Raw genomic sequence first — 71,268 nt, 5'->3', positions numbered from 1 at the left:
TTTAGTCTCAGTATATATCATAAAATGGTCCTTACGCGTCTAGCTGCATGGTTGTTGCAGCGATCCTAAATTTATGGAGGAAATAAAGGATTTTAAAAACAGAAACTGCCGCACATATCTTTCCTAAATTTATGCGCATGCATTGGATCGTGTTTGACTCATGTATGCATTCCTTTTTTTGCGCTAACAGACGTGGGGCAGGTGGCGCACCCGACAGCCTGTTTTGGGCGCGCTGGTTGAACCAGTTTGCAGGGGTGGTCGGCCTGGGCTTCCTTTAACTATTGGAAGCCCAGGGCTCCCGTTATACCTACCCTATATATATATATATATATCCGCCGCGGGCGACGCACACGGGATGTTCTCCTCGCCGGGGATGGTGGGCGGGATGGCTCGCGCGGGCATCACGGCGCGCGGCGCGAGCGACGCGCGCGGGATGAAGACGCGCGCCGTGGGATGGGTGGCGGTGTGGCCTGCGCTGGCGGCGGTCATCACGGCGCGCGGGCGTCGGGAGAGAGAAGACGCGCGTGGACGGGATACACGGCGGCGCGACGTGCGCGGGCGTGATTCGCGGGTGTGGGGGGAAGACGCGCGCGGTGGCCAAAATATCGTAGGCGGGGGCATAGGTTCGCTGGTGGACGCCCTCCGTTGCCCCTTAAGGATTAGTAGAGATTTTCTCTTATGAACTCGTTAGCACCCGTATTTAGTGATCGCAAAAGGTAGATCACTCAGGTCAATTCGGACTAGCTCTTGGCCGTTTACAACATGCGGTTCAAAAAACTATCCGTAGAGTATTCATACGTCAATCGAAACCGACTCCACAAACTTTGGTAACTCCAACTTCAACTTCGATTTTATTAATAACTACTTATGAGACCTTTTTTGGCACATACCCCTTAGCTCAAGTTTTTGATCAAACCAATCCATTGACACAAACGGTTCATGGGCGAAAAGTGAGTTGTTTGGGTCCAGGAGGATTGACGGGGAGAACTGCAAGTTTTCGGAGCCGAGATATTCATCCGAGTCACTATGGGCGTATTTGTCCAATTGACACGTCCGAAGGAATCAATGTTGGACTTACCGGATCGTTAGCTATTCATGCGAGAATTGATCACTGGTGGGGATCTATAGAGAGTCCGTTTTATGAAATATCTGAGAAAGCAAAAGAAAAAAAAGAGAGACAGGTAGTTTATTTATCACCAAATAGAGATGAATATTATATGATAGCAGCAGGAAATTCTTTGTCCTTGAATCAGGGTATTCAGGAAGAACAGGTTGTTCCAGCTAGATACCGTCAAGAATTCCTGACTATTGCATGGGAACAGATTCATGTTAGAAGTATTTTTCCTTTCCAATATTTTTCTATTGGAGGTTCTCTCATTCCTTTTATTGAGCATAATGATGCGAATCGGGCTTTAATGAGTTCTAATATGCAGCGCCAAGCAGTTCCACTTTCTCGGTCCGAGAAGTGCATTGTTGGAACTGGATTGGAACGCCAAACAGCTCTAGATTCGAGGGTTTCCGTTATAGCCCAACGCGAGGGAAAGATCATTTCTAGTGATAGTCACAAGATCCTTTTATCAAGTAGTGGGAAGACCATAAGTATTCCTTTAGTTGCCCATCGGCGCTCTAACAAAAATACTTGTATGCACCAAAAACCTCGGGTTCCGCGGGGTAAATCCATTAAAAAAGGGCAAATTTTAGCGGAGGGAGCAGCTACAGTTGGCGGGGAACTTGCTTTAGGAAAAAACGTTTTAGTAGCTTATATGCCCTGGGAGGGTTACAATTTTGAAGACGCAGTACTAATTAGTGAACGTTTGGTATATGAGGATATTTATACTTCTTTTCACATCCGAAAATATGAAATTCAGACGGATACGACAAGCCAAGGCTCCGCTGAAAAAATCACTAAACAAATACCACATCTAGAAGAACATTTACTTCGCAATTTGGACAGAAATGGAGTTGTAAGGTTGGGATCCTGGGTAGAAACTGGCGATATTTTAGTAGGTAAATTAACGCCTCAGATAGCGAGCGAATCGTCCTATATCGCGGAAGCTGGATTATTACGGGCTATTTTTGGTCTTGAGGTATCCACTTCAAAAGAAACTTCTCTCAAACTACCTATAGGTGGAAGAGGGCGCGTTATCGATGTGAAATGGATCCAGAGGGACCCCTTTGACATAATGGTTCGTGTATATATTTTACAGAAACGTGAAATCAAAGTTGGGGATAAAGTAGCTGGAAGACACGGGAATAAGGGGATCATTTACATAATGGGAATTGCATATCCTTGGGTTTTTTGGAGAAGAGTCGCAACTCGAAAGAGCCAAGAAGGGGAGAGAGAGGATGCGCTAAAATAAGGTAGACCGGACGGGAGAGAGAAGCGCCATACTCGCATTAGAGAATCAAGTCAGGCCCTTTCTTCGAGTACTATCCATACAATATTAGTGACCCTGCTCCTTTCCTTGAATTGTGATCTATTGCCTATGGTGGCTTCGGCTTAGGCTGTTGATTAATGCCTTGGTGTGTTTTCTTCTTGTTTCTTCTCTTCTTCTTGTGATCTTGATTGCGCCTGTTTGCACTTAGCTTGATGTGATTTTCTTTAGGCTCAGCTCTCCTCTTTGACGAGAATCCAAAAACTTTCCTTTCCTTGAAAGGGGAAGTCCGCCACTCCACTAAGACCGCTTGCTTCTCATGCGCTGATGAAGTTCGTACCACTTCTTGCTGTCGAAGAGCTAGGAATCCAGTCACTCAGGAAAGCGTAACTATACTATACTATACTATCTATTTACGATAATTTGATTGCTGACAACATCACGCTTCTCTTTCTCCAGCGTCATGCCTTGTGACCTCTAGTTTCAACCTCCTAGCATTGGCTTCACTTGATTAGAACCATAAGCATTTGCATTCGCGACCGTCCTCGTCCCAGGTTTTGTTCTTCTTTGCTTTGGTGAGGTATACCTCTATCAAATGTGCTTAGCCTTTTCGCTAGTGCTATTTCATGCCATTGGTTTGAACTGGATAGAGGGGAAGGGCCTTACCTTATCTACAACTATCTAATTGCAATTCCGGATAGCATAGCATTATTCTTAGCCGAGGAAGGAACCGTTGATGGCGGAGTTATTTGCACGGATTTTCCAGCTATATGAAGATGAGGCTAAAAGACGCGGATAGAAGTCCGAAAATTAGTTCAAAAAAGGCCACAATCGTTAAAGAAAGGGACCTTGATCCTTTCATTGTTTTTGCACTTGAAAAAGAAATTTGCAAAGCGGGTTATTAACGAATTGAGTTTACTTTTCAGTTGAGAACCGTCCAAAAGCGCTGAAGAGGGTGTCGGAATCATTCGAGGCTCCTGGAAGTTACCAGCGAGTGCCGGATGAATTGAAGGCTCGACGACTCCCTCGAATCCTGCAGGGTTTAGGGAGGCTACCTGAAGCTGCTGGAAGGCGAGAATCGTTTAATAAACAGACTGAGTTATAACCCATATTATAGTTATAAACTATATTCATCAAACTACAAACTACTAGAATTGGAAATAAAATAATGATTATACTCGGCCAGCGAGTAACAAGAAGGTGGCACAATTGAGGGTAGGAAAGAATCCAGGGTAATGGTCAATACTGAGAACATGAATTCCCTTAGCGTTCTTTTTATTAACTGTCTATCAATCAATATTCTAATGGCAATAGAATTTCATAATAATGAAAGAGAAGAGGTAATAATTCGGAACGAAAATAGCATTTTAATGTGTATAAAAATCCTAATTTTTTCGAAAAAGGGCCTTTCTTTTTATTTATTTTGTATCGGGTTACTAAATACTAAACAAATTCAAGAAATAAGAGAATTCAGAATAGCTACCAAAAAGACTAATCCAATCCATAATGATGTACCGGAAAATACAACGTTTTTATTATTTGACCAACCATCAGGAGAAGCAAATACAAGGGGTACACTAATTACTAAAACTGAGGAAGTCGCAATTAATGCAAAAACAGCTAATTGGAAAGCAATATTCATATTTATAATCCTCCAAACTACCTTCAAATAAAGTTGACTACATATTTCTATTTGATCCCTCACTTAATCAAAATTGTATGAAAATACAAGAAGTAGGAGGGGTTTAATCATGAATCCATTGATTCTTCTTTTTATTAAAACTTTTTCCTTACCGCTTTATACAGAGATATATTGAAAGTGGACTTGCATCTGAGATGAGTTAGTAGATCATTTCATATAGCTATGTTCTATTTGTAGGAATAAAATAGGGATTGGGCTGTGGAGAGATGGCTGAGTGGTTGATGAAATAACGAATGTGAAATAACGCTTTCAGATTAAGTAATCTGCCTCCGGCGGGTGATAGGAATTGCAAGTCCCGATTGGTAAGCAAGCATAGAATAGATAGGAGCAGATGTGAATGAATTGCAATTTCCGAGGAGTAGTAAGGACGAGTAGTAGCTGTGGATGCCAGTGTGGAAGATCATATTCTCACAAGTGAATACGGACTTCCGTTCCGGATTGGGAGATCTGCCCTGGCTAAAGACATCGAACTGTGGATCAGTCGTGAATCAAATCGAAATCAGAAATAGAGGAATAGAGTCATCCTCACCACAACAAAGCTATGGGTCGGCTTCAAGCCAATAAGTAGGAAACCATGCAGGTACGAGAAAAAACAAACCCATTACTTGATTCAGACACTTGAGGAAGGTGTCAACGGACGGCACAGCTCCTCAGAGGCAACCCATCAAATGGATCTTTAGCGGCTCTAGTCTAGCCAAGGGAACGGGTATCACGTATTTCCTTGAAGGCAGCCTATAACCAAGCGGAGATGCTTCTGCCTTTTGGGGAGGCCTGTTTGTTGTACAAGAGGAGAAGGTTCGTATCTCCTTTCCGAAAAGATGCATCTATTTTCCTATCTTTGGCCAAGGTAACCCGTATTGGACAAGCTTGCCTTTTGTGGGAGCATCGTTTCGAAAACTAGTCTAATTGATTTCTTTTTATTTAGGAGATGCTTTTCCGTTACTTGACTTTCACTAGTGTGATGCCGATCTCTTACTCGAATGCTTCTGCCACTTTAGGAAGGGATAGAGGAAACAAACTGGGAATAGGAATTGATAGCGGTAGCTGTAGATAGGAGATAGGAGTGCGGACCAACACAAATACTCGAATAAACTGAGCCCTGGCGATAAGAAAGTATTTCACAAGTTCCGAAGTGCCGTTCAATTCAATTCAAGGAAGACGCATCCCTGAAAGAAGGTCGTAGGGAGAGAGGGTTCTCGATACCGGGCATGGAAAAGGCAGAGAAGGTTCTCGATACCGGGCATGGAAAATAAGTTCCTTTGGGCTTTTGAGTTGGAGGAGACTGGCCACCTTTCCTACGCAAATCTTCAGCGCAAATGCAAATATGACTTGAGATTGGAAATAGCAATTCCAGGCATCCATGCTTCTTTAGGCCCAGACCCTATAAACCAACTTTAGGAAATCTTATGAAATACGCCGGTCTTAGTCTTAAGCAGCCTAGCACTATCGATCAAAGCGACAACCCTCTAAATAAACTTCCATTTTCTTGAACACGGGTAAATGCCATTCTATCTCAACTATGGCGCATTTGACCGAGGTTTTCGTCTCAAGTCCACTCCTGAAGCCCTGCCGATTGAAGCAGAAAGGCTCTTCTGCTTGCTCCCCGAGCTCCCTATCCGAGTAAGTCCTACCTTCCTGGTTGGCAAGTAGTAAACCCTACTTCCCTTTCAAATCCTTGATTTGATCATCTTCATTCCATGGTGGACGGAGGAAAACTAGTTACAAATGTTCTTTGCTCGTGATACTTTGAATTGAAAGAGGAACGCTTGCAACGATAGCCCTTGTCAAGCAAAGCATCCTAGTGTGAAAAAGCAAGAAAATGCACTGACTGGCCCTGCCTTCAGCCGTACTCTCCTTTCATCTGGGTGGGTACTAGTTTGAAAGCAGGAACTCGGAAAGGAGGCACGGTTTTAGCAAGAAGCAAGGAATTCCAATTCATAGGAAAGCCAGCCCTTCGAAGAAAACGGAAGTGCTAGCAACGAAAGCAGCAGGGCCACGAATCAGATTAACAGATAGGGATCAGGTTGTTGTTGAAGTTCAGTAAAGAGCAGGGCCAAGCCAAGCCGGATTAGCAGAAGAAAAAAAGAAAGAGAAGGGATACCCTTGCATCCCTTCTCTTTCCATTTTCAATATTACAGATTATCTAATCTTTGTTGCTGCTTAGGACTAGGCGAACATCAGATGAGATGAAAGCTAGTACTACCTCATACGATACGGTGAAGAAATTCTAATCCGCTCTAGAAAACCACTTTTCATGTTCCAGATATAGCACGTAGGTTGTGACTCCACATGGGGAGCTGAGGGACATAACATGATAATAGAAGGTCATCTAGTTATTGTCTCTTCTCCCTATTTATTTTATTAAAGACCCTAAGGAAGTGAAGGATCGCAGACCACCTATTTTTCATCAAAGCCCCTTACCCTTGCTTCTTTCCCTTTAAACTCTTTGGTACACGCTTTATCGAGACTAGGATTTCTGTCTTACGCCGGGTGAAACCTATACTCTTTGACCTACCCCAACAAGCATTTTAGGCGAATTCTTTTCCTTTCTACTCAAGGAAATTGACAGCTAGGATCCTATCCTATCCTATCCTATCCTATTTGATCGATCGCTCAGCCTCTGTAGTCCACTCTTTCAATATAGGAAAGGAAGTAGAGAAAAGGATGCAAGCCCAAAGTCTAGGAAAAGCATCTCATTTCCTGGCAAAAAAGCAATCCACTGTGTCGAGGAAGGGAAGAAAGGCTCTGCTTTTGGTATTTATTTATCAAAGAAAGACACATTTAAGCGAGCGTGGCAAGGGACTAAGTTTTTGTTGTCGCGGGCGCTAAAAAGCATTGGCGGATGCGCATATTTATTTGTTTCGTTTGTTTACAAGTAGGAATTCAAAGATAGCTATTTTAGAGAAAGACCGGAATAGGCAGTCACAGATGTAAGTAGAAGTTTTAGAATCAGGTAAGGTTTATGCACGACGAGATATGCTAGCTAGAGCTACTTGGTATTGGTAGTAGAAGAGGAATAGCTTGTGCTTTTCGCGGGATAGCTTCTAAGTATAGACATTCACAGTAGGCACGAATGGGATAGTTTGAGTTGGTTTCTCGCCAAATAGATTCAAGGATAACTCGATTTGATACTAAACTTAGTACGAGAAGGTGCTTAGAACACATACGGGATCAGATAAGGCTAGCAGCTCTAGTATTGGTAATAAATCTTACAAGGGAATACTAGATACACCAGTTGTGGTAAGTCAATTCATTCAGGATGCTCGTAAGTCTCGTGAATCCAATAATAAATAGGGCTTTAGTAGAGGCGCGAAGCGTGGAGATTGATAAATAAAAAGGACACACAGTACCAGACCAAGTAACAAGATCAGCCTTACCAAAACTGGATTTTCCAAAGAAAGAGGGTGATGAGTGGGTGATTCAATGTAACCATTACTTTTCTCTCTGCCCAGTTCCTGATACAAACAAGACCCATATGGTAGTGTTGCACTTTAGTGGGAAAGCCAGTTCATGGTATAGAGGCTAGAATCTGACCCATGATCACCCCTGATCTAATTGAACTGGTTCAGAGGGTATTCCCAGATGCTAGCAGCCTCACCTCACTGCTGCTGAGGAATGGAAGAGATTGTACCAAGTCCATAATGGTCAAGATTCCACACAGAAGGGTCAGGTCAAATCAAGGGCCTTAGCTTGGGATCTCCTGACTTACCTGAGCACTATTTTATCACTGCCTGCTTGAGTTGAGGGAAGACATCAAAGACCTTGTCATGGCAATGAAGGCAGTAAGCTTGATGCATTTTATCCAAAGACATGGAGGTGGCAATTTCTTATCAAAAGAAAAGAAAGAAAAGCAGTTTCAAGCCTAACAACCTTCTTACATACCCTAGCCAGAATAAGGGAATTATGGTCAAGGGAAAAATGAAAGAGCATAAGCCAGAAAATGGAAACTCTCAGAATAGGAATGAAGTATGGGAAGAAATAAGAGCCTTAGGCCTGTGCTTGACATGTGTTGAGCTACCCTGGTCATCAGTGCAAGGTGAAGATGAACATAGTAATAGGTGACAGTGAAGAGAAGGAAGATGAGAGATACGTTCCTTAGAATTAGAAGTCGTCTTCAACTTTCTTCCAGGAAAGCCTTTCACCGAGCGAGCAGCTAAGCCTATGCCCTCAGACATTGATTGCTATATAGAATTTAGCATAAAGTACTTGAATATTGATTATTATTCTGAGGCTGAGAGAGCAAGTAACTTAATGAAGCAAGACTTCGAAGAAAAGGAGAGAATAAGTGTTGTGTTTCAAGTAGTAGTTGATAAAGTATCAAGTAGAGAAGTTCTTCCTAGCTTCTTTTCCAGCAAGAAAACGTATTGTTCATACGAAAAGCAAAGTACTTTCTCCAATCCAACAGAAGAGGAATTCAGCAATCAAGTCTACTAATACAAGTCTGTAGTTTGAGTAGTTGTTTTTTCAGCCGATTCTCCGAAATTGAAGACAATTATCCTCACTCAAACTTCAAAAAGTCTTTTTTTCTTTTTCTGATGTAAATTCTGTCTGTCTCCTTTGTCCTTCCTAACGCTAGTCTAGTCTCCTTCGTTCCACTCGTCCTTGCTTTTTTTTTTCTTCTTCCTATCGTCAAAGAAATAGGTTCAGTGGTTCGACCTCCCAAAGGTTAAAGAAAGACATCGATATTAACCCTCCGGATGATGATATGCCCCAACCATCTATACCCCATGGTTCGTTACTCGGGAATTCGGAGAGGTCAGATGAGATAGATGGGTGTGTTCAAAATGGAATGATTATGTTGTCCACAAACGAATAAAGAGTCCGAAAAGACGTACGCATAACAGACTCGGTACCTAGGTCAATGGGTTCAGTGGAGAATTGCGTATAGAAAGGAGCAAGAAAAACGTATGCGCTTTAGCAACAAAGCGCTCATCCCTTGTTCTTTCGCTTGGAAGCTCAATCCCTAATTGCAAGCACTATTATCTGAAGCAAGAAATTGGAATCGCTTTATGTAGAAAAAAAGTTTTTTGCAGGACAGCTGTGTCGCCAATTCCTAAAACTTCGCCAGCCCATTCATTGTTTCATTACAAATTCTTCTTTAACCATAGCCCTATTTAATTGTCTACAGCACCTTTGAAACGGTCTCGGATGCTGTTGTCGGTTGATGTGGACATATCAGGCTCGCTCAAAAGTACAAAGGAAACCGAAGCGAGCGTCCCAGAGAGATTCTGCATCTAGATCACTAGATGGGTGTCGTAGCTGATGATGATCGATTGAATCTTGACTCCAGAAAAATGTCTGCTCCAGACAAACGGATGATATCTGTGCAGTACTAACAGCGGCTAGGATCTGTAACAACACAACCATACATACATATATCTGGAGCAAGAGGAGCTGCAACCTTTTTTTTCCTGGCACAACCCTTTTTTTCTGAACAAGTAAAATAGAAAGAAGATCTGTTCACGACGTCCTAGCAGTAACAGCAGGCAGGAACTAGCAACACATGCATGCGTATCTCTGGAACTTGACAAAGTTGGGCAGGAGATCTGAAACCTAAACTAAGCTACAGAAAATACCCTGCAAGTCCTACAGCCGGCAGAATTCTCCCTGCCCTTCGGCTAATAGAAAAAACCGATCGCCCAGAGGGCAAGACGCGAATCATCTCGCAAGTAACCGGACCGGAAGCTTCCCTCTGCCCGCCACTGCTCCTAATGCAGTCCAGCTGCTTGCGGCCGAGGCCTGAAAGATACAATACGCCTGCGAGGGGGTTAACCACTCCAGGTCGCTGTCCATTTCCCCACTCCTCCTCCTCTTTGACAATCCATTCCGACGAACCCCCCCAAAAAAAAAGAGATCGCATCATATCGTCGGGCGCATTTTTGGTCTGCGGGCTAGGCTGTTAAACCGCGTCGACGCCGTACGTGGTGGGCCTGTGAGTGACGGGACGGCAGCTGATCCGTTGGCTCTTGCGCGCGCTTATTTATGATTATGAGCAGTCTGTCTGTTGACCTCTCGGGGCGATCTGCGCGGGAACGGACACCTGTCTCTGTCTGTCTGTCTGAGGTGGACGTCTGCTGCATCTGGAGTACGAGATCTGAAAGCAATGTCGTCGGAATTCAATGTGGCGATTCCGACGATCCAGCAGTATGTGATCGCGATGGCGATGTTAATTTCCGTTTGAAAAATTGTGGCGGGTTTTGGTCGCCAGCTTGCCTTCCTTGTCCTTTTTCTTTTTGACCCTCCTGGATTTCAGGTTTGTCCATCCATCGGAGTTAATCTAGAAGTATATATAAGTGTAGTAGCGTGGCATACAGGAAGTCCAACACTACCGGCTCTAGACTACGGAATGGTCACGCTCAGCCTGGATCGTGCATGGCACATCGTCGTAAGCAGCGTGGTCGCTGCATCTTTTCCTTGATGGTTGAAAGCGGTAGCACGGAATCTGATATGCAACCAAAGGGCTTTTCTATATATATATCCGTCGTCGGCAGCAGCAGGTTGTGCCTGGCGGTGCACGGTATTACCGTGAATGATGGTACAACAAAACTAGTTTAACGGTTGGGATTGTTCTGAGAAGGCGCGCAATCTCATCATACCACAATCTATAATCGCTTCCTTTAATCTTAGCCACAGGACGATTTTATTCACCATTTATAACCGGTGTCTTTATTGTTTTTTAAACATCATATCGTGAAAGAGGCCATGTCCCTATGCATCCTACTTTGACCAACCAATTACCACTAGTACAGAGAAGATCTATACTGGCGGTCGTAAACATATTTTTAGTGGTGTTTATCGTAACCGCCAGTGCTAGGGGCCAGTAAAAATCATTATTTTTACAGGCGGGTAACTGAAGACCGCCAGTGAAAATCGATTTTCACTGGCGATCGACGTAATAAAACCGCCAGTGCAAATCGTTTCCAGGAAACATAAAACAGATTTTAAAAATAGTAAAAAATTTATTTGTATTAGGAACCGTAGACCTCACCCTCGCGCGTACCCTCCACTACTACTCCGTCTATGACATGTCTTGTGTCTAGTTTGTAGTTATTTTCTCCACATATTACAACCATTTGAGTGTAAATTGCTTATTTGAGAACCTAAACGAATTCAAATAAAAAAGTTGTCAACTACAAAGATAAATAACTTTTGAAGTTCTACAACTTTTATTTTGACACTTTTTTCATCCGAGGTAGTTTGCAAAATTTGAATTTTAAATTTGATATACTTAGATTCAATTTTTGAGAACCGAAATGGGTTCAAATAAAAAAGTTGTCAACTACAAAGTTTCATAACTTTTAGAGATCTACAACTTTTATTTTGGTGGTTTTGTCATACGAGGTCGTTTGAAAAACTCGAAAAATTAAGGATAAAAATGATTTCTAGTGGCGGTTCCTTAAGAAAACCGCCACTAGAAATCGTATTTCTACTGGCGGTTCCTTAAAAAAACCGCCAGTAGAAATCCATGATTTGTAGTGACGGTTTTCTTAAGGAACCGCCAGTAGAAATACAATTTCTAGTGACGGTTTTCTTAAGGAACCACCACTAGAAATAGCACAGTCGGTGGATAACCGGATCCGTCTGTAAAAATATATCGTCCCGCAGGTGTTGGCCCTTTTTCTACTAGTGTACCAATGCTCTGGTCGGTAATAGATTACGCTACTCTCAGTCTACTCCAGGGTCCTATACTTACGGAAGAAACTCCCTGCAGGCAATGGCATGCCCTTTACCTACCTGCCGTCCTGGACCAACGACAGAAGCCCAGGCAGCCCAATGAATGAGTTGCACGTAAGCATCGCGCAAAGGTACCATATTGTTGTACTACTAGAATCAAGCAATGCAGAGGTAGCTTCCTTGACCAATCACACGACATAGGGCCTGTTTGGTTCAGCTTTTTTCTGACCGGCTTTTCTGAAAATCTGGCTGTGGGGAGAATCTGAGTATCATTACAATTACGTGTGGAGGAAGATAAAGTTGTTCATAGAACTCAGGATCTAAAAAATGACGGATTCCTACTATTACAACGACTCAACCGATTATGTGTTTATGTTGATTTTGGATGGTTTTTGCCCTAACAAATTTTATAGAAGCTGGCTGAAAAGCTAAGCGTTTGGCAGTCCGCAGCAGCTTTTGGTGGCCAGAAGCTGCCAGAAACCGAAACAAACAGGGCCATAGGCACACGGAGACCAGCTAATTAAAAAGCATGATATTTTTACGCGTGCTCTGTGGCTGCCGCCCTGCCTGCCTGCCTGATCGAGCTGGCTGGCCTGCTACTACTTCTAGCTAGGTCGTTCATTTTAACCATGCTTTTCGATCTGGACTAGAATGACCATATCTGATTATGCCATTATATGTGCCGTGTGGAGTGGAATGACGCAGGCTAAAACGATCACCGATAGCCGGAGGCGAAGCTAAACAAACCTGCGTGTTTGAAATATTGAGGCGAGGAGGCTGATCGAGCTTTATTTTCTTGTCTCGACCAAGCAAGCCTCCACGCCCACCGTCGGCTCTCCGCTGTACGGACCGGTGCTCTGCAACGGCAACGGCACATGCTTGTCGTTCCGTCCGTGGATACCATGGTACGGACCCGGTACGGTAACACATGTGCTCCCGATCCCACGTCTGAAGCATGTGATCCCACGTCTGAAGAAATGCTCCAGAGATCACGTACTACTGAAGGATATCCCCCCACAGGCAACGTCAGCAGCGAGAGAACCAAATGAAAGCAAAGTGTTGTGTTCTATTGCAGTGCTCAGTGGCAAATGGAAAACAACAGAGACAAATGACAGAGGATTGATTCTTTATTGCAGAGATAGATGTATATATAGTGTAGTACACAGGGTCCCCAAGGGGTGCGACCCTTAGGCAATAACTGCCACCAGTTGGGATTGATCACATGTGAAACATTTTGTAACACTCCCCCTTGATCAACCCAAATACATTTGATCATCTGCAAGTTGTCATCCAATATTTGATCTCCTCAAAAACCCTGCGGGAAAAATAAGGAGTACACAATATCTTTTGGATAATGAGAATAATCTCACATTGTCTCCAAAAGAAAAATATGCTTGTAATCATCATGTATAAAAACCCCTGTGGGGAAAATCAATGATGAAGCATATAGCTTTGTTGATATTACCTCGTTAAAAACTTTGGATGAGAAAACCTTATCAAGGCAAAACTCATACAAAGAAAAGAGTGTAATATGATGGTTCAATACAGGTTATATATCATGGGGAATTACTCCCCCTGAACCTTGCAAGCACTTAAGTCTTCTCATACCAATCCCCTCAACACATTTCTGAAATGTAGAGTATGGTAGAGATTTTGTGAATAGATCTGCAAGATTATCACAAGACTTTGTTTGCAAGATGTTTATATCCCCTTTTTCCTGAAGTTCATGGGGATAAAACAGTTTAGGAGAAATATGCTTATTGATATTGCTCTTGATATAACCTGTATCCATCTGAACAACACAAGCTGAATTATCTTCATAGATAATTGTTGGTGAATCAAGAGAACCAATACCACAAGTTGTGAGTATATGATTCACCATTCTACGAAGCCATACACATTCACGTGATGCTTCAAATAATGCAATTATTTCAGAATGGTTGGTGGACGTGGTCACCAAAGTCTGTTTAGACGATTTCCACGATATGGCAGTTCCACCTTGTAAGAATACGAATCCTGTTTGCGATCGGCCATTGTGGGGATCAGATAAATAGCCAGCATCTGTATACCCAATTAAACTAGGATCATTACTTCTCTTGTAAAAGAGTCCTAGATCCTTCGTGCCATTTAGGTATCGGAAAATATTCTTAATGCCAACCCAGTGTCTTTTCGTTGGAGCAGAACTGTGTCTTGCTAACAAGTTTACTGCAAAAGCAATATCCGGCCGGGTATTGTTAGCAAGATACATCAATGCACCAATAGCACTGAGATATGGGAACTCCGGTCCCAATGTCTGTTCTTCATCATCCCGTGGTCTGAATGGATCTTTCTTTAAATCCAAAGATCTGACCACCATAGGAGTCTTTGAAGGATAAGACGTATGCATGTTAAATTTTTCCAATACCTTTTGGGTATATGTACTTTGATGTACAAGGATTCCAGAAGGTAAATGCTCAAGTTGTAGACCTAAGCAAAATTTGGTTTTACCCAAATCCTTCATCTCAAATTCCGTCGTTAAATGATGACGTGCTTCATCAATATCAAGTTTATTTCCTATGATGTTAAGGTCATCAACATAAACTGATATGATACAGAATCCCACTTTGGTTCTTTTGATGAAGACGCACGGGCAATCATCATTTTTCGTGTATCCTTTACGTAAAAGGAATTCACTCAATCGGTTGTACCACATTCTGCCCGATTGTTTTAAGCCATATAATGACTTCTACAACTTTACACAATACATGTTGCGCTTTGCCTTTGGATTCGGTACATCTATTCCATCAGGAACTTTCATGTATATATCAGAATCCAGTGACCCATAAAGATATGCGGTCACTACGTCCATCAACTGCAAAGATAGACGATTTTGCACTGCCAAAGATATTAAATATCGGAATGTTATTGCACTCATGACTGGTGAATAAGTTTCGTTGAAATCAACGCCGGGTCTTTGCGTAAACCCTTGTGCTACTAGCCTTGCTTTGTATCTCACTACCTCACCATTTTCATTTCGTTTCCGAATGAAAACCCACTTATATCCCACAGGGAAGATATCACGTGGTGTAGGTATTACAGCAGAGAAAACTTCTCTTTTGTAAAGCGAGGCTAACTCCGCTTCGATTGCTGCCTTCCATTTGATCCAATCCGAGCGCTTACTGCACTCTGCCATGGTCTTTGGATCTAGATCATTTTGAAGGTCCTCAGCAATCTGCTCGGAGAAATATATGTCGACATTGGTAGCTTTTCTATCATATGTTTCACCAGTCTCAACATAGTTGATGGCAATTTCATCATTCCTTAGAGACTCATCAGAATTTCCCAAATTGATGTGTCCAGGATTTTCCGATGTCCCAGCCTCGGTTATGTGCACATCCGAGCTGGGTTGTGGATCATCACAATCCACATGATACATTGTATCATATTGGTGTCCTTTTGCATTCACTATTGTTCTTTGCTTCTTAGCAACAGAACAACGCTTATTCACCATACTTCTCCTCTCTAGGAGTTGAGTGGCCTTATTCGGTACTTCCACTCTTTCTGGTGCATTCCTAGCAGGAATGAATGATTTAGTGACACCTTTGTAATTAGTGAATGCATCTGGCAGTTCATTTGCAAGTCTTTGCAAATGTATAATTTTCTGAACTTGCAGTTCAGTTTCTGAAGTACGTGGATCAGAACCTGGAACACTTTGAGTATTCCAATTTATTTCCTGGCATTCTTTTTGGTACATAAATTCTCCCCCTAATGCCGGGAAATGTTCCTCATCAAAGATAGAGTCAGCAAAACGGGCTGTAAATAGATCCCCTGTTAAGGGTTCTAAATACTTAATGATCGACGGAGATTGAAATCCCACATAGATCCCCACTTTCCTGTGTGGGCCCATAGCTGTTCTCTGAGGTGGTGAGATTGGAATGTATACACAACATCCAAATTTACGCAAATGGGAAATACTTGGAGGATTTCCACGTACCATTTGTATTGGGGATGTTGAATGGTATGCAGTTGGTCGTAATTGTATAAGGTCAGCAGCGTGCAGAACTGCATGACCCCAACACGACGAAGGCAATTTGCAATTCATCAATAATGGCCTTGCTATGAGTTTAATCCTCTTGATTAGTGACTCAGCCAGACCATTCTGGGTGTGGACATACGGTACCGAGTGCTGTACTTGAATCCCCAGCGCCATACAATAATCATTGAATGCCTGAGATTTGAATTCAGCAGCATTGTCCATTCGGATTGAACTAATCCGATGTTCAGGAAAATTTGCCTTTAACTTGATAATTTGAGACATTATCTTGGCAAATGCATGGTTGCGTGTTGATAGTAAACACACATGTGACCATCTAGTAGATGCGTCAATCAGTACCATGAAATACCTGAACGGCCCAGAAGTTGGCATAATGGGCCCACAAATATCTCCTTGAATCCTTTCAAGGAATTTAAGCGGTTCAGCTTTAATTTTGAGATATGATGGTCTCAAAATAAGTTTCCCAGTTGCACATGCGGTGCAAATAAAATCCTGAGATTTGGGAAAACTTGTTGTGGGCAGATTATGGCCAATTGAATTGCCTGTAATTTTCCTCATCACCCCTACGCCAGGATGACCAAGTCGATCATGCCAAATCTGGAATGCATCAACATCTTGGAAAATTACCTTGTATGCAACATGTGCATTGCTTTTAATATATGTATAGTACAACCCTGACGTGAGTGATGGAATTTTCTCGCATATGCGCTTGCCATATTTATTCGGCTTGGTCAAGAAGAGAAACTCTTCTTGATTTTCATCATGGGTTTCAATATGAAATCCATTTTGCCGGATATCTCTAAAACTTAGGAGGGTACGTGTAGAATCAGGATACAATAATGCATCCTCGATCACAATTTCAGTACCCATGGGGAGGGTAATAGTTGCTCGACCAGAGCCAACTATCACAACATCGCGTCCGGCGATGGTCAAAACTTTCCCATCTCTTTTCTTAAGAGTCTGAAAGTATTTGATCTCCCTAAGTATAGAGTTTGTGGTACAACTATCCACAAGGCATAATTCCTCTTCCGTCGAGTTGTCATCATTATGCATCTATACATAAATAAAAATTCTGAATAAGAATTTTATGATGCAACTTAGTACTATACATAACATGATATTAAATATCACAATGTCGAAACAATATTACAATAATGTTATGGCGACTCATCCAATGAGTTCGCACTACTCACAGGACCCAACACTGGTCTGTAGAGTATGTTACATCTCAACACATGAGATTGTATACCTCTACTTATTACAACAACATTATAAAGACAGTATAGAACAACAACACAAGCCACAGTGATCATGATCAAATCTCCAAGCATGAGAGATTTATGCCAAATCTCCAAATGGATCCTTTGACATATACTCAATGATCATATCATCAGATTCATCTTCTTGTAGAAGTGGAGGCTTGTTGTCAACCACATTGAGGTGCTCTTTAGCAAGAGTGTTCTTCAGGTCACCAGAAGCCAGTGAAGAACTTCCAACCTCAATTGGTGCTTCAGTAGAATTGAAATGAGCCTCAAAACCAGGCTTATCAGACTTTGGCTTCTTTAGGGATTGTTGATACAAAAGAACAAGGTGCTTAGGGCAAGTGCAATCCCTAGCAAAATGGCCCTCAGTACCACATTTAAGGCAAGCTCTGTTGCCCTTAGATGGTAGAGGCTTGCCATTTCCTTTTCCTTTTCCTTTACCTTTCTTGTGGAATTTGTTCTTCTTGAATTTGCGAGGTCCAGGAGGATTCTTGAAGTTTTTCTTGAATCCTTTCTTATTCTCAGTCTTATGCACATTGAAATGTACCTCAGGCAGAGGGGCAGACCCAGGAGGGCGCTGCTGAGCATTCTTTAGAAGAAGCTCATGATGCTTTTCTGCTTGGGTCAATGTGTGCATGAGTTGAGAATATCTCTGGAAATTACTAGAGCGATACTGCTGATGCAATATCCTGTCCTCTGGAAGCATGGTAGATAGAGTCTTCTCTATCTTGTCTGCTTCAGAGGGCTCTTTCTCACAAAATTTCAATTTAGAACAAATGCTATGAAGAGCATGGTTATATTCTGCAACAGATTTAAAATCTTGCAGACGAAGGTGGTTCCACTCATGGTTGGCTGACGGCCATATGAGCTCCTTTTGCTGTTCATAGCGCTCTTTGAGAGATTTCCACAAGTTATGAGGGCATCTCTCCATAAGGTACTCTTGTTTAAGGTCCTTATGGATGTAAAGCCTCAAAAGGAAAAGTGATGTGTTCTTTTTAACCTCATTCACTGGATCAGTACCAGTGATGGGTGCTGCAATTGCATCAATGATCCCACGAGAAGCAAAAGTTATTTCAATATCTGAAGCCCAAGTTGGGTAGTTATGCCCATCAAGGGCGAGTTCCTCGAACTCTTTGGTTGACATGTTCCTACAGTCATTACCATGGACATCCATTAATTTACGCATAAATTAATAGTCACAATGGTGATGTTGTAAGCTCAATATGCAAAAATTCTTAAAATTACATATGTAACGAGTTCTTTGAAGGTTCCAAACCTTCCCATGGAATAAATACTTTGAATTTTAGTAAGCATAGTATAGATAATCCTCAAATTAATGAGGTAGATCTAGTAGTGGGCAAGAAACTTGCTGCCTAAAAGCACGGTCTCTGGGCAGATAAGTTCATGAATGAACAAATCGCAGCCAATGCTTAGGACTCCACTACCCATGCTCTACTAATTATCAAAGTAAAATTCACTAACTCTTACATGTGATATGAGTTGCCTGAAGGTTCCAAACCTTCCAATTGAATAAATACTTTAAATTTTTAGTAAGCATAGTATAGATAATCCTCAAACTAATGAGGTAGATCTAGTAGTGGGCAAGAAACTTGCTGCCTAAAAGCACGGTCTCTGGGCAGATAAGTTCATGAATGAACAAATCGCAGCCAATGCTTAGGTCTCCACTACCCATGCTCTACTAATTATCAAAGTAAAATTTCAATAACTCTATATCTTGTTATTTTGGATAGCACGTATAGGTAATCATCCCGAGGGATGTAGACCTCATAGAGATAGGCATTCCAAATGCTGCCACAAGCACGGTCTCTGGGCTACTAAATTCTATAAAAGAATTTAGTGCAGCCAATGCTTAGGACTCTATCTCCCTATGCTCTTGATCCAAAATAATGTAATTTCAATTTTGCATGAGTTTTATTAAGTCTGAACTTAATAAATGCTATATTTATATGCAAACATTAATGCATGCGTAAATAATAGCAAGTAGAGATATGTGAATTATTAATGTAAAACAAACAATAATTCACGAACTAAAATCTGCTATATTTACAAATAAAACAGATATGTCTTTACAATATATGCAGTCTAAATTACGAATTTAGACGCCTAAGATGACTTTGAACTGAAATTACATATAAAACAGAGTCTTATACTGAATTCAGAACTTAAAAATGGTAAAAACATGCTATATTAGGCCTCTGAAAGTAGCCCAAGCGGCCTGCCAGGCGGGCCTGGCAGCGGCCAGAAGGCCTGCACGCCGGCCCAGCCTAGCTGGCCAGCCCAGGCGGCCCAACAGAGGCTACAGAGCCCAATATAAATGGGAGCGGTTAGGGTTTGCCAAACCCTAACCGCCCCAGTCAACCAGCCGCCGCCATCGACTGGCCTCCAAGCCGCCGCCGCCTGGCCTGCGCGTCTCGCCGAGCCTTGGCCGCCGCGCGGCTTTGGGTCCAGTTGCCGTCAGGGCGTCTGCGCACGCCTGCGCGCGTCTGCCTGGGGCCCGCCCGAGCGCCGCCAGCCGCCGGGCAGGGCGCCTGGCCGAGGTGGCGAGGCTGCCGTGGCTCCCCACGCTGGTGAGCGCCGCCGAGGGGACTGCGCCGGGTTCGCGCCGGCGGCCAGCCGTGCCCGCGCCTGGAGGGAGACGCGCCAAGCGCGCGTGACCGGAGCCGCCCGCGCCGGGGCCTTCTCCCGCGCCTGGGGCCGCGCCTCCACGTCCGGCCAGAGCCAGCGGAGGCCGCGTACGTGCGTCGAGGCCGGCCTGCTCCTCCTGCCGAGGATGCGCATGGCTTCCCGTGCTGAGGAGCGCCGACACCCACGTCCGAGCCGCGCCGGGGTGGGACCCTCGCCTAGCCGCCGCGTCGCCAGGCCAGAGGCGCCATGCGCCCGCGTGCCAGATCCGGCCACGCCGGTAAGGGCGAGCAGGACCCACGCGGGGGCCTGCCGTGCCACGCCCAGTCCGGCATCCATCCCTTGGGCGGCTCATGCTCCCGCGGCCGAGGAGTGCCCTGCGCCCCCACCCCTCCCCCCAAACCGGCCATCGCAGCGGAAAACGCCACAGGCCGGGCAGAGGGCCATTAGGCCCTCCCATTGGAGGAGGAAGATGGTGCCACCCTATTTGGACGGTGGCCAGTGAGGATGACGCGTCCGCGAGGAGCATCGACGGCGCGAGGGGGCTGCCCTCGACGGGCAGCGATGGTCCCGACGACCACAGGCACTGGTGGAGATGGCGAACGACGAGCAACTGCCGCTGCAGTGGGCGGAGGCGGTGGTGGTGCTGCCAAATCGACATCCATTGGGGCCGATGCAGACGATCCCGCGTCAAACCCCGGCGCCGGTGGCGACGGGGATGTAGTGGGGAGTCCACACTCCACCACCGGCAGCGGAACCACCGCTGTCCATCCATGGAGAACGCAGTAGTGCACATTTTGCACTTGCACACGGCGTTCAGGGATCGCATGCACCGGTGGAAGCGCTGCGGCTTGACCAGCGGTGAACGCCTCCAACATCGAATCATCAACAATATGCAGTACTTCGCGCATACGGCGTATGCGCATGGAAACGGTATGCTCCATACCTTGCTGTTGATGTGCAGATCGATTTTGCTGTTCTTGTCAAGAACAGCGTGTTCTTCCCCTTCTCTGATTTCTCCTTGAGATCGTGCTGATAACGTGTTGTGTTCTATTGCAGTGCTCAGTGGCAAATGGAAAACAACAGAGACAAATGACAGAGGATTGATTCTTTATTGCAGAGACAGATGTATATATAGTGTAGTACACAGGGTCCCCAAGGGGTGCGACCCTTAGGCAATAACTGTCACCAGTTGGGATTGATCACATGTGAAACATTTTGTAACACAAAGCATGGACGGAAGCGTCGCCATCCCGGACATGCTGATCTATTTCTCGAGGCCATATCTACCCCTACCCCTCGCAGTCAGCTGTCTCGGTCATCTGTGCGTCCGCATCAGCTCCACGCGGTTTGGTGGTCGGAGGCCAGTGCGGCTCCAGCTAGCAAGCAAGCAAGCAAGCTCGCGCTCCCGGCTCCCCTCCCCTCCCCTCATCGCACCGGCCCACCTCCGTACGGCGCAGGTTGGTTGGTTGTTGTGCTTGTGTCCAAGCGAAGCGAGTCGCGGTGACGCACCGGCCCGCCCTGCCCTGCCCTGCCCCCACCGTGCCGCTGGCTGCATCTCGGACGAAGCTGCGCGCGAAGGCACTCGCGTCGCGTGCTACTACTAACTGGCCCGGGCGCCTGGTACGCGCTCCACCTGGCAGCCGGGGGCCGGCTCGATCGGCGTGGTTTCTCACTACTGTGCTGTGCCTGTGCGCGCGCGGTGCAGCTCGGTCTGTCCGCTGTGCCCGTGCCCGTGCGTCCGAGCGGACCCACCGGACTGCCCACTGCAGTTGCATTGTTTTGTTTGGTCGTCGGGCGCGAGAGCTCGGCGGTGGAATCTGGCATCATGTCCATTTTTATGTTTTGCTGAATATTGTTGGGGTGCATGTGCACGTGCCCTGTTCTTCCTAATATCATTTCTGTGTGCGACGGGATGATGATTGATGAAGTACGGATGGGCGGTGATGCGTGGCCAACTCATTCTCGTCGGCGGTACGTTCACGGTCCAAAGTAATTAGCACGTGGTTAACTAAGACCCTAGCTATAGCTGGGTATACATACGTAAGGCGAGCGTGTGTACGTACGTACACATACGTCGGCAGTCATTGAACGTGCTTACAGATCTGGACGTGGCTAGGGCGACGAGGTGACTGACGACGTGCTGGCTAACGACCTCGTAGCGACACCTGTATGTGTGGATCAGTAAATCGTCAGCAAATAAAAGCAATGGACTTGTGTCGGCAGACGACGTACGGGGGCATGAGACGTGGCAACGACGTTCCTCGATCGGTTCAAAACTAATTGTGCGTTCATATCGCTTCAGAAACAAATAAGTACATTCCTATATATATTAGGATCGGAGTACAAGCAACCTTGTAAAAAAATGCATGCATGCCGGTACCATATTTGATATTTCTCGTGCGTACACATCATTCGAGGACGTAGCCGGGGGCAACCCGCTGCTCGATGCCCGCTGACATGCTGCGTACGTACGTCGGAATTAGTAAGGATCCTTCGTGCGTGCCTCCATCCGTGTCTCAGTATTTCCTCTGAATTATTAGAACAAAAAACAAATGCCGACAATATCATCGTGTGGTGAGTATAATTGTTACAAGAAAAAAATGTGCGCGTCACACGCACAGCTACATATGAGGCGAGACAAATAACATGTGTGCAGTACTGCAGTGCAGTGCAGTCGATGCGGGTGTGTGTGTCCTATAAATAAGCCATCGGACGCTGCACTACGCAGCAGGCGGTAGCCAGCCACAGCCACACACAACGACTGACCTACCCCATGCTATCTCTGCATATTTGCGTTCTTGATCGCGCTCTTATTACTCCTCACCGTCGACATCACGCGCACGCATCGAACTTTGTATAGCAGCTAGAGCACCAGAGCCAGGAGCGGCGCGGCACGGGACATGGTGAAGGGCGCGCATTTCCAGGACGCGGCGGTCGACGGCGGCGCCGGCGGCAATGCGGAGGCGGCGATGCAGGGCGGCGCCAAGCGGCAGTACAAGGGCGTGCGGATGCGGAGCTGGGGCTCGTGGGTGTCGGAGGTCCGGGCGCCCAGCCAGAAGACGCGGATATGGCTCGGCTCCTACTCCACCGCCGAGGCCGCCGCGCGCGCCTACGACGCCGCCCTGCTCTGCCTCAAGGGCTCCGCCGCCGCCGACCTCAACTTCCCCGTGCACCTCCCCTTCCACGTCCCCGCCGCCGCCGCCATGTCGCCCAAGTCCATCCAGCGCGTCGCCGCCGCCGCCGCCGCCGCCAGTGGCGGCGCCACATGCAGCCCGCCGCAACTGCAAGCCGGCGCCGCCGCGTCGGCGCCCTACTCGGCCGGCGGTGGCGCCGGCGCCACTCCTCCGTGCAGCTACGGCGACGCGTCGTCGTCGTCTGGCGTTAGCTCCCCGGAGACCGGCCGGAACGCTGGCCTGTGCTACGGCACGGCGCACTACGACGACATGGACATGGACTTGGCGGGCGACGCCGACGCGGACCTCGCCGCGCTCGCGGACATCGAGGCCTTCTTCCAGTCGCCTAAGTGCATGGAGTACGCCATGATGGACCCGTGCAGCACGTTCTTCGCACCGGCGCCCGTGGCTACGGACGCGGCCAGCGAGTGGGCGGAGGAAGGCGAGATCGACCTCTGGAGCTTCTCGTCCCTCAACTGATCCAACCATCGTCAGCTCCTCCACAGACATCAGTTTAGAGGTGAAGCAAAAGCAAGCCTCACGTGATCATCGTCCATCCACTCAACACTTAGCGATTAATTACAGCTGCAACCTACGTGATCAAGAATTGGTCACGGTATAAATAAGCATTAAGGATTAATTGATTCATACTAGTATTAGTTAGTTATTTTACTATACTACTAGTGTCTCATGGAGCTACATGTTTTAAGGCAGCTTTCCATGGAGTCAACGACCTCCCCTCAGTTGCATTGCATGGCATGCTATGGGTAGGGGTAGGAAGCTGTGTGTTTCTGCAAGTGCAAGTAATGGATTATAAATTATGATGATGTACTCCTACTACTTGTGTCCAAAGCATCATCCATTCATCCCCTTCACTTTTTCAGTCATTGCCTCATTGGACGATACTATACTGCGGCTGTTTGGTTCAGCTTCCGGGCGGCTTCTGGCCGCCAGAAGCAGAAGCTGGAGCCAAACGCGCCGCTTCTCGCGCCGCTTCTCCACCACGCGCTTCCGCTGGAAGCCGTCCGCGCACTTAACGCCTGAAGCGCCCGTCACTTGGCTTCGGTTCGAAGCCGCGCCCACTTCCCTAGGGTTGTAGCCCACGCGACGCTCCCCCGCAGCCGCCAAGCCATCGCGCCGCCGCCGCGAACCCATCGCGCCGCCGGCGTTCCGTCTCCTCCCCGCATCGTGGTACGTACGGCGAACCTCCGCCGCGCCGGTGTGATTTATCCTACGACGCGTCTCATTTCCATCTTCCGTAGGTTCCGCGCTCCGAGGACCCAGCCTCATCCCCGTCGTGAAAGAAGCTCTCCCCCCGTCGTCGTCGTCGCAGGTACGACCTCTCTCCTCGGTCCGTGTACCATCTCATTCACCACCGCCGCAACCGTCGTTCATTGACAGTAAACAGTTGGTAGGGTTGCCGCACCTAAACCGGCGCCGTGGGTCCGTCGTGAAGCTTCCTCTGCTCCACCCTTTGCGTCGTCATCTGCACAGGTACGGTGGTGCTCGACTCGATCCAAACCCTCGCCTCCCCCTTCCGGTAGTGTAGCTAGGGTTCGTCGTACCCTTTAATTGAGTACACGGCCGCCTAATCTGCAGTTAATTCATTGGACGAAATAGGGTATCGATGGTTGCACTAGCTAATTGTATGTCCAATGTTGCCTGCAGTTTGCCCTTATCAACTCGCTGTCTTCGTCTTAGGTTCCAATTTGCAGTGCAAGCAAGGTACTCTCATACACATTAGTACTTGTTCCAGGACTAGTTCTTTGTTTGTTTCGCACAATACAGTTTACGAAAATCATGTTTATGTGATGTTCAGATCTCGGGGTGTTACCTGTTTGTCTCTCTGTTGCATCACAGAATCTCCACTCCAACGAAGGTGATGTTCACATTTAATTATTTTCCCCTTCTTATCATTACCATTGTGTATGTTAAGCAGTAATTGTTCATATGTTCACGTTTTTTGTTTACTCCATTCAAACTGTGTTTGTAGTGTCAAAAGTACAGAAGTTAGTAGTAAATGTTTGGTATAGCCTAGGCACTGGAAAAGTAAGCCAAATTTGTGTACATAGTCCCCATGTCTGCTATACTAACGACCTAATAAATCCACATCAGATGGATTCAGCTGACTCCATAGCCGACAAGGCAATTGGAAGGATGCAAGAGATTTCGGACAAGATATTTTCCGTAGCGAGGGAAACAATCCGTCCTGGGCGCGGATTGACCTCATTTGATGCTACCAAACTACGTGTAGCTTTGGAGGAGATAGCTTGCATGCTGGAGCAAGACTCTCTGGTGTTGCAAGAGCATTTGGACATCGTGAACAACTTTAACATCCCGGTTGACAGCAGCTATGAACCTTCTACCTTGTCGTCACCACCCCCCTCTGACGACGACCTGACTCCACATTGGGACTTTGCTGAGCATTTCCAAAACTTCTGGGGGGTTGAATATGACTCCGATCAGATGCCTTCGTTTAGTGACAACGATGTTTAAGGTAGAAGGGAGTGAACCTTGGAGTTAGGTGTTTCAATAACATGGTTGAGTCCGTTAGCTTTTGTGCACTAAGTGCGTAGGGAAACAGGGAATCAGTTAGTTCTTTTGGTTCATGGGCTCGTGTACATGTGTTCCCTGTCATTTTGTCTCCAGTACCAGTTTATTTATGGTTCTCGTTGTGTAATTATGCAAATTGGAATCTTAGTACTTATGGTATTATGTGAACATAATATGGCCAGTATATTCTTCATCTTTGTTGTTGTTTTTAATCCGAAAACAGTACGGATTTTGAACACTATACACTTCTTATGCACTAGATGGACAAGTCCGGCAAAGTTATTGCAAAGTGGGATAGTAGAGCAACAAAAATTTACACAGAAATTTGTGTAGAAGAGGTAAATGCTCGGAACAGGCCACAACAATTCCTAAATGCCGAAGGGTATGCTAACCTCATAAGGAAGTTTAAGGAACGCACTGGGCGCACTTACACCAGGGATCAAATGAAGAATAGGTGGGATTCGTTGAAGAGAATGTTCACCCAGTGGAAAACTCTGAATGATAGGGCTACAGGTCTTGGTCGAGACCCTCATACTGGTTCAATCAGTGCCCCAGATGAGTGGTGGGCCAAGCAAAATGAAGTAAGTTCATCTTTGTTTTCGTAGAGTAACATTAGTATTGGCCATCTAAAAGTAGGACTACGAATTGGTGCAGGCAATGCCAGGCTGTATTATGTTCAAAACAGCCCCCCTAGAGAATGAGGACGAGCTAAAGGTTATGTTTGGACCAATTGTGTGCACAAATGAAAGAACCCTGGTGCCCGGCGTCGAGGATGCTAATTCTTCTTCTGATGATCATTTGGAATACACTTTAGGTGGGGGTGAAAACAGCACACCTGACCCCTGCACTAATGCTACTGGCAAGCGTAAGTTGCGACATGATTCCCCTAAACCAAAGAAGAAAAAAGATTCGAGGGAAGAGTACATGAAAAGACTTGTGGCGGCTTTTGAGTCCCGCTCAGTTACCACAAACAAGTCTATTACCTCTTCTGACAATGACCCGGTTCGCTTAGAGATTAAAAAGCAGCTGATGCAAGTGAAGGAAGATGGATCACCTGAAGGGAGCGAAATACATTTGTTTGCCACGCATCTTCTGATTCATAAGAAGTATAGAGATGTTTTTGCAAACTTGGAGACAAAGGAAGGAAGAATCGCTTGGCTTCGCAATGCTTACGAGTTAGAAACTAAAAAGAGCAACTAGCAGGTGGACGTGGGACAACTGAGTCGTACATGTTTACTATTATCGTTGGTTGTGTTTGTCATCGGACACCTTCAGCCGTATTTGTTGAGTATGTCAGTTGTGTCTGCTTAATGAGTCCTGTCGTGTCAGTTTTCGTTAGTATCATTTTCGCTTTGAAACAGTTTTCCACAAATTCGAGTTGAACATGTATGACAATAATCAGAGTTGTAACTTTGTTACCTATGTGAATCTGTGAACAATTTCGTATGACTGTAAACTGTTCGGCTTCTTTAATATGTGTTTATAAACTGTGCTTACATATGTAATTGTAGCTCTTGGTTGTCTGCATGCAGATGTGTGACCGTTTTGAACACACATCTGATGATGACAAAGATGCACACACATCTGATGATGAAATGGATGCACACACATCTAATGACGAAACAGATGCAGAATTGCTTGTTGCTCTTTATGCTGTTGATATTTGGGGCGGTCATTTCAGTCGGGCTCCTAGAAGAACATTGGTCGAATCTGGTATTCAATGGGTACAAAGAACGTTGGAGATTAGTAACGACTGTTATGACATGTTTCGGATGCGAAGAACTGTTTTTCGACGATTGCATGACACATTGGTACAAAATTATGGGCTGCTGCCAAGTAGGGGTGTCAGTACTATGGAAGCTCTTGGCATATTCTTGTGGGCATGTGGGGGACCACAATCGTTTAGGCAGATCAGAAATAAATTTGGTCACTCATTGGAAACAATTAGCCGCAAGTATAGTGATGTCCTTAATGCACTTTATAAGATGTCATCTGACACAATCAAGCCAAAAGACCCAAATTTTGTGGAGATTCATCAACGTTTGCGAGAGGCGAGGTTTTGGCCACACTTCAAGGATTGCATTAGCGCAATAGATGGTAGTCACTTCCCAGCGGCAGTGCCGGCTTCGGAACAAGCGAAATATATTGGCCGACACGGTTACACGTCGCAGAATGTAATGGCGGTATGTGACTTCGATATGAGGTTCACATTTGTGGTGACAGGATGGCCAGGTTCCGTACATGACACAAGAGTACTACATGATACTTTAATTACTTATGCGGACAGGTTCCCCCATCCACCGGAAGGTATAAAAATATTTTGTTCATTAGTATAGTACAGTAATATTTTATGGCATATGTCCGTAACATTTGTATTTTGATTGTATGCAGGTAAATACTATCTTGTCGATTCGGGTTATCCAAATAGAAAGGGGTACCTTGCACCTTATAAGGGTCAGAAGTACCACGTTACGGAATGGCAAAATGCGAGGCAACCTATTGGGAGTAAAGAAGTTTTCAACTATGCGCACTCATCGCTGCGAAATGTTATTGAGCGATCATTTGGGGTGCTAAAAATGAAGTGGAGAATTCTATTAAGTCTCCCTTCATTTTCGCTTGAGAAACAATCGAAGATAATTATTGCATGTATGACACTGCATAACTTCATTAGAGATAGTGCTCTACACGATAGAGATTTTGATGACGTAGGACCTAATAGCCTAAGTCATGTTCTACCTGCAGGTGAGAGTAGTACTAGCACATCTGATGAGTTAGACATGAGTGATTTTCGAGATGCAATTGCAAATGCATTAGTGTCGTAGTTAACTTAGTGCAGTTGTAACGGTACTTATGATGTAATCAACTCCACTAATTAGTTTGTTATTACCTTTATCTGCGTTATGGGTTTCATTTTTTCGTTTTTTTCTAAGAGAATCTGCAATTTGAGAATCTGTATCCAAACACGTAGATTCTGACGAACAGCTTTTCTGCACAGCTGCCGAACCAAACACCTAAATTCTAACCACCAGCTTTTCCCAACAGCCAGCTTTTCCCCACAGCCAGCTTTTCAGAAAAGCTGGCCAGAAAAAAGCCGAACCAAACACGCCCACTAGTACTCCAGTAGTATCCAAGTAGATGCAGGATTTCTGGGATCTCTGTGACTGGAAATTTCGTGTGGACCATATATGACAGACATATGCCTTTATTTGTGCTTACCGATACACAGTGACAGTACCTACCATTTCCTCTCATTCAACCAGGACCTCAAATGTGGGATTCATCTTTTTCTTAGTGCCTATTGAGCTGCTGCCACATCATTTCAAGGATTTGGTCCTTGAAATCATTGAAATCAAGGTTCTGCATGCAGGGCTGTGAAAATTCAGGCTGCCGGCCTGCAAAAATCGCCACTGTCAGTCTATCACTAGATTTATATAGGCAAAGGTTGTTGCTAAGTTCAACTAGTAGGATTGAAGAAAATAAAAAGGTTGATAATGGATTTCAATCAGAACATAAAAATGAACAGAAAATCTTAACCTTAAACTGAAGGCGTCCGGTAAAAATTGAAAAAAGCGGGTTGGCTCAATTAGAGAGAGTAGTCATCGTACACGAAAGCGACGGGTTAAGAAGAAATGACATGTCGCCCTATGCAGCTACACTCTCACACTGAAGCATTTTTTCCGACTAAAGCTCGCCCCTTTTATTCCACCGTAGGATCAGTAAACTGAGCCTTTTGCTATTATAATACTCATTTCGTTAGGCTTTAGTACTTATAATTTTACCTTCTCCATAATAGTATTCACAGGTAATCCTATTTTTTTAAAATAGTACTTCGACCTCTTTTTAATCATTTTTTTTTCTTATTTCTCAGCACCGTACTCCCTACTTTTCCTCTCTCCCTCTGCATCTCTATTCATGACAAGAATGCATACATACATACAACATACTAGCTATCATAGGTGTAATTCTCAGATGCATCAACAAGTGTGATCATATTTATTACTGACCGGTTAGGTTATATATCACAGTAGCTATCATCCACGGCTGAACAACTCTAAGTAATTCTCTTGTCTATTGTTCGTCTTCCATTTTCATGCCAAATAAAAATAATATACAAAAATACTACTATCTATCTTGACAAGAACATGTTCAAACGGTTGCTGGTGACCCTCATCCTTCAGCCGATCAATAACATCCTAGCACGGATATTAGCATTTGCAGTTATCTGTAAGTTCGATGAATTCCTGCTAGAACTGATATATCAGTACGGCCAATTTAGGTGGTGAGAAATCTCTACTACTTATTAAGTTAGCAATACTAGCCTGCCTTTTTGTGTTCTTTCTGCGATCTCAGCCGTCCATTCTACCGTTCTATAATCTCAGCCGTCCAATCCCGCACACCAGTTTTCCGTGCGCAGAAAAAAAATCAAACCGGGGCTGCCTAGGAATCGAACCTTGGATCTATTGAGCAGAATGCCTAGCCTTCCACCCTCTAGCCAACATGACTCATGTTGAATTGTGTATATTTTCAACTAAAACGTCTTTTGTGTTTAACCCACCGTCCACTCTGTATGCTAACTGAGTCTAGAAAAACATTTATAACTTGGCCCCTAATCTTTCTGGAATTTGGGACGCAGTCCAGGAAATAAAGAAAATAGAGAAAATGAGTTTAGAAATTGATTTTTAGTTTAAAAATAATTGCAGAAACTCATTTAATTCATGGAAATTTCATATTAAATCCAAATGAGTTCATTCCAATTTCTATAATTCTATAATATTATTTTTATCACATAATACCTCTGTTTTGTCATGAAAACAACAATAAAATTGATTTCCTAATTAATCCTATATCAAATACATAGAAACTTTGGAAATTCGTAACTTCCCCATTTTAATTCCAAATTGAATCGTTCCAGTTGTGTTAGTCTTGTATGAATATTTACTACACAGTAACAACATTGATTATACCATGTTTCATACTTTTATAATTAGATATTTATTTATCCTATGTTAATTGGGTTAATCTATGTCTATTGGATTAATTTATTTAATATATTAATATAGTATTCTAACTTTGTGGTTATACGATGTTTGACCATTAGTCTTGCAAACACACACTTACCTTTTTGTTTAAGCAAAAGCGTATGGTGGTACGTCTCCAATGACTAACGATGTACGAGAGAATTTCTTTCGGTATGTGTGAAACGTGCTCTCCAATAATGAGATCATACAAATCGTGATATATATCAAAGTCTGCATGATACTGATGGTTGCAATGTAGTGGTGAAACAGATAGATTATAAATAACAAAATTTATGTGTGGCCAGAATCACAAATTGATTATGAAACATTTTCTCATAACGGTATAACACATATTTTGTATATAAGTTATCGTAGTATACTGTTATTATATATTCCCGTTGCAACGCACGGGCATTCAGCTATCATGTATAGAAGTCTGCACGGTACTGTTGGTTGCAATGTAGTGATGAAATAGTTAGATTGAAATAACAAAATTTATGTATGGCTAGGATCACAAATTAATTACGAAACATTTTCACATAACAGTATAACACACATTTGTTCATAAGTTATCATGATATTAAATGTTTCTGTTGCAACGCACGGGCACCCACCTATATGTGTTTATGTCTACATCTATGATAGGAAACACATCTACTACATCTCTCTCCAAGCTCCCTTGCTACCATTGCACAATGCGTAGTAGTAGATAAGTATCACCGATATTCTTGAATTATATTTTTGGATTAATATTATTTAAAGAAGAGCTTTGCATGCTATTTCTTTTGTTTGAATAATGCATTATACTTAAATTCCCTTTTTTGCATGTGTGAAATTTTTTCTTCGTAATATTTTTTCCATGAATCAGACTTGTGAGTCATTTTCATAAACCAACGCCAAGCATGAATCCATGTTTCCTACTTCAAACCCCGAACAAACTCCATGAGCAGGAGGCATTATTCGTGTTGTCGTCGCTCATCGATGACGAGAAGAAGCTTGGAGACTGTCAGTTCGACCTCTAAAAGCAGTCTTACGTGGTCGCATGCGCCGCTGTGTACGACAAGCTCCCGCGAAGCCGCCACTTGGACGCGGTCCAGAGCAGCTGCACCGCGCTGTCCATCGTTAAGCAGGGGGGCCTCATGGTTGTCGCCAACGTCGACGACTCTCGGGTTGTTCTGGACACCGCATCCGACGACGACGCCATCACGCCGTCCAGCTCATCGTCCACCTGAAGCCCAACCTGCCACGTAAGTCGCTACTGACCGGACATGAATTCTTGTGCGCTGGGACGATGGACGTTGCTGACGCTGTGTGAGTGTCCTCGAACATGATGTATGTAGTGGAATAGCGCATTCGGTGGTGCAACGGCCAGGGGTACTACCTCGCTGATGAGCCCGGGGTGCACTTCGTTTGGCAGCCCAACCAAGAGTCATCGGTACTCGTCATGTCGCGTGCGTTCGACGACTACTATATCGAGGATTGTGGCGTCATCTTGGCGCCGGAGGTGACACCGAGGAGGATCGACAACAGTGACCAGTTCGTCATCCTCGCCACCGTCAGGGTAGCTTTTGTGCCGGCCTGCCTTTAATTCTCTTCACAAACACATACACACTTACCTTTTTGTTTAAGCAAGAGCATATGGTGGTGCGTGTCTGATGACTAACGATGTACGAGGGAATTTTTCCGGCATGTGTGGAACGTGCTCGTGCTCTCCGATGATGAGACCACCATACAAATCGTGGCATATATCGAAGTCTGCATGATACTGATGATTGCAATGTAGTGGTGAAATAACTAGATTAAAATAACAAAATTTATGTATGGCTAGGATCACAAATTGATTATGAAACATTTTCTCATAACAATATAACACAGATTTTGTATATAAGTTATCGTAGTATACTGGTATTATATATTACCGTTGCAACGCACGGGCATCCAGCTAGTAAGAAAATAAAATGAAACAATTAAAAATGGGTTAGAATACTATTTTAAAGGTAGGTTTACTTGTAAGCACTATTATAGAGAAGATAAAATTGTAAGTACTAAAAGAGAGCAGCCTGATAAAAGGAAAACTATAATAGCAAAAAGCTTCAGTAAACTAGTAGAGTCACGGCCCATCAAAGAAATTACAAAGCTGCTGGTGATTGGCGAGGGGGTCATACCAAATAATGGCCATCAGAGTTATGTTACAAGACTTTTTTTCACGATCGAGTTTATAGTTAATGACTTCTACAAACCTACAGAAGAGGAGGCTTAAGTTATTTTACAAGTCTTTTTCACGACCGGATTTATAGAAAACTATATTAGTCCAAATGATAATCAGTTGGACGAAGTTTATTTTGTTACACACAAAAAAACATATCTTCTACCTATGTCTCCTACGCTCTCCTCCCACAGTCCCACCGGTTCTATTCAATTTTCTTCGTCGGACAAATGAACAGTCGCCCCCAAATGTGGTATGAGGGGTAGGTAAATTTAGTCCAGTGTCTGTATACTGGGATTGGAAATAGCAAACTAGACCTTTTATCATCGGTCCATTCCTATTTCCTGGTGGAATAGCTGTTTGGTTTTTTAGGCTGAGCAATAAATAATTCTATTCTCTCATCTGTCATCTCCTTACCCAGCGCCTCAACGGCGTGAGTCATGAGCTGGAAACCTGCAGCAGCATGGCCAGAGATTTCCCACAGCTATCATGACAACTTGGTAGCAGTATCCAGTGATCCTGCGATGGGTTCTGTTATGGATCAGTTCAAGATGCAAATGTTTGTCAGTTTATGAAGCGCACTGTGTGGGTCATAACCAGTCCATGCCAGACAGGATGAGGGCAACCCCTGATAACATATTAACAGACCCATACCCAGCTCTTTACAATCTAGCTCCACCGTCCGTGCTCCCATCCATACAAACCGTTTGCTATGAAGAGCCACCTAATAAGCCATTGAAGTGGTGAATTGTGATCTTGGGGGGAATATGCGACTATCTTGTTTTATTTGCAACTTTTCCTGAGTTTATTTATGATTTCTTAACTTTCAATAGCCAACCATGACCATTCGTCCATTATCAGAAGTGAAGGCTAAACCCAAATTATCAGATACCGGTGTCGACATATTGGTAAATGCCCATTATTTCTTGTCTGAGGTAATCCAGTGAGCTTATCTATGGTAGCCTTCTTTTACAGCACCTGTTCTTTGTGTTGATAAATGTTGCCATGTAGGCAGGCATTGAAGAGATTGGACATTAAGAAGGAAGAGCTTTCTTCGATCTTAGTTGACCTGACGGGACGGGCACATCCAGATTTGAAGAGTATAGCGGTTAATTTCTCAAATGCTGTTTTTAGAAGACCTACTCGAACCATTTCATACATGATACAACACCTGTTCAGATCTTTTTTCCTAAAATGTGTTTTAACGATGTATTCTGAGAAAAGGGCAACCCGAAGTAGAAAGTTGGGCCTTCCCCTGTATTTCTTTCTTCCCGTGAATTCTTCCAAGTAAAGTTTAATCTATTAGTCATGCAATTCACCGGCATTTAGTAATAGTCTAATAGCAATATCTAAGTAAGTTCTGATTCACGAGAGTTCATCTGGAACACTCGTGATGGGTCATTGCTCCATGCCTAAGAATTAGAGAAATTTAAAATTTACTGTGCCACGCTTGAATGGAAATGGTCTGGTCTGTACAATAAATCTTTAACCTGTCTGTAAGACTGCATCATGCATTTAAACACATAATTGTGAACAATGTTTGTTCAATACAATAATTTACAGAACTGATTGTTTGGTGATATATGTGCAGTTGTATTTTGCATTTACTTCTGCTATACACACCAATAATAAGCAGCGAGAAGCCATTTTTTTTCAACACATGGGACCTGCGCCATCAAGGTATCTACGCATAACTATGGTGGATGTTTTCGTTGCAGATGACAGTGAAGAATGAATCATACACTACATGGTTCACGCTGGCTACAAAACCATGCAGAATCATGGTTTAAACGGCTAACCCGCTTGGGTCTAAATTGAATGGTTTGATACGAGAAACAGGAATCTGGTTTACAATTCTGCGTTTCAGAAACATCCCATAGAAATGTGCGTTTCAGAAATTACTGTTAACATGATATGTCATCCAGGCATTCGATTTACATGGAGCTTGCCTCCTTTAACGACGTGTAATTTACTCGTCTTTACAGTGGGTGCCATTTCATTCCTACAAGAGCAGGTCTACATCTTCACATCAGGCTTCCACCGTTGACATTGATGCAGTTACCTGCAGTTTGCCGTTAGGTTGCAAGCACATCGGCATTCTGAATCTGGGGTAGGAAGACTGGAAGCGAAGAATTTGATCAGATTACTTAACTGGGTAGGATGCGCGTTCTTCTCTGGAAACACATGTCGTCTATATGAGAAACAGAGAGCGCCACCAAGCGTAGAATGCTGAAAGCAAATGATAGATGAGAAACGGCTTAGAAAACGCGAAGTTGATGAAACACATGTCGTCTTCGTACATCGCCCAGTTTCTTTTTTTTATTCAGACCAAGAACGAGAAGAAGAAAACGCAGGTTGCCACAAGAACAAAGGACTGGAGGGCCGTCATGTCATTACCGCCGGCGTCGGCCGCGTCGTGCCTGCCGCGCCGCCCGTGCTCCCACGCGTCGTCGGGGTCGTCCATCCCGTGCGGTGGGAACAGCCACGAGAACGGCCCCCACCGCACCAACGTCGGGGGCTCTCTCCCCCTCTCCCCGTTCCTGCTGTTCCTGTCGCCGTCGCTTCCGCCGCGAGGTGCGGCCTGGCTGCCGCCGTTGGACGTGGACCCGGCTCCCGGCAGCTGGTACCGGCAGACCGGGCAGGAGTTGTGCAGGCGGAGCCACGGCACGATGCAGTCGGAGTGGTAGACGTGCTTGCACGGCAGCTGCCGCGCGGCCTCCCCGAGCTCGAAGTCCTCCTTGCACACGGGGCACTGCGAGCCGTCCGACAGGTGTGCCCCGGTGATCCGCACCGTCGGGAGCGAGTCGATGGCCGACGGCGGCGCCGGCGCCGGCCCCGGCCGGTCGTTCTGCGTCAGCTCCTCGATGAGGTTGTTCAGGTTCGGCCCCGTGAAGTAGTTCCCGAGGTCGACGGCCGGGGCCGTGGTCGGCCGCCGCAGTACCGGCGGCGGCGGCGGCGGGGAGGGCACGCGCCGTCGAACCGGCGCCGGCGCAGGAGCAGGATGCGTGGCAGGTCCCTGCGCCGGCGCAGCAGGCTGGCGGAACGCGCGGCCTGGTACCGTCGTCGCCGGCTCCCCGCCGTATATGACCCAGCGGCGCGGGTGGCCGTCGTGCTGGCGCTGCGGGTGGAACGGGTGCGGCAGAAAGTGCGGCGGCGGGAACGCGGGGCGCGCCGGCAGGTCGATCTCGTGGAGGAAGCGGCCGAAGCAGCGCGGGCAGAAGACGTCGGTGGACGGGTAGGAGATGATGCGGAGCGCGCGGCCGCACTGGTAGCACCAGTACATGCGGCACGTCCGGTGGCGCACGGGCGCCGTCGTCGCCGACATCGGCGAGGCGGTGGTTGCGGTTCCTTGCGTCGGGTTGGTTTGATGGTGCCTGGCTGCCTGCCTCGATCGGCAGCTGTAGCTCTCGGAGGAGGAGGATGGAATTGTGCATGAGACGACGCTGGTTTTAAAGCAAATGCAGGCTTGGTTGTTTGGGGCGCGGAAATTGACGCACGGGTGGCAAAGGATGGCTTTGCGGGTGGATGAAAGCGATTCTGCGGCGAGCTGAGCTGAGCTGAGGTGAGTTCGTAGGGGGCGTGCGGTGTTCGGCGACGGTGACTTGTGCGTGGCGCCAAAGCGCGGGTTGCTTGCCGGCCAGGAGGTGATGGAGGCGGCCAGCGTATAGATCTCCAAATGTGCAGCTGGGCACGACACGGCCCATGCACGCTTGGAGTTTGGACTATGTCGTGTGTGCTCAGTCATGGTATGACAAGGCTTAAACTGTCCGGATCATATACAATAAGCTGTAGGTTCGTCTGAGAGTAGATGCCTTTATTCAAATTCGATGTTAAAAGTTTAAACCACAAACCGTATTGTTAAAATATATTGAGTCTAGATCTTACAAAAACGTTCAAATATAGATGGGATTGTCCACGCCATTTAAAATATTTAAAATTTTAAGCACTAGCTTGTCCGCATCACTAAAATCACCAAGACCTAGTAGTGTGTATCTGTCGGTTGTAATCACACCCCTCCGAGGGTGTACAATTTCTTTGGGAAACCTTCTTTATCTTACTAGGTACGTGCTCGTGCGTTGCTACGGTTTCCATTTATTGCATAGGTAGACCTTGTCAAATAAATTTTAGAGAGGTCAATTCAACTTTAGTTGAACATATTGATCTTTTCAATGATCCAAAGCTGAACACTCATAGAGTACAGAACATTTATAGCTTTACATGTTCTCTTTCTCTCTAAAACCAACACTACATGATGTTGAACTGATGATGCGCCTCACAACGATGGCTAATGCGTTGAAGAATTCTCATCTTTGTTGCCATCTCAGGTTCTCAATAGCATTTTTTTTCTCTGACGAGGAAATCAACATGTCATCAATTCTTAGCCTTCCTACCTCTCTTAGCAAGTTGGGCTTTCATCGTGCCCTTTTTAAGACCCTTTTCTACAACCTTCACCTTCTTCGGTGCCTTCCCCTACATGTCACGTGAAACATATTGGATTCCCCATCAGGTGCACTATGATGTTGCAACAAGCATTGATCTGAGCAAAGAAAAAAATTATTTCGATCAAAAATTAAATTATTCTAAATACTAAGGAAAATGCTCCAAGCAAAGAGAAATGTTCCGAGAAAGAAAAAAGTTATAACCAAAAAACTAAAATTGTTCTAATCACCAGAATTGATCAAGGAAATTTTTTGATGAAGCAAAGAATATTTGAGCATCAATAGTAAATTTGCAAGCAATAAAAGATTTTATGACAAAGACACAAGTGTCCGGATGAAAATAAAATGTTCCATGGAATCAAAGATAATTATTGGAGCCAACTCACATATGTAGTGATCATATGTGCCAAAAGATAATTATAAAATGGTGGAAAATATATAGCAGGATGGATAAATCATAAGTCAAACATGTGCAGTGCAGCATGATACAATTTTGCCAAAGAAAACCTGTTACACTGCGTTTGGATATCGAAATTCAGACCCAGAATTCAGAATTGGAAATGGCAAATTCAAATTCTGGTGTTTGGATGGTCACAATATTTGGAATTGGAAATCCATCAAATTCCAGCCGGTATTCGACTCTACACGCGCACGCTCCCCTACAATACCGACCCTGACCCTCTGTTTTGCTCGGTATTGCATCCAAACTATAAAGTTGGTATTGCATCTAATTTCCAAAGCCAGTTTGATTTGGTATTGGATCCAATTCAATTGCACCATCTCCGATATTTATATTCAAACAGAGCATTATGTGCAATGGTTCTTGTCCACTTCACCTATGGTGATGTAGGAAGTCGTTAGACTATTTGCTATCTGCAGTTCACCTAGATACCAAGAATCTCATCCACAGGGACAAAAAAAACCATTGGCTTTGTCTTAAGAATGTGAACAACTTAAGAGCCACAAACATGAACATTGCAAGAAAGATAGAAATGAACAAGATAGAAGATATGAAATTGTAGCAGTAGCCGCCCATCAATCAACATACTGGGTTTATATGTAAGTTTGAAACCGCCGATACAAATCGATCATACTGTGGTCCCTAGCATTTCTAGTAGATTTACAAGCAGAATGACACAACTATACATACCTACCATTAAGAGACACAAAGTTGTATGGTGCTTCTAGTTCTACTCAAAAGTCAAATGCTATATTAATAGCTAGTGTCCATTACAAGTAACAGCACTACTGAAACAAAAACAGAATGCAAATGATCTTACCTTCTAGACCCCTTCATGTATCCAACAGCCCAGACTCTCTCAAGGCCATAGTTTAGTGTGTTCTCAAGTCTACAGAATAGTTCAAGATATAAAACAAAGAACATCTCAGGATATGAGATTATAAAGAGCAACACAAGTGGTGTTCAGAAATCAGTATAGAACATTTTCCAGATTATCGCAGAGGCAAGAATAATTTAACTTTACCAACCTACGAGGACAAAACTTGGGTCTAGGTGGTGGGAGTGCACACCGCACCTCCCACCAAAAGAGCCAGGCTCAACAACTGATTCAAAAAAAACAAGTACTCCTTTCATTCTAAATTATAAGATGGTTTGGCTTTTCTAGATATATTGCTTTAACTATGTATCTAGACATAGTGTGTATCTAAGTGCATAGTAAAAGCTATGTTTCTACAAAAGGCAAAATGTATTATAATTCGGAATGGATGTAGTAGTATTTGTGATTTTGATAAGCAAAATAGTTAGACTAATCGCTGTCCTTTTGTTTCACACCCTACATGTCACTACACAGTGTACACACGGAATGTAATTGTGTATGTAAGACAGGTCATGACAGGCATGCAAATAGGAAAAAATATAACGCGCAGATAGGGTTTGGTGAGAAATTGCATGATATCATAGGAAATAATAAAAAGGTATTAATCATAAAAGGTAAAATAAAGCATATTTCATTCAAGGACATGGCAGATAAGCTCATATATTCAAGTTAGCACACCATGGAATTATAAGTTGTCGTGTGTTTTAACTTTGAACCATAAGAAAGTTAAATACCAATGTCATGCCCATAAGCCTTTACATTGAAATTAGCTATGCCCAATTGTACGAGAAACAAGATAGTTGTTTAGGGTCAATGTTTATGAAGAAGTCAGTAGATCTGTGTTTCAGGATGGAGAATTGATAATGGCCAAATTGTAAAGAAAAATTGAACAGACCTCTGCTTACATAAACAAGCAAACATAGAGATAAATAAAAACATGTTACCTGTAAGTTGTCGAATGCCATATACGAACTGTACCATCTTCAGATCCAGTAATGATTATAGGGAGCTCAGGATGGAAACAAACAACAGAAATATTATGTGTATACCCTTCAAGAGTCTGAACACAGCTCTTCGTCTGGTAATCCCAGACCTATTTTGCCATAAAGCACACCACCTTAGGACTGGATAGAATAATCAAACACTCCAAACATATAGCTGAGTACAAAATTGTACCTTTGCGGTGGAGTCATCAGAACCAGTAATCAAATAGGGCCTGTCACCACCAGTGAAGTAGTCAACACAGTTGACACCCTTTTGATGCCCATCAAGTGTGAAGTTTGGATCTGGAGAACCCAAACTCCATATCTGCAGTTCAAAGAAGTATAAATGAACAAGATCACATCATGAGTCGTGGTTAACATCTCGCTGCATAATATTGCAAAAAGGCATACCTTTGTAGTGCGGTCAAGGGATGCACTTGCAAAGGTGTTAATATCCTTTGGATTGAAAGTAACCTGCATCACATAGTGTGAATGTCCCTCAAATATTTGAGTGCACACCCACCCTTTATCCCAGTCCCACAGTTTTATTAGCATGTCATCAGATGTTGACAGCACATATGGTAGAGTTGGATGGACCGCAACACATCTGATGTAATCAGTATGAGCCTAAAAAACGTTAACTTTGTCCATGGCATCTGAGACTGTATGCTATGTTTTGCTCATTTCCTTTGGCACCTCCTACCCCAATCAAAATGTTGCAGCCTGTTCCAAGCCCAAATAATCAGAAACAGTCCCACCAATTGCTTGATTGTCACCAGACAGTATCTAAGCAGCCAACTACCAAAAAATTCAAATCTCATAGTAACTGTATGGAGTTCAGCCTCAAAAACGAAAAACTTAAGAATAAACCTTACCTATTTGGACATTTCACAAGAAAGGAGCCCTCAGCATATATACATCTGACGGTCGTCTAGTGACTGACGAGCTCTTACGTTGGTGGCGACAGGGAGGACAATGGTGACAGCCGATATCGAGAACATGATCTGCATATAGCCTTCAACCTTGAGCTTTCGGGCTAATAGACGTGACCCGATGGAGCTACCCAGCATGGATGACACCATGAATGTAGCAAAAATAAAATCGTGAGGAATGTCTTCTTCATTTGGACTCAATGCTGGAGTCCATAGGAAGACAAATGTGTACATGGAGCCCTCAAACAATGACTGTATGGCTCCCAGTAATGCAATCTTTTCATCTGAAGATCAAATGGACAGCGTTAGAAGGCAAACACAGGTTTCATATGCATATTTGGTTATGCGCAGTCTGATGAGATGGGTTAAGCATACCTGACACAATTGCCTTAGCTGCAACCTTGAACTGGGCCATCAGGTCCTTGCTTTCAGATGGATATCCGTAGTTTTCACTCCATGAGGACATTATGATAGCCATGCCAATCGCAAGAAAGCATGCGGCCGCATCAAATGGAGCCACAGGACCAAAGCCCAAGTTCTCAGCAAGAAGGTTCGCAAATAGCCCAGATACAATGGCAATTAAGCCGTTCCCAAGGAAGATGGCTTTGGAGAATGTTATGGTCAGCCACTGCGGGTCAAAGCCTCTCTGTAAAAATAGGAAACAAAGGTTGATATTCAGATTCAGTAGGGCCCTCCCCTCTGTTTGTGTAAAAAAAAGACGTCTGTACAAACCAACAAGATGCAATGTGTCCATCCATCCCCATAATTCACAAATGTAAGATCATGCGGTATTAACAAAGCTTTTGTCGCAAGTGGAAGAGCATGGCACTTTGTATCACAGGCAGCAGCTACTGCATCAGTAGATCCTTTGGATTCTATTGATAATTATTATTGTCTACGACTTAAAGGACATGGCCGAATAAAAGGACAAATCTCAATAAGAGCATCCATAAGATTGGGCCATGCTTGTTAAATGCTCACCGTCTTGGCCATGTCAGGTGTCAACCACCTGATCCACCGACACAAGTAGCAGAAACCAAACATAGGGTGGATTTCAGCTTGCATCCAGCAAGATTTTCCTCAGTCTTTCCAGACCCTGAAAAAGCCACATTTCACTGGGCTTGGCAATCAAACATGAGAACATGGACATCTTTATGTTCTCGAAACTCCAAGCTACTCATGTCAGTTCAGTGTTCATTTTTTTAATCGTACGTCAGTCAGCTCATTATAATAAGTGTTGCAATTCACTTAGCAGTCAAACATCCAAGATCCAATACGCTTAGCTGGCTTCAACGACAGGCATGTGACGAATGGGTCTAATCCAAATGGTGCTCCCTCTATAGTAATTTATGCATGACAAGGATTGGGAAAAGCAAGCAACACATTGGAAATACGCATATAGCTTGTACTACGTGCCTTCCAGAGAGAGGCGCAGGCAAAGAAAAACTTTGGGTTAAAGGCAAATGCAGAGCAGCAGTAATTCGGCGATGGAGAGAGACAAGCCGCAGATCTGTAGGGGCAAGGCAATGGCTATGGCAATGGATTACCTTGTTGTGCTCGGCGACGAGCCAGGACTCGAAGGCGGAGAAGAGCAGCGAGGTGGCGATGCCCCCGAGGATGCGGCCGATCATGAGGACCCTGTAGATATCAGCATTTCAATCTTGAGGATGCGGCCATTCTCGATATCAGCATTTCAATCTTGAAGCCCCGAAGCAAACCTAGGGATAATGCCAGATCCAAGTGAGACGAGGCAGATAGGGGGAGGGGGAACGATGGGTGCGTACCTGACCACATTAGATAGGAAGAGGGCGAGTACCTCAACGACGAAGCCGTGTTGTGGGTTGACGATGTCCTTAGCGTGAAGACGGGAGTCGGGCGCGATGATGTAGTTGTGCAGCAGTGCAGCACCTCCATGATCTCCACCGGCTTCATCAGCGGGAAGGAGAGCTCGCCATCCCCTCCATCGCAGGCACCACAGGCGAACCGTTGCAGCGACGCCTTCCTGGCGATGGGCAGGTCGTCGCGTAGAGCCGGGGCCATCGCATGCTCGGCGCCGGCTACGAGGCACACGACCTCGGTCGCCCATGGGAAAGTCCTCGAAAACAGCACCACCTGCCACCATAGAAGATGGTGAATGCCGTCGGCGCCGTGGGGGCTGGCCCGACCAACTCCTCGCACCTTGCGGCGCCTGACTCCTGGTCGGCGGTGACAACGTCCGCGCCGGGCATCAAGCTCAGGGTCGTGGTGGCTGGGGGTAGCGGGGTTTGCGGCGGCCGCCATCTGCTGCGCCGGGCATCGCAGGCATGGGCATGCGCCTCAGTGGGCGTCGCGAGGGCGGGGGCAGGCATCAACGACTGTTCGCGTTGTCGTTGCCAAGGAAGGGGGCGCTGTGGCGGCAGCCATCGCGAGCAGGGGCCACAAAATCGACGCGCGGAGGAGGTGGGGGATGGGGAGCACGAGACGAGGGGCTCTGAGGCGGGGATTAGGGTGGGGTGTGGAGTGCGTATGCGGGCATCGTGCGTGACGGTGATGCTGGAATCACTGGGGGGTGGTAGAGGATGGGGAAGGGGCTCAGACGTGGATCGCGGCGAGGAGGTGAGGAATTGGATCACGCCGCTCTGCGCGCCGAGGAGGAGAAGGGAATGGATCACGCCGAGGAGTGGATCGCGGGCCTTCCATGGATCGCGCCGAGGAGGAGTGGATCGCGCTGAGGAGTGGATCGCGGACCTTCCATGGATCGCGCTGAGGAGTGGATCGCGGACCTTCCCCGTCCGTGACCCCTGGCAGAACCGTGCGCCAGAAAAAATGTGGACGCCTACACTCTCTTCTTAAGAGTAGTAGAGATTAATGAAATGACGCACAGCGTGGTTAGAAAAATCATCAAGATAGAGCATTACCATCACAAGAACACAGTCATAGCATCACTATCATAGACTCAAATACACAAACACATACCAAATCATATTATAATGTTGTTTGTGCAATGGTTTTCTCGTTAAAAATCTTTCTATTTAAAAATTCACGCATCATAAGAAAAACGTAGAAGAAAAGGAGTACAATCTAGCTCCTAAAATTATATTTGTCGGTATCTCAAGAATAGGGTATCCACTCCTATTGGCGGGATCCTGTGGCTATGTTTAGTCACAGGTCAAACGTGGTCTGCCCTGGCTTAGAGTTTATGCCCATTTGACGAGACCACTTGCCTCATATGGGGTCAGTCTCCACGAGGGCTCTTCGGATCCCCGACAACGGGGCTTTAGGGCTGCCGCGTGTCCTGAGAATGAGGACTCTTTGTAGCAACGCCCAGGAGCCGGACCCCCGTGGGACGGTCCTGGACACCCGCGTGTGCCGCCCGGACCTTCGACCTAAAGGGGTCCATGACTGCCACATTTTTGGGCCGGTGCCGGAGGAACCCAAACCCCTCCAAGCACCTTCTGGACCCCTGGCTCGGGGTGGTCCAAAGCTGACATGTTTGCATACACTTCTGGTTGTTGTTCCCTTCTCAGGTGGAGATTTGGTGCTGTCATGTGTCCTATGGCGCGTGACGTAAGCCACCGTGTGGAATCTGACATAAGCCTCTGATATGGGGGCCACCTGTGTTTAATGCGAGTAGCATGCGTGTGTGAATCATCTAGGTCCCTAAGTGGTGTTTTGGTAATTAATGATAACTGATTGTGGACTAACAGTTCCTTGAGTGATAAGATTGTAGAACTGAACCACAATGTACAACAAAGTTCTTGAGGAATCATAACCATTGATTGTGGATCAAGTGAAGGCAAAGATAAGACATAGGTTTTTGCTTTTGCCGGTTAGCAGGTGTTTAGAGAAGAAACTGACTAGATTAATAGGATAGACAGTCATACTATTAAGAGGGATCAATGAACTTTAGTGATGTGTAACTTAGTGCCTCGTAGAGCATAAACGGTAACATGTGCATGAGGGCTAACAACGCTACGGGTTTCAAAATTAAAATTCTTTTGAATCAGCGCAAAAACTTTCTTTCCTGAGGACGGCGGACCGTTCGGGCCAGATGGCCGGACCGTCCGCGACTCTGCTAGAGAGGTATGTCCCTGCCTTCCTGTGGCTATAGGTGTACATTCGGGCCGTCCGGCCCGGCCCGGCCCAAGCCCGAAAAGGCCCGTATTATTTGAATTTCGGGTCGGTCGGGCCCATTTGATTTTCTAGCCGTACCGGGTCGGCCCACAGGCCTAGCCCAAGGCCCAGCCCGTAGTTGTTTAAACGTGTCGAGCTCATTTCGAGCGACCCAAAGTTATAGAAAGCCCGAAATTCAATTTTTGGCCCGAAATTCACATTAGGGCCCTAAATTCGATTTTTGGCCCGAAATTCACATCAGAGCCCTAAATTCAAAAAATAATAAAACAAAATAAAAGATAAGACAATTAAATTTGAACAAAAGCAAACTTAATATTTGTATTAAAGTTACCATAGCTATGCAATGACTACCTCGTTTACAAATCATTTTGTTAGAAGGAAAAAGAGTATAATCACCTCTATACAAAGTTCGTAAGTTCAGTTTATTGTCTAATGTTCATAACAAAAGTAAAATTACATCACATACTCTAATTCAAAGCTACAAAAAACATCTAACTAGCATTATCTATATCTTTGTGTTCTTTATCAAGTATATGAAAGTGTGGAATGAAGTGTGGTTTTAATAAATATATGGGCCTTTTCGTGCCTGTATATGGGCCATTTCGTGCTTGCCTTAAATGGGTCGTGCTCGTGCTCGCCCATGGGTCGTGACTCGTGACCTTGTCCCAAACCCGGCCCGATATATCGGGCCGTGCCGGTCCGGCACTAAAATATTTCGGGTCGTGCCGTGCCTGGGCCGTGCTTTTTTCGTGCTTCGGGCCGGCCCATCCGGCCGCCCAAATGTACACCTATATGTGTGGCGGACCGTCCAGCCCCGACAGGCGGACCATCCGCATAAGAAGAACCGAGTTTGGGCATGGATGATGTGTTTTTGAGACTTTGTACTACGGACCATCCGGGGTTTTTAGCCGGACGGTAAGTGGTCCATGTGCGGACCGTCCGACCATGATTGGCGTACCGTCCGCTCGTATTACTGAGACTGTTCAAGCACTCTGTTACTCAAGTGTGTTAGGTTCCGGACCGTCCGGCCCTAGTGGGCGGACCGTCCGACCTTGACTTTTCTGACAGCTCTGACAGGTTTCAAACGGTCGATATAGTCGTTATTGGTACGGCGGACCGTCCGACCATAGGGTGCGGACCGTTCGCGTGTACGCAGAAGCTGTGCAAGTTGCACATAACGACTACATATGTGTTGAGGGGCTATAAATAGAAGTGTAGCTTGTGTGTGGATACTCTCTTTGCCATTTCTAGCATACATTGAACTCATTTGTGAGCCTTCCACTCAAACACTCACACTAGTTGATTGATATCGCATTCTAGTGAGTGATTGAGACACTCTAGTGCATTTGCATTCGTTGTGATCCTTTTGAGGCACTAGATGATACACCGGGCAAGCGTCATCGACTTGTTACTCTTGGAGGTTGCCGCCTCCTAGACGGCTCGGGTGTTGTCTCCGTTGAGCTCTCTGTGAAGATTGTGGAGGAGTCGCGAGATTCATTGTGAGTGGTTTGCGCCTACCTCGCGGGAGCGGCAAAGGTGAGACTAGTGAAATCGAGGTATTGAGTGAGTTCTTGTCCACTTGGCTCAAAGACCAAGCCGTGTCTTGGTAGAGGAGCAAGTGAGAGCTTGAATTCCACCTCAACGTGGATTAGGGGTGAATGACAAATCATTGATACCACGGGATAAATCTCGGTGTCTTTCTGTCAACTATTTTACATTGTTTACAAGTAGTTGGTAACTTATATATTGTTTATCTTTGTGGCATTAGATTAAATTAATCATTACATTTTGTTGTTTCATCAAGGCTAGAAATATTTACATCTCTTGTTGTTTTGATTAAATTTGTCTAGTGTATTTTATTTTAATCAAAATCGTCTATTCACCCCCCCTCTAGTCAGTGTCCTAGATCCTCTATAATAGGATAATATTTATCTATGGCCCAACCGGTAAGGCCTGACCCTCGTAAGCCCACCCGTAGACGCTATCTGTGGTCTAGCCCGATGAGGGTCGCCCTTATAAACCTGGTCTCTAGTTTTCGCTCCACATAGCTCATGTATCCAATTATAAAGGAAGAATATGTTCCCACCCGTTGATTTACTTTCCTGTTTACACATGTTGTTTTCCTCTACCCCTTCTGTGGATCCAAACTTCTGTTGTAATCATGAAATCAGAGTCATGTATTTAGCCTTGCACCTGGTTTTGGGACCCCACTTGATGATGAATGAGGATTGGTGAAAGGGAAATAGGGTCAAACCTTTTCCTAAATAATTTTGGTGGTTGAATTGCCCAACACAAATAATTGGACTAACTAGTTTGCTCTAGATTATACATTCTACAGGTGCCAATGGTTCAACACAAACCAATAAAAAGAACGAGTTAGGCTTCAAAAGAAAGGAGCAAAAAGGAAACTGAAGTGTGCCCTGGTCTGGCGCACCGGACTATCCGGTGTGCCACCAGACAGTGTTTGGTGCACCACCGGACAGTGTTCGGTGCACCAGGGTGAATCAACTCAAACTCTGCAGCTTCGGGTTTCCCAGGCGCAGCTCCGCTATAATTCATCGGACTGTCCGGTGCGCCAGCGGAGCAACGACTATCTGCGCAACGGTCGACTCTGACGGATGAATAGTGCAGCACAGTACCGCGTCAGAAGTCAGAGCAGCAGGTCAGAGGGGCACCGGACACTTAGGTGTCTCACCTAAGGCTACAATTTGGTTGGTGGCTATAAATACCACCCCAACCGGCCACTTCAAGGTGTGGGAGCCCAAGCAACATTCCAAGTCATATAGTTGACATATCCAAGCCCTCCCAACCATTTCTATTCATTGATCCATCCTATACATAAGATTTAGACCACTTCAACCTACACAAGTGCCACAAAAGAGAGAGCAAGCAAAAGAAAGCTTCTCGTGTGAGTTTAGCAATAGTGCCTTGTGAGATTCATCGAGAGAAAGTGTGTGCTACATCTTGTGTTCATTTGTGCGTGGAGTTTTGACTCCCATTGAACTTCCTCCAAAGTTTTGGAGGCTTGTAAAGCTAGCAAGAGACACCTAAGTGTGTGGTGATCCTTGCGGGGTCTTAAGTGATCCTTGAGAAGAAGAAGAGCTCTCCGGTCTTGGGGATCGGTAGAGAGAGGGAAAGGGTTGAAAGAGACCCGTCCTTAGTGGACTCCTCAACGGGGACTAGGCCTTCGAGGGCCGAACCTCGGTAAAACAAATCACTCGTGTCTCTTGTGTTTATTGCTTGTGATTTGTTTGTTCTCTCCCTTTCTATGTTCCCTTGCGCTACTCTTTTCTTATATTATATTGTGTTGCTTCAAGTTAAATTTTCATTTAGAGAAGCAACTTCTTGCAAGAAAGAACTTGTGTTTATCCTCTTATTATCTAAGCCATCTTGCATTATTCTCCACTAACATTTCTAGTAGTATTGTTATTGATTAAATTCCGCACTCTTTGAAAACAATACTCGTTGCAAGCAAAGGACTTAGTTTTATACTCCGATAATTGTGAATCTTGTTCTAACTACTAATCAAGGGATCTAGTTTGGATTTAGTATTATAATTTTCAGGTTTCGCCTATCCACCCCCTCTAGGCGACTTTCAATTGGTATCAGAGCTAGACACTTCATATTGAGTCTAACAACTCGAAGTGATAGCTCGTAGAAGATCCTAAAAGAACAAGAAGACACCTCCGAAGGAAAACAATGAGGTAACTCTTGAGATATAACTTTCCTGTTGTTCTAATTATGATTCATGGTCTACTAGGGTGATAAATACTTTTAGAACCGTAGATCTACAATTAGAACAAATTTTAGACAAGAGTATCATTCCTGAAAGGGAATTAGGCTTACACCTATTTCCTAATTAATTTTGGTGGTTGAATTGCCCAACACAAATCTTTGGACTAACTAGTTTGCTCTAGTCTATAAGTTATACAGGTGCCAAAGGTTCACAAAAAGCCAATAAAAAGACCAAGAAAAGGGTTCAATAAAAAGAGCAAGGGACAACCGAAGCGAGCCCTGGTCTGGCGCACCGGACTGTCCGGTGTGCCACCGGACAGTGTCCGGTGCACCATCGGACAGTGTCCGGTGCACCAGGGGACTCCAAGCTGAACTCATCACCTTCGGGAATTCTCAGAGGCGCTTCACTATAATTCACCGGACTGTCCGGTGCACCACCAGACATTGTCCTGTGCCCCAAGGAAGAGCGGCTCTGAACTCGCCAGCTTCGGGAATCCGCTCCGCTAGAATTCACCGAACATGTCCGGTGCACACCGGACTGTCCGGTGAGCCAGCGGAGCAACGGCTACTTCGCGCGCAACGGTCGACTGCAACGCATTAAATGCGCGCCTGCGCGCGCAGAGGGGCAATACACGCGCGGGTGGCACACCGGACAGTCTACAGGACTTGTCCGGTGCGCCACCGGACAGCCAGGCGGGCCCACAAGTCAAAGCTCCAACGGTCGGAACCCAACGGTCTGGTGACGTGGCTGGCGTACCGGACAGTGTCCGGTGGCGCACCGGACTGTTGAAAGGGAAATGTGCCCTTGGGCCATTTTCTAAGTATTTTGGTGATTGAGTGCCAACACAAGTACTTAAATGTGAATCTATGCCCATGGATGAACAAAGTGCAAATCAAGAGCTAAGGTATGTTTCTAAGTCTTAGTACATTGGTTTTATGTACTAATATACTTGTCTAAGTATCAGAAACAGGAAGAAGAAGAAAAGAGGAGAGTTGGCTGTGTACAGCCAAGTGGCTGTTTCGGTCTGGGGCACCGGACTGTCCGGTGGTGCACCGGACAGTGTCCGGTGCGCCAGGCTACCTCGGCCGAAGAGGCCGCTCTCGGGAATTTGCTGACGGCGTACGGTTAAAATTCACCGGACTGTCCGGTGTGCACCGGGCTGTCCGGTGAGCCAACGGTCGGCCGGGCCAACGGTCGGCCGCGGATTCTGCGCGCGACACGTGGCCAAGCCAACGGTCGGAAGGGGGCACCGGACTGTCCGGTGTGCACCGGACATGTCCGGTGCGCCAACGGCTCCCAGATCTGCAACGGTCGGCTTCGCCATTTAAGGAAAGGAATCGGGCACCGGACACTGTCCGGTGTGCACCGGACTGTCCGGTGCGCCCGATGACAGAAGGCAAGGATGGCCTTCCAGATTTGTTCTCAACGACTCCTAGCTGCCTTGGGGCTATAAAAGGGACCCCTAGGCGCATGGAGGAGTACACCAAGCTTTCCTACAACATTCCTAAGCACCAAGACATCGATCTCGCGCATTCGTTTCATTGTGATAGCATATAGAGCTCTTGTTGAGTTGTGAACTCATTGAGTTGTGTTGCGAGCTCTTGTTGCGACTTGTGTGCGTGCTGTTGCTCTGATTTTGAGTCTTGTGTGCGTTGCTAGTTCTCCCTTACTCCGTATTTCTTTGTGAATCTTAAGTGTAAGGGCGAGAGGCTCCAAGTTGTGGAGATTCCTCGCAAACGGGATTGAGAAAAAGCAAACAAAACACCGTGGTATTCAAGTGGGTCTTTGGACCGCTTGAGAGGGGTTGATTGCAACCCTCGTCCGTTGGGACGCCACAACGTGGAGTAGGCAAGCGTTGGTCTTGGCCGAACCACGGGATAAACCACTGTGTCATCTCTGTGTTTGAACTCTTGTGGTATTGTGTTTTGTTGAGACTCCTCTCTAGCCACTTGGCTATTATTGTGCTAACACTTAACAAGTTTTTGCGGCTATAAGTTTAAGTTTTCACAGGATCACCTATTCACCCCCCCCTCTAGGTGCTCTCAACTGTCTGGTGCGCCATGCGACAGCAGCCTCCACCAAACGGCTAGTTTGGTGGTTGGGGCTATAAATACCCCAACCACCCCCACATTCAAGTCATCCAAGTTTTCCACCTTCCAACTACTTACAAGAGATCTAGCATTCAATTCTAGAAACACCCAAGTGATCAAATCCTCTCCCAATTCCACACAAAGCTTTAGTGATTAGTGAGAGAGATTTGTTGTGTTCTTTTGAGCTCTTGCGCTTGGATTGCTTCTTTTCTTTCTCAATCTTTCTTGAGATCAAACTCACTTGTAATTGAGGCAAGAGACACCAATTGTGTGGTGGTCCTTGCGGGAACTTTGTGTTCCATTTGTTTGAGAAGAAGAAGCTCACTCGGTCCGAGGGACCGTTTGAGAGAGGGAAAGGGTTGAAAGAGACCCGGTCTTTGTGACCACCTCAACGGGGAGTAGGTTTATGAAAGGGAAATGTGCCCTTGGGCTATTTCTAAGTATTTTGGTGATTTAGTGTCTAACACAAGTGCTTAAATATAAAATGGTGGACAAAGTACAAACCAAGGATAAAGGTATGTTTCTCAGACTTAGTACATTGTTTTATGGACTAATGTATTGTGTCTAAGTGCTGGAAACAGGAAAAATCCAATTGAAAATGCCTTGGCTCGAGCAGCCAAGACTTTGCTGAGTCTGGGAGCACCGGACTGTCCGGTGGTGCACCGGACACTGTCCGGTGCGCCAGGCTGGCTTGAGCGAACTGGCCGCTCTCGGGAATCCACCGGCTACGTACGGCTATAATTCACCGGACTGTTCGGTGTGCACCGGACTGTCCAGTGAGCCAACGGTCGGCCGCGCAATCTGCGCGGGACACGTGGCCGAGCCAACGACTAGAAGAAGGCACCGGACTGTCCGGTGTGCACCGGACATGTCCGGTGCGCCAATGGCTCTCTGGCCACTAACGGTCAACTGCAACATTTATGGAAAGGAATCGGGCACCGGACAATGTCCGGTGTGCACCGGACTGTCCGGTGCGCCAGTCGACAGAAGGCAAGATCAGCCTTCCTAGATTGCTCTCAACGACTCCTAGCTGCCTTGGGGCTATAAAAGGGACCCCGGACCCCTAGGCACATGAAGGAGTACACCAAGCATTCCTACAACATTCCTAAGCACCAAGACATCGATTCTACGCTTTTGATTCTTTGCGATAGCAATTAGAGCTCTAGTTGAGTAGTGAACTCATTGAGTTGTGTTGTGAGCTCTAGTTGCAACTTGTGTGCGTGGTGTTGCTGTGATTTCTCGTCTTGAATGCGTTGCTAATCCCTCCCTTGCTCCGTGCTCCTTTGTGATCTTAAAGTGTAAGGGCGAGAGGCTCCAAAGTGTGGAGATTCCTCGCAAACGGGATTGAGTAAAGCAAGCAAAACACCGTGGTATTCAAGTGGGTCTTTGGACCGCTTGAGAGGGGTTGATTGCAACCCTCGTCCGTTGGGACGCCACAACGTGGAGTAGGCAAGCGTTGGTCTTGGCCGAACCACGGGATAACCACCGTGCCATCTCTGTGATTGATTTCTTGTGGTTATTGTGTTTTGTTGAGACTTCTCTCTAGCCACTTGGCATTTACTGTGCTAACACTTAACCAAGTTTTTGTGGCTTAAGTTTTTCAAGTTTTACAGGATCACCTATTCACCCCCCCCCTCTAGGTGCTCTCAATTGGTATCAGAGTCGTTCTCTTCACAAAGGGACTAACCGCCCGAAGAGATGGATCCTAAGGGGAAGGGTATCGTGATCAACGATAAAGAGAAGGAATCCTTCGTCAACGAGCCAAAGGACGACAAGCCTAACGACTCCGGCTCGGGCCATAGACGGAAGGAAGGGAAGAAGAAGAAGATGAGGCGCATCAAGGAGATCGTCTACTATGACGATAGCGATGAGTCTACTTCTTCCCAAAAGGACGACGACCACAACGACTACGAGAGAAGGAAACCGGTTAATTCGAACTTTTCTTTTGACTACTCTCGTATTCCGCAAAGTTCAAATTCACATTTGCTCTCCATTCCACTCGGCAAGCCCCCACACTTTGATGGGGAGGACTACGGATTTTGGAGCCACAAAATGCGTAGTCACCTATTCTCTCTACATCCTAGTATATGGGAGATTATAGAGAGTGGAATGCACTTTGATAGTTCGGATAGTCCCATGTTCATTAATGAGCAAATCCATAAGAATGCACAAGCTACTACTGTTCTTCTAGCTTCATTGTGCAGGGATGAATATCACAAAGTGAGCAGCTTGGATAACGCCAAGCAGATCTGGGACACCCTCAAGATTTCTCATGAGGGGAACGACGTCACCTTGCTCACCAAAATGGAGTTGGTGGAAGGCGAGCTTGGACGGTTCGCGATGATAAGGGGCGAGGAGCCAACTCAAACATACAACCGGCTCAAGACCCTTATCAACAAAATAAGGAGCTACGGAAGCACACGATGGACAGACCACGACGTCGTCCGACTGATGCTAAGGTCCTTTACCGTTCTTGATCCTCATTTGGTAAATAATATTCGTGAGAATCCCAGGTACACCAAAATGTCGCCCGAAGAAGTCCTTGGAAAATTCGTTAGCGGGCGGATAATGATCAAGGAGGCGAGGTACGTGGACGATGCCTTGAATGGTCCGATCAACGAACTGCAACCCCTTGCTCTCAAGGCAACAAGAAGCAAGGAGGCGCTACCTAGTAAGGTGGCACAAATTGAGGCAGTCGTACTTAATGATGAAGAGATGGCCCTCATCATCAAAAGATTCAAGACGACGCTTAAAGGTCGCAAGGGACAGCCAAGCAAGACCAAAGCCAAGGGGAAGCGCTCATGCTTCAAATGCGGTAAGCTTGGTCATTTTATTGCTAACTGTCCCGACAATGATAGTGATCAGGACCAAGGGAACAAGAGGGAGAAGAAGAAAAATTACAAGAAGGCCAAGGGCGAGGCACATCTAGGAAAGGAGTGGGACTCGGATTGCTCCTCCTCCGACTCCGACAATGAAGAACTCGCCGCCATCGCCTTCAACAAGTCATCTCTCTTCCCCAACGAGCGTCACACAAGCCTTATGGCAAGGGAGAAGAAGGTATGTAGTCAAAACTCTACTTATGCTTCTTCAAGTGAGGACGAGTCTAGTGATGAGGATGAAATAGATTATTCATGTTTGTTTAAGGACCTAGATAGAACCAAGGTAGATAAAATTAATGAATTGATTGATGCCTTGAATGATAAAAATAGGCTTTTAGAAAAACAAGAGGACTTGTTGTATGAAGAACATGACAAATTTGTAGAAGCACAAAAATCTCATGCCTTAGAAGTTAAGAGAAATGAAATGCTTTCTTTTGAATTATCTTCTTGCCATGAGACAATTTCAAGCTTAAGGAGCATTAATGATGATTTGAATGCTAAGTTATAAATAGCTAGTAAATCAACAACTTGTGTAGAAAATGTTGTTATTTGCAATAGATGTAAAGATATTGATATTAATGCTTGTAGTGAACACATAGCTTCTATTGCAAAATTAAATGATGAAATGGCTAGTCTTAATGGCCAACTTAAGGCTAGCAAAAGTGATTTTGATAAACTAAAATTTGCTAGGGATGCCTACACGATTGGTAGACACCCCTCAATTAAGGATGGGCTTGGCTTCAAAAGGGAAGCCAAGAACTTAACAAGCCATAAGGCTCCCATTTCCGCCAAGGAGAAAGGGAAGGCCCCTATGGCAAGTAGTACTAAAAAGAATCATGCTTTTATGTACAATGATAGAAGACAGTCTCATAGGAGTTGTAATGCGTTTGATTCACATGCCTATGATTCTTATGCTATGTATGCTTCCAGTTCTTCCTATATGCATGGTAGAGATATGCCTAGGAAAAATATTCATCATGTGCCTAGAAAGAATATTGTTCATGCTCCTAGGAAAGTTATGAATGGACCCTCTACAATTTATCATGCTTTAAATGTTTCCTTTGCTATTTGTAGAAAGGATAGGAAGATAGTTGCTAGGAAGTTAGGGGCAAAATGCAAGGATGATAAAACTTGCATTTGGGTCCCTAAGGAAATTGTGACTAACCTTGTAGGACCCAACAAGAGTTGGGTACCTAAGACCCAAGCCTAAATTTGCCTTGCAGGTTTATGCATCCGGGGGTTCAAGCTGGATTATCGACAGCGGATGCACAAACCATATGACGGGGGAGAAGAAGATGTTCACCTCCTACGTCAAGAATAAGGATTCCCAAGATTCAATCATATTCGGTGATGGGAACCAAGGCAAGGTGAAAGGTTTAGGCAAGATTGCAATATCAAATGAGCATTCTATCTCTAATGTGTTTTTAGTGGAGAGTCTTGGATATAATTTACTATCTGTTAGTCAATTATGTAATATGGGATATATCTGTTTATTTACAAATGTAGATGTGTCTGTCTTTAGAAGATGTGATGGTTCACTAGCTTTTAAGGGTGTACTAGACGGCAAACTTTACTTAGTTGATTTTGCAAAAGAAGAGGCCGGTCTAGATGCATGCTTAATGGCTAAGACTTGCATGGGCTGGTTGTGGCATCGCCGCTTAGCACATGTGGGGATGAAGAACCTCCACAAGCTTCTAAAGGGAGAACACGTGATAGGTCTAACCAATGTTCATTTCGAAAAAGATAGACCTTGTGCAGCTTGTCAAGCAGGTAAACAAGTGGGAGGAGCACATCACAGCAAGAATGTGATGACCACGTCAAGACCTCTGGAGCTGCTGCATATGGACCTCTTCGGACCCGTCGCCTATCTGAGCATAGGAGGAAGTAAGTATGGTCTAGTTATTGTTGATGACTTTTCCCGCTTCACTTGGGTGTTCTTTTTGCAGGATAAGTCTGAAACCCAAGGGACCCTCAAGCGCTTCCTCAGGAGAGCTCAAAATGAGTTTGAGCTCAAGGTGAAGAAGATAAGGAGCGACAACGGGTCCGAATTCAAGAATCTTCAAGTGGAGGAGTTCCTTGAGGAGGAAGGGATCAAGCACGAGTTCTCCGCTCCCTACACACCTCAGCAAAATGGTGTGGTAGAGAGGAAGAACAGGACGCTCATTGATATGGCGAGGACCTTGCTTGGAGAGTTCAAGACCCCCGAGCGTTTTTGGTCGGAAGCCGTGAACACGGCTTACCACGCCATCAACAGGGTCTACCTTCACCGCCTCCTCAAGAAGACTTCATATGAGCTGCTAACTGGTAACAAACCCAATGTATCGTACTTTCGTGTATTTGGGAGTAAATGCTACATTCTAGTGAAGAAGGGTAGGAATTCCAAATTTGCTCCTAAAGTCGTAGAAGGGTTTTTATTAGGTTATGATTCAAATACAAAGGCGTATAGGGTCTTCAACAAATCATCGGGTTTGGTTGAAGTCTCTAGCGACGTTGTATTTGATGAGACTAATGGCTCTCCAAGAGAGCAAGTTGTTGATCTTGATGATGTAGATGAAGAAGACGTTCCAACGGCCGCGATACGCACCATGGCGATTGGAGATGTACGGCCTCAGGAACATTTGGAGCAAGATCAACCGTCTTCCTCAACTATGGTGCATCCCCCAACCCAAGATGACGAACAGGTACCTCAAGTGGAGGCGCATGATCAAGGGGGAGAACAGGATGTTCAAATTGAAGAGGAAGAAGCACCTCAGGCATCTCCAACCCAAGTTCGAGCGACGATTCAAAGGGATCATCCTGTCGACCAGATACTGGGTGATATTAGCAAGGGAGTAACTACTCGTTCAAGATTAGTTAATTTGTGTGAGCATTACTCTTTTGTCTCTTCTATTGAGCCTTTCAGGGTAGAAGAGGCCTTGCTAGATCCGGACTGGGTGTTGGCCATGCAGGAGGAACTCAACAATTTCAAGCGCAATGAAGTTTGGACACTGGTGCCTCGCCCCAAGAAAAATGTTGTGGGAACCAAGTGGGTGTTCCGCAACAAACAGGACGAGCACGGGGTGGTGACAAGGAACAAGGCTCGGCTTGTGGCAAAAGGTTATGCCCAAGTCGCAGGTTTGGACTTTGAGGAGACATTCACTCCTGTGGCTAGGCTAGAATCAATTCGTATCTTGCTAGCATATGTCGTTCACCATTCTTTCAGGTTGTACCAAATGGATGTGAAGAGCGCTTTCCTCAACGGGCCGATCAAAGAGGAGGTGTACGTGGAGCAACCCCCTGGCTTCGAGGATGAACGGTACCCTGACCACGTGTGTAAGCTCTCTAAGGCGCTCTATGGACTTAAGCAAGCCCCAAGAGCATGGTATGAATGCCTTAGAGACTTTTTAATTGCTAATGCTTTCAAGGTCGGGAAAGCCGATCCAACTCTTTTTACTAAGACTTGCAATGGTGATCTTTTTGTATGCCAAATTTATGTCGATGACATAATATTTGGTTCTACTAATCAAAAGTCTTGTGAAGAGTTTAGCAGGGTGATGACGCAGAAATTCGAGATGTCGATGATGGGCGAGTTGAACTACTTCCTTGGGTTCCAAGTGAAGCAACTCAAGGACGGCACTTTCATCTCCCAAACGAAGTACATGCAAGATTTGCTAAAGCGGTTTGGGATAAAGGACGCCAAGCCCGCAAAGACGCCGATGGGAACCGACGGACACACCGACCTCAACAAAGGAGGTAAGTCCGTTGATCAAAAAGCATACCGGTCCATGATAGGTTCTTTGCTTTATTTATGTGCTAGTAGACCGGATATTATGCTTAGTGTATGCATGTGTGCTAGATTTCAATCTGATCCTAAGGAGTGTCACTTAGTGGCTGTGAAGCGAATTCTTCGATATTTAGTCGCTACGCCTTGCTTCGGGATCTGGTATCCAAAGGGGTCTACCTTTGACTTGATTGGGTACTCAGATTCCGACTATGCTGGATGTAAGGTCGATAGAAAGAGTACATCGGGGACGTGCCAACTCTTAGGAAGGTCCCTGGTGTCATGGAACTCTAAGAAACAAACCTCTGTTGCCCTATCCACCGCTGAGGCCGAGTACGTTGCCGCAGGACAGTGTTGCGCGCAACTGCTTTGGATGAGGCAAACCCTCAGGGGCTTTGGCTACAATCTGAGCAAAGTCCCACTCCTATGTGACAATGAGAGTGCTATCCGAATAGCGGAAAATCCTGTTGAGCACAGCCGCACAAAGCACATTGACATCCGACATCACTTTTTGAGAGACCACCAACAAAAGGGAAATATCGAAGTGTTTTATGTTAGCACCGAGAACCAGCTAGCCGATATCTTTACCAAGCCTCTAGATGAGAAGACCTTTTGCAGGCTGCGTAGTGAGCTCAATATCTTAGATTCGCGGAACTTGGATTGAAATGTAGCATACATGTGTTTATGCCTTTGATCATGTTCATTCTGCATTTTGTTGCTTATTGTGGTGCTCAAGTTGTACAAACACTCCCTGGACCTCTCAAGTCCTGCTTGCAAGTGATGCACATACTTAGGGGGAGCTGTGCTACAACTTGACCCTTTGAGACTAACCATGTACTTGAGTTTGATTGTTTTAGTCTCAAAGGAGGATTGAAAGGGAAAAGGTGGACTTGGACCATGCAAGACTTCCACTGCACTCCGATGAAAAGAGTAACTTTTCCAAGTTCATCTTTATACTCTTATTGCCTTTGTGTTCTCATTTGAAGATTTTGGTGAGGCAATGGGGTTAAAGGGCCAAGATTGATCCCGTTTTGGTGCTTGATGCCAAAGGGGGAGAAAATAAAGGCCAAAGCAATAGATGGATCAGCTACCACTTGAGAAATTTTGAAAATAGTAGATTAGAGCTTTTGGTTTGTCAAAACTCTTTTATTGTCTCTTATGTCAAAAGTTGGCCTCTTGTGGGGAGAAGTGTTGATTATGGGAAAAAGGGGGAGTTTTTGAAATCCTTGATCAAGTTTCTTTGGAAAACCTCTCTTTATGTCTCTACAAGTGGTTTTGACTTAGAGATAGGAATTTGAGTTTGATTTGCAAAAACAAACCAAGTGGTGGCATAGAGTGATCCATATATGTCAAATTTGAATCAAAATAATTTGAGTTCTTATTTGAAGTGATTTTGTACCTGTTCTACTTGCTTTATATTGTGTTGGCATAAATCACCAAAAAGGGGGAGATTGAAAGGGAAATGTGCCCTTGGGCTATTTCTAAGTATTTTGGTGATTTAGTGTCTAACACAAGTGCTTAAATATAAAATGGTGGACAAAGTACAAACCAAGGATAAAGGTATGTTTCTCAGACTTAGTACATTGTTTTATGGACTAATGTATTGTGTCTAAGTGCTGGAAACAGGAAAAATCCAATTGAAAATGCCTTGGCTCGAGCAGCCAAGACTTTGCTGAGTCTGGGAGCACCGGACTGTTCGGTGGTGCACCGGACACTGTCCGGTGCGCCAGGCTGGCTTGAGCGAACTGGCCGCTCTCGGGAATCCACCGGCTACGTACGGCTATAATTCACCGGACTGTCCGGTGTGCACCGGACTGTCCGGTGAGCCAACGGTCGCCGCGCAATCTGCGCGGGACACGTGGCCGAGCCAACGGCTAGAAGAAGGCACCGGACTGTCCGGTGCGCCAACGGCTCTCTGGCCACCAACGGTCAACTGCAACATTTATGGAAAGGAATCGGGCACCGGACAATGTCCGGTGTGCACCGGACTGTCCGGTGCGCCAGTCGATAGAAGGCAAGATCAGCCTTCCTAGATTGCTCTCAATGACTCCTAGCTGCCTTGGGGCTATAAAAGGGACCCCTAGGCACATGAAGGAGTACACCAAGCATTCCTACAACATTCCTAAGCACCAAGACATCGATTCCGCGCTTTTGATTCTTTGCGATAGCAATTAGAGCTCTAGTTGAGTAGTGAACTCATTGAGTTGTGTTGTGAGCTCTAGTTGCAACTTGTGTGCGTGGTGTTGCTGTGATTTCTCGTCTTGAGTGTGTTGCTAATCCCTCCCTTGCTCCGTGCTTCTTTGTGATCTTAAAGTGTAAGGGCGAGAGGCTCCAAAGTGTGGAGATTCCTCGCAAACGGGATTGAGTAAAGCAAGCAAAACACCGTGGTATTCAAGTGGGTCTTTGGACCGCTTGAGAGGGGTTGATTGCAACCCTCGTCCGTTGGGACGCCACAATGTGGAGTAGGCAAGCGTTGGTCTTGGCCGAACCATGGGATAACCACCGTGCCATCTCTGTGATTGATTTCTTGTGGTTATTGTGTTTTGTTGAGACTTCTCTCTAGCCACTTGGCATTTACTGTGCTAACACTTAACCAAGTTTTTGAGGCTTAAGTTTTTCAAGTTTTACAGGATCACCTATTCACCCCCCCCTCTAGGTGCTCTCAGTTTGCAAGAACTGAACCTCGGTAAAACAAATCTGCGTGTCACACTCTTTATTCGCTTGCGATTTGTTTTGCACCCTCTCTCTCGGACTCGATTATATTTCTAACGCTAATCCGGCTTGTAGTTGTGATTTAATTTGTAAATTTCAGATTCGCCCTATTCACCCCCCCTCTAGGCGACTTTCAATTGGTATCAGAGCCCGGTGCTTCATTAGAGCCTAACCGCTTGAAGTGATGTCGGGAGATCACGCCAAGAAGGAGATGAAGACCGGCGACAAGCCCACTACAAGCCACGAGAAAGCTTCATCGGAAGAGTCCCGCAACAAGGGGAAGGGGAAGGAGAAGAAATCCTCTTCCCACAAGTCGCATCGGAGTGGCGACAAGAAAAAGAAGATGAGGAAGGTGGTCTACTACGAGACCGATACTTCATCACCTTCCACCTCCGGCTCCGACGCGCCATCCATCACTTCTAAGCGCCATGAGCGCAAGAAGTTTAGTAAGATCCCCCTACGCTACCCTCGCATTCCTAAACATACGCCATTACTTTCCATCCCATTAGGCAAACCACCAACATTTGATGGTGAAGATTATGCTAGGTGGAGTGATTTAATGCGATTTCATCTAACCTCACTCCACAAAAGTATATGGGATGTTGTTGAGTTTGGTGTACAGGTACCATCCGTAGGAGATGAAGATTATGATGAGGACAAAGTGGCCCAAATTCAACACTTCAACTCCCAAGCCTCAACTATACTCCTCGCCTCTCTAAGTAGAGAGGAGTATAATAAGGTGCAAGGGTTGAAAGGTGCTAAGGAGATTTGGGACACACTAAAGACCGCGCACGAAGGTGACGAGGTGACCAAAATCACCAAGCGGGAAACGATCGAGGGGGAGCTCGGTCGCTTCCGACTTCGCCAAGGGGAGGAGCCACAAGACATGTACAACCGGCTCAAGACCTTGGTGAACCAAGTGCGCAACCTCGGGAGCAAAAAATGGGATGACCACGAAATGGTTAAGGTTATTTTAAGATCACTTGTTTTCCTTAACCCTACTCAAGTTCAATTAATTCGTGGCAATCCTAGATATACACTAATGACTCCTGAGGAAGTAATTGGGAATTTTGTGAGCTTTGAATTGATGATCAAATGCTCAAAGAAGATCAACGAGCTTAACGGCTCCTCCACATCCGAAGCACAACCGGTCGCATTTAAGGCGACGGAGGAGAAGGAGGAGGAGTCTACATCGAGTAGAACACCCATCGACGCCTCCAAGCTCGACAACGAGGAAATGACGCTCATCATCAAGAGCTTCCGCCAAATCCTCAAGCAAAGGAGGGGGAAGGATTACAAACCCCGCTCCAAGAAAGTTTGCTACAAGTGTGGTAAGCCCGGTCACTTTATTGCAAAATGTCCTATTTCTAGTGACAGTGACAGGGGCGACGACAAGAAGGGGAGAAGAAAGGAGAAGAAGATGTACTACAAGAAGAAGGGCGGCGATGCCCATGTATGTCGCGAGTGGGACTCCGACGAAAGCTCTAGCGACTCCTCCTCCGACGAGGACGCCGCCAACATCGCCGTCACCAAGGGTCTTCTCTTCCCCAGCGTCGGCCACAAGTGCCTCATGGCAAAGGACGGCAAAAAGAAGAAGGTAAAATCAAGATCCTCCACCAAATATGAAACCTCTAGCGATGAGGATAATGCTAGTAATGAAGAGGATAACTTACACATCCTTTTTGCCAACCTAAACATGCAACAAAAAGAAAAATTAAATGAATTGATTAGTGCTATTCATGAAAAGGATGATCTCTTGGACACCCAAGAGGACTTCCTTATTAAAGAAAATAAGAAGCATGTTAAGGTCAAAAATGCTTACGCTCTAGAAGTAGAAAAATGTGAAAAACTATCTAGTGAGCTAAGCAATTGCCATGAGACCATTGACAACCTTAGAAATGAGAATACTAGTTTAATTGCTAAGGTTGATTCAAATGCTTGTAATGTTTCAATTCCCAATCTTGAAAATGATAATGTTGATTTACTTGCTAAGATTGAAGAATTAAACATTTCTCTTGCTATCCTTAGGATGGAGAATGAAAAATTGCTTGCTAAGGCTAAAGAATTAGATGTTTGCAATGCTTCCATTTCCGACCTTAGAGGTAAAAATGATATATTGCATGCTAAGGTTGTAGAATTAAAATCTTGCAAACCCTCTACATCTACCGTTGAACATACTTCCATTTGTACTAGATGTAGAGACATTAATGTTGATGATATTCATGATCACATGGCTTTAATTAAACAACAAAATGATCACATAGCTCAACTTAATGCTAAAATTAATGAGCATGACTTAGAAAATAAAAATTTTAAATTTGCTAGAAGCATGCTCTATAGTGGGAGACGCCCTAGCATCAAGGATGGCATTGGCTTCCAAAAGGGAGACAATGTCAAACTTAATGCCCCTCCTAAAAGATTGTCAACTTTTGTCAAGGGCAAGGCTCCCATGCCTCAGGATAACGAGGGTTACATTTTATACCCTACCGGTTATCCCGAGAGCAAAATTAGGAGAATTCATTCTAGCAAGTCTCACTCTGGCCCTAACCATGCTTTTATGTATAAGGGTGAGACATCTAGTTCTAGGCAACCAACCCGTGCTAAGTTGCCTAAAAAGAAAACTCCTAGTGCATCAAATGACCATAGCATTTCATTTAAAACTTTTGATGCCTCTTATGTTTTAACTAACAAATCCGGCAAGGTAGTTGCCAAATATGTTGGGGGCAAGCACAAGGGGTCAAAAACTTGTGTTTGGGTACCCAAAGTTCTTGTGTCTAATGCCAAAGGACCCAAAACCATTTGGGTACCTAAAGTCAAGAACTAAACTTGTTTTGTAGGTTTATGCATCCGGGGGCTCAAGTTGGATCATCGACAGCGGGTGCACAAACCACATGACAGGGGAGAAAAAGATGTTCTCCTCCTACGAGAAAAACCAAGATCCCCAACGAGCTATCACATTCGGTGATGGAAACCAAGGTTTGGTCAAAGGATTGGGTAAAATTGCTATATCACCTGACCATTCCATTTCCAATGTTTTTCTTGTAGATTCTTTAGATTACAATTTGCTTTCCGTTTCTCAATTATGTCAAATGGGCTACAACTGTCTATTTACTAATGTAGGTGTCACTGTCTTTAGAAGAAGTGATGATTCAGTAGCATTTAAGGGAGTGTTAGAGGGTCAGCTATACTTGGTAGATTTTGATAGAGCTGAACTCGACACTTGCTTAATTGCTAAGACTAACATGGGTTGGCTCTGGCACCGCCGACTAGCCCATGTTGGGATGAAGAATCTTCATAAGCTTCTAAAGGGAGAGCACATTTTAGGATTAACAAATGTTCATTTTGAGAAAGACAAGATTTGTAGCGCATGTCAAGCAGGGAAGCAAGTTGGTGCCCATCATCCACATAAGAACATTATGACGATTGACAGGCCACTGGAGCTCCTACACATGGACCTATTCGGCCCGATAGCTTACATAAGCATCGGCGGGAGTAAGTATTGTCTAGTTATTGTGGATGATTATTCTCGCTTCACTTGGGTATTCTTTTTGCAGGAAAAATCTCATACTCAAGAGACTTTAAAAGGATTCTTGAAACGGGCTCAAAACGAGTTCGGCTTAAGAATCAAGAAAATTAGAAGCGACAACGGGACGGAGTTCAAGAACTCTCAAATCGAAGGCTTCCTTGAGGAGGAGGGCATCAAGCATGAGTTCTCTTCTCCCTACACTCCACAACAAAATGGTGTAGTGGAGAGGAAGAATAGAACTCTATTGGACATGGCAAGAATCATGCTTGATGAGTACAAGACTTCGGATCGGTTTTGGGCCGAGGCGGTCAACACCGCCTGCTACGCCATCAACCGGTTGTATCTACACCAAATCCTCAAGAAGACATCTTATGAGCTCCTAACCGGTAAAAAGCCCAATATTTTATATTTTAGAGTCTTTGGTAGCAAATGCTTTATACTTGTTAAAAGAGGTAGAAAATCTAAATTTGCTCCTAAGACTGTAGAAGGCTTTTTACTAGGATATGATTCAAACACAAGGGCATATAGAGTCTTTAACAAGTCCTCTGGACAAGTTGAAGTTTCTTGTGACGTGGTGTTTGATGAGACTAATGGCTCTCAAGTAGAGCAAGTTGATCTTGATGAGATAGGTGATGAAGAGGCTCGGTGCATCGCGCTAAGGAACATGTCCATTGGGGATGTGTGTCCTAAGGAATCTGAAGAGCCTCCAAATGCACAAGATCAACCATCCTCCTCCATGCTAGCATCTCCACTAACTCAAAATGAGGATGAGGCTCAAGTTGATGAAGAAGAAGATCAAAATGATGAGCCACCTCAAGATGACGACAATGATCAAGGGGGAGATGCAAATGATCAAGACAAGGAGGATGAAGAACTAAAACCGCCACACCCAAGAGTCCACCAAGCAATACAACGAGATCACCCCGTCGACACCATCCTCAGCGACATTCATAAGGGGGTAACCACTAGATCTCGTGTTGCACATTTTTGTGAGCATTACTCATTTGTTTCCTCTATTGAGCCACACAGGGTAGAGGAAGCACTACAAGATTCGGATTGGGTGGTGGCGATGCAAGAGGAGCTCAACAACTTCACTAGGAACGAGGTATGGCATTTGGTTCCACGTCCTAATCAAAATGTTGTAGGAACCAAATGGGTCTTCCGCAACAAGCAAGACGAGCATGGTGTGGTGACAAGGAACAAAGCCTGACTTGTGGCCAAGGGATACTCCCAAGTCGAAGGTTTGGATTTCGGTGAAACCTTTGCACCCGTAGCTAGGCTTGAGTCAATTCGTATATTATTAGCCTATGCTACTTACCATGGCTTCAAGCTTTATCAAATGGACGTGAAGAGTGCCTTCCTCAATGGACCAATCAAGGAAGAGGTCTTCGTTGAGCAACCTCCCGGCTTTGAAGATAGTGAGTACCCTAACCACGTTTACAAACTCTCTAAGGCGCTTTATGGGCTCAAGCAAGCCCCAAGAGCATGGTATGAATGCCTTAGAGATTTCCTTATCACTAATGGATTCAAAGTCGGAAAGGCCGATCCTACACTCTTTACCAAAACACTTGAAAATGATTTGTTTGTATGCCAAATTTATGTTGATGATATTATATTTGGGTCTACTAACGAATCTACATGTGAAGAGTTTAGTAGGATCATGACACAGAAATTCGAGATGTCTATGATGGGGGAGTTGAAGTACTTCTTGGGATTTCAAGTGAAGCAACTCCAAGAGGGCACCTTCATTAGCCAAACAAAGTATACTCAAGATATTCTAAGCAAGTTTGGGATGAAGGATGCCAAACCCATCGAGACACCCATGGGAACCAATGGGCATCTCGACCTCGACACGGAAGGTAAATCCGTCGATCAAAAGGTATAACGGTCGATGATTGGCTCTTTACTATATTTATGTGCATCTCGACCGGATATTATGCTTTCCGTATGCATGTGTGCAAGATTCCAAGCCGATCCTAAGGAAGCTCACCTTACGGCCGTAAAACGAATATTGAGATATTTGGTTTATACTCCTAAGTTTGGGCTTTGGTATCCTAGGGGATCCACATTTGATTTGACTGGTTATTCGGATGCCGATTGGGTGGGGTGTAAAATCAATAGAAAGAGCACATCGGGGACTTGCTAGTTCTTGGGAAGATCCTTGGTGTCTTGGGCTTCAAAGAAGCAAAATTCTGTAGCTCTTTCTACCGCCGAAGCCGAGTACATTGCTGCAGGCCATTGTTGCGCGCAATTGCTTTGGATGAGGCAAACCCTTAGGGACTACGGTTACAAATTAACCAAAGTTCCTCTTCTATGTGATAATGAAAGTGCAATCCGCATGGCGGATAATCCCGTTGAGCATAACCGCACTAAACACATAGCCATTCGGTATCATTTTCTAAGGGATCACCAACAAAAGGGAGATATCGAGATTGCATATGTTAATAGGGGTGGAAATTTGGCTCGGGCTCGACGAGCCGGCTCGGGCTCGGCTCGGCTCGGCTCGAGCCGGCTCGCGAGCCAAAACGAGCCCGAGCCGAGCCTGATTTTGTAGCTCGCCAGAACTGCGAGCCGAGCCGAGCCGGCTCGGTCCAGCTCGCGAGCCGAGCTAACAACGTCAAGTATACTATTATACCATATTATTGTTATGTTTTGAACTATTTTATTGAATTTCTTGAACTTGATACGTGATACACTTATATTGTAGTCTAAAAATATATTATACATATTTTTTTTATCTTATATATAATAAAAAATATATAATTTATACTCTAAACGCGATTTAGTGTGAGGCTCGCGAGCTGGCTCGAGCCGGCTCGCGAGCCGTTACCGAGCCGAGCCGAGCCTCTAGGTCGGGCTCGCAAAATGACCGAGCCGAGCCTGGCTCGGCTCGCAGCTGCACCGAGCCACGTCGAGCCGAGCCGAGCCGAGCTCGGCTCGGCTCGTTTCCAGCCCTACATTATGTTAACACTAAAGATCAATTAGTCGATATCTTTACCAAGCCACTTGATGAACAAACTTTTAACAAACTTAGGCATGAGCTAAATATTCTTGATTCTAGGAATTTCTTTTGATGTCTTGCATCCATAGCTCAGAAATATACTTTTGATCATCTCTCTTTCATGTGCTATGACTAATGTGTTTTCAAGTAAATTTCAAACCAAGTCATAGGTGTATTGAAAGGGAGTTGGAGTCTTCGGCGAAAACAAAGGCTTCCACTCCACTCCATAACTCATCCTTCGCCGACGCTCCGAGCAACTCTCCGACTTTGGTATAATCTTCATTCATATGTCTTTTACCAAATGGGGAGAAAGTAGTTTAAAAAGGGCTTATACTTCACTCTAAGTATCCGTTTTTGGCGATCCATGCCAAAGGGGGAGAAAGTATTAGCCCAAAGCAAAAGGACCGCACCACCACCACCAATTTCAAAAATTTTAGTCTTTATTTGGTTTTAAAGAAATATTTTCAAATTGGTATCTTATTTGTGATATAATTTCAAATTGGTATACCCTCTTCAAAATTAATATCAAAACCCTCTTGAACACTAAGAGGAGGATTTCATTAAGGGGGGAGTTCTGTTTAAGTCAAAGGAAAAGCAATTGAAACAGGGGGAGAAAATTTCAAATATTGAAAATGCTTCTCAAATCTTATTCATTTACTTTGACTATTTGCAAAAGAACTTTGAAAAGAATTTACAAAAGAATTTGCAAAAACAAAACATGTGGTGCAAGCGTGGTCCAAAATGTTAAAAATGAAGAAACAATCCATGCGTATCTTATGAGAATTGATATTGGCTCAATTCTAAGTAACCTTTGCACTTCAATTATGCAAAATAATTCAATTATGCACTTCTATATTTGCTTTGGTTTGTGTTGGCATCAATCACCAAAAAGGGGGAGATTGAAAGGGAATTAGGCTTACACCTATTTCCTAATTAATTTTGGTGGTTGAATTGCCCAACACAAATCTTTGGACTAACTAGTTTGCTCTAGTCTATAAGTTATACAGGTGCCAAAGGTTCACAAAAAACCAATAAAAAGACCAAGAAAAGGGTTCAATAAAAAGAGCAAGGGACAACCGAAGTGAGCCCTGGTCTGGCGCACTGGACTGTCCGGTGTGCCACCGGACAGTGTCCGGTGCACCACCAGACAGTGTTCGGTGCACCAAGGGACTCCAAGCTGAACTCATCACCTTCGGTAATTCTCAGAGGCGCTTCACTATAATTCACCGGACTGTCCGGTGCACCACCGGACAGTGTCCGGTGCCCCAAGGAAGAGCGGCTCTGAACTTGCCAGCTTCGGGAATCCGCTCCGCTATAATTCACCGGACATGTCCGGTGCACACCGGACTGTCCGGTGAGCCAGCGGAGCAACGACTACTTCGCGCGCAACGGTCGACTGCAACGCATTAAATGCGTGCCTGTGCGCACAGAGGGGCAATACACGCGCGGGTGGCACACCGGACAGTCTACAGGACTTGTCCGGTGCGCCACCGGACAGCCAGGCAGGCCCACAAGTCAGAGCTCCAACGGTCGGAACCCAACGGTCTGGTGACGTGGCTGGCGCACCGGACTGTCCGGTGCGCCATGCGACAGCAGCCTCCACCAAACGACTAGTTTGGTGGTTGGGGCTATAAATACCCCAACCACCCCCACATTCAAGTCATCCAAGTTTTCCACCTTCCAACTACTTACAAGAGCTCTAGCATTCAATTCTAGACACACCCAAGTGATCAAATCCTCTCCCAATTCCACACAAAGCTTTAGTGATTAGTGAGAGAGATTTGTTGTGTTCTTTTGAGCTCTTGCGCTTGGATTGCTTCTTTTCTTTCTCAATCTTTCTTGAGATCAAACTCACTTGTAATTGAGGCAAGAGACACCAATTGTGTGGTGGTCCTTGCGGGAACTTTGTGTTCCATTTGTTTGAGAAGAAGAAGCTCACTCGGTCCGAGGGACCGTTTGAGAGAGGGAAAGGGTTGAAAGAGACCCGGTCTTTGTGACCACCTCAACGGGGAGTAGGTTTGCAAGAACCGAACCTCGGTAAAATAAATCCGCGTGTCACACTCTTTATTCGCTTGCGATTTGTTTTGCACCCTCTCTCTCGGACCCGATTATATTTCTAACGCTAACCCGGCTTGTAGTTGTGATTTAATTTGTAAATTTCAGATTCGCCCTATTCACCCCCTCTAGGCGACTTTCAATTCCTTCTAGCTATGATAGGAAAAATGCTTCCGAGGAAGATCTAAGATGTATACGCTTAAACTATCTAGCTTATGGCATCTTAAGTAAATCTCTTAGCAAAGAAGATTATCATGCCTTCATAATAAGATGTGATGAACCTATTTGTGATGCGCATGATATTTGGACTAGAATTAAAATCAAATTTGATGAGTCCAAACATGATAGTTCATTTTGTGCTTCTACTTCCTTTGGTATTTGTGAAACTAACCCTTTGAAGGAAGAAGAAGAAAATGAATGATGGAGACCAAACGATGAATCCACCTCTCCAAAAGGTTTGTCTTCCCATTTCGATTCCCACATATGTTGTGTGGCTAATGAAAATGATAGCGGAAGCACAAATGAGGATGAGGAGGATGAACGAAGCTTTATACAACTCTACGCTCATCTAAGCCTAGAAGATAAGACGATCATGCTCAAACTTCTAAAAAGGGCGAGAGAGCAAAGCGAAGCTCATCAAAGGCTAGAAGATGTTCTCTCCATGAAAATGCTACGCTTTGATGAGTTGACTAAAGAACATGAGGAGCTAAAGTGCTCTCATGTTGATTTGGTCCAAAGGTACGAAACTATTTCAATTGAGCAAGATAACTCTTTACATTGTATCGCTCAATTAGTAAATAGAAATGCCTTGCTTAAGGACCAAATGGAAAAGCTAAAAATTGAAAATCTAGCTTTTCAAGAAAAATATGATATGCTTCTATGTTCTCATAAAAATCTTATGGATGATCATATTATGTTAAATATTGCTCATGAGGTTATAATAGAAAACTTAAAATCTCAACAACCTCACTCATGCACATGTATTCAAATTGAAACTATTTTACCATGTCCTAATGCTTGTTGTCCGTCGACAAGCAAATCTTCCTTTGAGCTAGAATTTGCAGGAACAAAAGATGATACATATCAAAAGCTCAAAGAAGAAATTGAGAGGCTAAAAATGAGCTTGACACAAAAAGGGAAGTGCATTGCTCAACCTTCTCAAGATAACCGTGATCACATGGTGAAGAAGCTTGAGACGGGAACAACCGTGGCATGCACTAAATCCCTTGAAGAAAATGTCAAGGACTTGAGGATTGTCAAGAGGAAGGAACAAAAGAAGAAAATCAATTCCTCTGCCAAAAGCCTCAACTGTGCCTCCATGCAAGGTAACATCCAAGGTAATAATCAAGTCACACTTCACACTAAGAGAAGTAAGAAGTGTAGTGAATGCTTTGAAAAGGGACACTCGATTAGGTCATGTCCCTATATTAAAAATGGCTTGATTATTAACAAGGATGATAAACTTTGTTTTAAATGCTCAAAGAAGGGACACTTAATTAAGTCTTGTCCCTATTTGAAACAAAAAGGCATAGTATTAGAAAAGAAAATCTTAACTAACCATGTAGCAAGCAAGAAACAAGGAAAGAAGAAATCTTCAAGACTTGAAGATCGTTTTTGCTACATATGCCGAAAGAAGGGACATCAATGCAAGGATTGTCCCATTGGTAACTACTCCACTTCTAGCTTGTCAATTACTTCACATATAACTAGGCAAACCAAAATTGCAACTTGTGCTAGAAAGGTAATGAGTTTACCAAGTGCTAACACAAAGGACTTTTGGGTTCCTAGATCTTTGTTGACTGACCCTGATGGACCCATCAAGCGATGGGTACCAAAATATGCTTGACAAGCTTTGCAGGAGAAGGAGATGGTATGAAGCTTTGGGGTGCTTAAGAGAGTCAATTCAATTATTATTAACTCAAGCTATAAATCTTCAATGATCCATATATCCAAGATTGACCCAAAGTTATTTTAATTGTTATGTCTAAAACTCATATCATCTCGGGGAAGATATTGATGTTGTAGGAATTAAAGAATTAATCCTATACCGAAAAGTCGAGGCCTACAACATGGAGGAAAGCCAAAGGATGGTAACAATTATGCTTTTAAGTGCAAGTATCTTAAAATTACCATTTCTTATGTGTCTTGTGTAGTCACATAGAAAAAGGAAGCACTTCAAATGTTTTTAAATTATGTCACCATTCTTTGAAGAAATTCCTCTCATATGGTAGATTGCATATTCATCATTTCCATACTATGGCAATCTACATGCTTGAAATTATTGTAAAAAACTCATCACATGCTTTACATTAATTATCCTTTTATAACCATGGTCTAGATATATAAAGATATTCCAAGTTCTTAAAAGAATAAGGTGTCGTGTAAGGAATCCAAATCCTTAGGACACCTATAAAGGGAATCTCTATTTATATCTAGAATCGTAAGACTAATGTTTTTGTCTAAATAACCTAAGTAGTCTCACATGTAGAGAATGAGTTTCTCTATGGAGATGTGTAATCCAACATGCCAAAGAAAATCAATCCAATGATTTATGTTGTATATCTTCTTGCTTAAATTGGATATGATTCTTCTCATTCATCGCTCTCCTTGTTATGAATTAGTTTTATTCCCATAATCCTAAAAGAATTAACTATGCTTGTTTTATGAGTTAAAACTTAGCATACATCATGGAACAATCTAGTTCATATTATAAAGTTTCCATGCTTTAGTAATTGAAAGTGCATTCATCCCTTTTGTGAGTTTTGGTGATTTGGATAACAACACATTTAAAGGTCTAACAAGTTTGCTAAGTGTTGAACAGGGAATTCAGTATGATGAACACACTTGAATAGTGTATAATGATCAGTGAACAAGGTTCAACACAAGGTCAAATAACCAGTGAGACAATGCAAATGGATATAATATGGTCTCTATATTGGTTTGAATATATGGACAAGTCCTGAGAATCACTATGCATAAATATGATCAGAATAGAGGTTGAAGTGATTAAGAGGATTGGTCAAGCCAAAGTGAATAAGATATGAGGAATCGTGAATTGGCTTG

General features: G+C 44.8%; 4 protein-coding genes and 2 pseudogenes across 7 annotated transcripts; 3 read left to right on the top strand and 3 right to left on the bottom strand.

Annotated features, from left to right (window-relative positions):
• Positions 1 to 22,354: 22,354 nt before the first annotated feature.
• LOC100216705 (uncharacterized) lies at positions 22,355 to 23,702 on the top strand. Its single transcript, XM_020537786.3, has one exon. It carries the CDS (start codon positions 22,593 to 22,595, stop codon positions 23,343 to 23,345), a length of 753 nt encoding a protein of 250 aa, XP_020393375.1. The 5' UTR covers positions 22,355 to 22,592; the 3' UTR covers positions 23,346 to 23,702.
• Positions 23,703 to 24,126: 424 nt separating this feature from the next.
• LOC103627793 (putative nuclease HARBI1) lies at positions 24,127 to 28,283 on the top strand. The gene is made up of 6 exons (XM_008648093.2): positions 24,127 to 24,198; positions 24,281 to 24,359; positions 24,534 to 24,590; positions 24,685 to 24,744; positions 26,951 to 27,725; positions 27,810 to 28,283. Exons 5-6 carry the CDS (start codon positions 26,951 to 26,953, stop codon positions 28,238 to 28,240), a joined length of 1,206 nt encoding a protein of 401 aa, XP_008646315.2. The 5' UTR covers positions 24,127 to 24,198; positions 24,281 to 24,359; positions 24,534 to 24,590; positions 24,685 to 24,744; the 3' UTR covers positions 28,241 to 28,283.
• Positions 24,759 to 26,867, top strand: LOC103628875 (L10-interacting MYB domain-containing protein-like). Its single transcript, XM_020538707.2, has 2 exons — positions 24,759 to 25,999; positions 26,073 to 26,867. The coding sequence occupies exons 1-2, from the start codon at positions 25,679 to 25,681 to the stop codon at positions 26,616 to 26,618; spliced, it is 867 nt and encodes a 288-aa protein (XP_020394296.1). The 5' UTR covers positions 24,759 to 25,678; the 3' UTR covers positions 26,619 to 26,867.
• A 6,088-nt stretch (positions 28,284 to 34,371) lies between the features above and the next one.
• Positions 34,372 to 36,152, bottom strand: LOC103627791 (probable E3 ubiquitin-protein ligase RHC1A). 2 transcript variants are annotated; one of them, XM_008648092.4, is made up of 3 exons: positions 35,040 to 36,152; positions 34,795 to 34,871; positions 34,372 to 34,704 (listed from the first exon to the last, which is right to left on the bottom strand). In XM_008648092.4, exons 1-2 carry the CDS (start codon positions 35,965 to 35,967, stop codon positions 34,834 to 34,836), a joined length of 966 nt encoding a protein of 321 aa, XP_008646314.1. In that variant the 5' UTR covers positions 35,968 to 36,152; the 3' UTR covers positions 34,372 to 34,704; positions 34,795 to 34,833. The 2 variants fall into 2 exon arrangements, with proteins under 2 accessions (XP_008646314.1, XP_008646313.1); XM_008648091.3 differs by having other exon boundaries at positions 34,372 to 34,871; positions 35,040 to 36,102.
• A 2,190-nt stretch (positions 36,153 to 38,342) lies between these two features.
• Positions 38,343 to 39,955, bottom strand: LOC103627790 (WD40 repeat superfamily pseudogene; annotated as a pseudogene). Its single transcript, NR_161252.1, has 4 exons — positions 39,813 to 39,955; positions 39,595 to 39,726; positions 39,363 to 39,511; positions 38,343 to 38,430 (listed from the first exon to the last, which is right to left on the bottom strand). The product of NR_161252.1 is annotated as a WD40 repeat superfamily pseudogene (transcript).
• Positions 39,956 to 40,708: 753 nt separating this feature from the next.
• Positions 40,709 to 41,971, bottom strand: LOC103628874 (Major facilitator superfamily protein pseudogene; annotated as a pseudogene). The gene is made up of 2 exons (NR_161250.1): positions 41,881 to 41,971; positions 40,709 to 40,979 (listed from the first exon to the last, which is right to left on the bottom strand). The product of NR_161250.1 is annotated as a Major facilitator superfamily protein pseudogene (transcript).
• Positions 41,972 to 71,268: the final 29,297 nt, after the last annotated feature.

Source organism: Zea mays, chromosome 5 (assembly GCF_902167145.1).
Source record: "Zea mays cultivar B73 chromosome 5, Zm-B73-REFERENCE-NAM-5.0, whole genome shotgun sequence".
Lineage (NCBI taxonomy): Eukaryota > Viridiplantae > Streptophyta > Magnoliopsida > Poales > Poaceae > Zea > Zea mays.
Note: the sequence above shows the minus strand (reverse complement) of the source record. Positions and strands in the feature narration are given on the sequence as shown.

Bases quoted from the DNA above. Each gene is read 5' to 3' on its own strand.
- LOC100216705 (XM_020537786.3), top strand. From the start codon at position 22,593: ATGGTGAAGGGCGCGCATTTCCAGGACGCGGCGGTCGACGGCGGCGCC.
- LOC103628875 (XM_020538707.2), top strand. From the start codon at position 25,679: ATGGACAAGTCCGGCAAAGTTATTGCAAAGTGGGATAGTAGAGCAACA. The intron at 26,000-26,072 runs GTAAGTTCATCT...GAATTGGTGCAG, and splicing joins GGTGGGCCAAGCAAAATGAA to GCAATGCCAGGCTGTATTAT.
- LOC103627793 (XM_008648093.2), top strand. From the start codon at position 26,951: ATGTGTGACCGTTTTGAACACACATCTGATGATGACAAAGATGCACAC. The intron at 27,726-27,809 runs GTATAAAAATAT...GATTGTATGCAG, and splicing joins GTTCCCCCATCCACCGGAAG to GTAAATACTATCTTGTCGAT.
- LOC103627791 (XM_008648092.4), bottom strand. From the start codon at position 35,967: ATGTCGGCGACGACGGCGCCCGTGCGCCACCGGACGTGCCGCATGTAC. The intron at 34,872-35,039 runs GTAATGACATGA...ATTTGCTTTCAG, and splicing joins CGACGCGGCCGACGCCGGCG to CATTCTACGCTTGGTGGCGC.